Source organism: Cryptomeria japonica, chromosome 6 (assembly GCF_030272615.1).
Source record: "Cryptomeria japonica chromosome 6, Sugi_1.0, whole genome shotgun sequence".
NCBI classification, from domain to species: Eukaryota; Viridiplantae; Streptophyta; class Pinopsida; order Cupressales; family Cupressaceae; genus Cryptomeria; species Cryptomeria japonica.
This window is the reverse complement of record NC_081410.1, coordinates 566896645-566968733: the sequence shown is the minus strand read 5'-3', so window position 1 is coordinate 566968733 and position 72089 is coordinate 566896645. Positions and strand designations below refer to the sequence as shown.

Here is a 72089-nt window from a genome sequence, read left to right as displayed (position 1 = left end):
GTTATCATGGGCCCATGTCAATTTTTTAATATTTTTAACATATATAAAAGAGGATGGTGTAATACTATTTTATATCTCCATAATTAATAATTAAGCTCAAGCCATATAGGCTATTTTGCATCACATATGGTGGGAATTTACAATAAAAGAGTATAAAACCAATTTAAGTTTTATTTTTTTCAAACTTCCTAGCACCCTATAAGGATTTTCAATTACCTTCAAAAGGGAAAGGTTTTGGGAAATATTATGGTAGGTAAAAGCACAAAACTGTGTCACATTTCAGGCTAACTTATTAGCACAAGTGAATTTAAGTAATTCTAATTAAAAATTAATTTTAGTCAAACATATGGTCTATATAGATTCATTATAGCTAAGATATATGGACCACAACTTTTCCAATTGGAAGTGTCTACTAAATATATATTTTATACCACTTTGAATCTAATTGCTAAAAAAAATAACGAATAAAAAAACTCGATGTTTCAACAACTCCTACTCTTATAAATAATTTTTTTTTTGAAATGTAAAAGTACCCTTTTATAGATCTAAGTGAATTTTCCAAAATATATATCTTTTAATATTTTAATTAGTTTTTTATATTTAATATTTTATTTTTATTGAAAGTAGGTCATCAACACTAAAATATAAGGTTGATTATCTTGTCAAGGAAAAATACTAAAATTTATTTAATTTGTTTTTTTTTTAAAATGATGTAGTAGAGAAAGGAATCTATGCCAACATGATATAATTATTTTCTAATTTGGATAAATAATTAAGAAAAAAGGTGGTGGTAATTGGAAAGAGTTATATTTTAGCACACATAACTTTTCAAATTTATTGAAAGATATATATTTATAAAAAAAAGTAAAAAAATATATCCATGCACTGAAGTTTCAAGTTATCAATATACAAAAAACACTTGATGAAAAAAAACTAAAATTTACTAATTAAAGTATGGTGGCTTGTGTAACTTCAATTTCAACATTTTATCAACAACTAAATTATAGTGTTTACTTTATAAAAAACTACATTCAAATAATTTATTAAAATTTTGCTAAAATCACAAACATAAAATAGACAAAAGAATTATAAATTTTATTAGTTTATATCAATTTAAAATTCAAAACATATATTTAAGTTTCTATTGATTTATTTTAAAAATTTGAATTAGCATTGATCATTCCCTTTATTAAAGTGTGACATGACTTTATACTTTTATCTTGGCACCACTAAAGATTTTATTTACTAAATGCTAGTTATGCTTTAGGCATCAATATTAGCATTCTCTACCCAAGATATTTCGGAGTCTATCTAATTTTATTTATTTGATTTGTTGACTCAATAATTAACCTATACAAGATTATTGTAATGATAGAAGATATTAAATAATTTGATAGAATAATTATGTTGATTAATGATTGTAATTGAAATTAAAAATTATCAAGTTTAAGGTAATGGATGTAGAAGAATTATACAATATAATTGGGGAAATCTGATTTTGTTTCCAATCATAATGTATACCTATGATGTACAAAATTTTATATAGAGTCAATTCCAATGTAAGTTTGATCCATCACATGTGGTAGGTGTCATAGGATGAAAGAATTTATTTTATTTGTAGAATTATAATGCTTTTCTTGACACCAAAAATATACATGAGGACTTTTCTTGTTAATGTATTCATCAAAGATGCGACACATCGATATATTATCTAATTTATCTAGACTTTTGGAGCAATAAACATGTGTTAATCCTAATTTACTTAAACACATTTTGGGTTTCTCATAAGTGGATACCATAAATAATTTTTTTAATTTAAAATTACTGCCATATTCATCAAAGTTCATGCAACATTATTTTCTTCTACCCATAAATTATTTGGAACATATAACATTTAAACAACATGAAGGGAGGTGAACCAACATTTGTTTCTATGTTCCCCACTAGCATATATTGTTTTTATATTGTATTCTACTAAGTGTGACAATGTAGAGATAATCTACTCATTAAAATATGTAAAACTCAACACAAACTTCGTCCTATAGGTTTATTCACTTATATATAATGAGGTGTTGGGTAGGTCATCTATATGGGGTTGTGTTTTATCTTATTTTTAGAATTATCTTTGGCACCTAAAATTTATAGGGAAGTGGTATATGGAGAGTCACCCCACTTTTGTTGATCAATGAAGGTTGAATCTTATCACTTTATCCCATAAAGTGTCATATTCACCATTATGTTCCTTCCTTTAGTACAATAATGTGGTGTAAGATATTCTATGTCTATAATTAGGACCTCAATTTGCAACAATGGTAATTTTATCTTCAATACTATGTCTAGCATATTTCTAATTTTGTTGTGTTGCCTTGGCTCACATTCTTTTTTATTTAGGTATCTGTATTGTCTCCATTGCATAAGAAATTGGAATAATTTATGTTTTGAAATTCTATGTGGAAAATTTAAGGATTTTGATAGTATATTTGACCTTATTGTAGAACATACAAGTTTACATATTTTATTTTATTTTTTAGTTCCTTTTTTCCCTTTATCTACCTTATTGGGTACCTATTTTAAATTATTTAACTATTTATTTATTCAATATTACATATATATTCATGGTATGGTGAATCCCTATATGACAATAAAATTACTTATAGGTTTATTCTATACACATTTTAGTGCCCAAGGACATAAAATTAGTAATATGTAGGCTATTTTAAAATATTTATATTATTCCAAGTTATATTTTCTTATATATGATCCCTTTTACATATATATCTCTCAAATATCTATGTTACAATGTTGGTTGGGTAGGATTAAGGGTATAGTGGGTTCCATGTTTCTCTGATTATGAGAGATGAATACATACACAACTATTATAGAATGGGGCTAGAAAGGTTACCTATACTTTATTTTGTCTGTAGAAATTAAGCTTCATAATTACAATTGACCTCAACCTCTGGTTTAAAAAAAGAAACATGGGTTTTCAAAATAGGGGATGAATTGACTTCATGGGCTTTGGCATAGTCCATAATAAGCCGAATAAGGCCCTCATCAAGGACCGTATTATCCACATTATCTGCATGTTTCTCCACACTATTCCTTAAATAAGATAGAAGATAAAATAGAATGAAATTTTTTCTATCATGCCTAAAGTGACTAAAAATGACCAAGTTATAGGAAAAAATGCTTGCATACCAACCATAAAGAGTGATGTATCTCATGATAACCTCTGCCACATCAGCTCAAGGCGTTTGAAGATCCTTTCGATTGGAGCCACCATTAGCCATCATCTGAACCCTATTTTGCTCCTTCTGCTTGTTGAAGAAAGTGGAGATAGCTTAATCAACATATTTCCATTCTCTATAAAACTTCCTTCCCTCCGTCTACATACCAATAATTTCAGCAATAAAATCCTCATCAATCCTAAATTCAACACCATAGACCTTAAGGATACCATTATCCCAACTGCTCACAAAATCTTCAGTAGCACTCGGTGAATTCCCATTTAACCTTTTCATATATGGCACTAGGCCCCCATCTGAAATTTCATTCCAAACCTTAGTATTCCTTATCTATTTCTCAAAAGAGGTGGGTTCCATCCTATTCTTCTCACCCCCCATGAAATACACAATTCTGAATGTGCAAGAAAGAACACCCAAAATACACAACAACAAGCCTAACCATAAAAAGGAGAAGCCTCTAGAGTAGCAATAATTGGGAGGCATAAAAAAATTCCACCAAGAGACATTATCCCAACAACATTCTATCATTATGAGTTGGTAATGAGTGGTTGATTAGTTTGACATCCTGTCTAGTCAGCTCGCACGTGTTTCTTAGGAAACTTTCCATTTCCATCCACCATTTAACCTCCACATAATCCACCCAATATTTTCCATATAATCGATGGGATAATTCCCTTCCTGATATGTGTGAGAAGCTTTAAAATCATCCAGATTGGCAATCATGAGATGACAATCTTTGATAAAATGTTTGATTGTCCAACTTGGCTCCTGGTGTCTATTAATGTATTTAATTATGTTCATTGAATCACTCTCCAACCAAACATGGTTAAACCTTTCTCTAACCGCCATCTACAAACCAATGAAAGTTACATAAGCCTTCGAGTAGTGGTTTGTCTTGGTGCCCAAGGGGAGTGCTACCATTGAGACAAGCTTACCATTGTGATCCCTAGCTACTCCTCCACAACCAACTGACCCAGGGTTACCCTTAGCCGCCCCATGAACATTAATTTTAATCCAACTGCTAGGTGGAGGATTCCAAATAAAATTACTTTGGGGTTGGCTTATCTTGATAGTTTGAATAGAGATATCCCAAGGAGCACCAACCCAAGGAAGATGATGGTTTAAATAGAGATATCCCAAGGAGCGTCACATTGAAAATGATTTAATTACAATTTTAGGGTACCAACCCAAGGAGCACCAACCCCTAATTTATGAGCACTGACTCAAAGGCGCACCAACCCCTGATCTATTTATAGGATACAACCAAAAGGACCTACAACCCCTGCACTAAGTACCTACTTAGTGAAGACAATATGAAGATGCACATACACATATAAATTACCTATTACAAGTGATGTTTTGCAACCTTCAATACTCTACACTACTGGTTTAAATCTTACTATTATGTTAAAACTCCACACACCCTGTAACAATGCCTTTCTGGAGATTCTTACTCTTCTAGAACTTCTCTCCTTCTAACTATTGGATTCAATTAAAACTTGACCGCACATTTTCCGGTTCTACATCTTCCGGTTTTGACACCTCTGTGTTCTTCACTTACTCTGTCAGTTTTCTTCCTTTACAATGTTTCTCTTGTTCCTTCTCACCAGTACAAAAATAATTCATATTTTTCTTATTTTTCACTCAAATAGATTTTTCCCATACACTTTCATTCTTCAAAATAATCTCCAAGGGTCTCATTGACTACAAGATTCTCTTGAGATAAAAAAATTAAAGATGAACTCACAAAATGCATCTGCAATGCCAAAAAGAGTTTCGATTATAGCTCTGTTTTGTACCGGTTCATAAACCCTAAACCCTTTTACCGACATCTCCTTTACTCCAAGTATAAACCATCTACTGGCCATTGCATGATATAAATTTCACATACAAATGATCTACATACACATCCTTTGCATCATTATTTCTTCATATTATTCTGCTCACTATCCTATGTGCTATATCAAAATGAACTAATAGACTAACTTATATATCCTGTACAAACAATATGCCTTATGTCGGCTTACAATACATTACAAAAGATATTCAATATCGGCCTTATACAATAATTATAATATGAGTTTACAAATAAAACCTTTCGGATCCCTGACTGATGTCAGCTTCACTGAACTGCTTGATGTCGGTGCCGCTGTCAGTGTCGGTTGTAACCCTGATTACTCCAATGTCGGTATCTGCTGGTATAAACCTTCATAATAATCTTGTTTCCATCAATGACAACATATGAATCCAATGAATGTCAATTGCCAACAATCTCCCCCTTTGGCATTGATGGGAACACAAATGTGAAAAATGGATTCCCTGTCGGTTCAACTGAAAATTAAACATGAACTGAAGTATGCTCCCCTCGATCTGATTGACTATGATTGCATTTATAGTCTCTATCTCATATCCTCCCCTTAGGATTATATACATACTTTATCTTTCACATACATATGCTCTCCCTTTGGCATCAATGCCAAAGACTGATGAGAGAATTGAAATAATTGTTAGAAATTTGTGCAAAAGAATGAATAATTACAGATTACTTTACCAGAGCTTGACCAATTTCAAGATTTCTAGATAAGATTTTTCAATTAACTCTATGTAGGTATCCCAACCAGTTTTGAATGTTTCAGATATGGATATAAGTCCACTTAGTAAATGTGCACGTGTTTCTTTCTCAGTAACATCTGTCGATGTGGGCTTTGCAATTATATCCATGCATTCCCTCTTATGTACACCAAGTGAATCCAATTTTGGACTCACCAAACCTTTGAGACTCCTTGCTCTCCAAATAATATTGTCTCTTTCCTTTTCATAAGAGAAATTTTGCTCTCCAAGGTAAATTTTTTTCCATCAATGGACATTGTAAGTGAAGTTAGCCCATCAAAAGAATTAAAAAATATTAGCCATCCTTTCTTGGAACTCCTTTATTTTCTTATCTACATATGTTGTAAGAATCTCTATATTAAAATAGACCCTTTAGATGATAGTGCATTGTTTTAAAGAATTTTTAATAAGTATAAGTTTATCTCCAATCTTCCTCTTTTCTGTCTAATGATTTGATCAAAAGCATTTCTCTTAGCCAAAGCAAATATTTCAAGTGCTTGCCGATCGGAAATGTGTTGTAATGATTGAAAGTTTTTAGAAATGTTCTCTATCAGTACCTTAAGCTTGTCGGAAGTTCTTGCTTCATTTTCAATCATACACTTAGGAATCAATCTGTGCAAAATTGTTATTAACTGATCTATTATTGCTTTGTCTGTAGATCCCTCCTTCATTAACTTTTGAGCCGCCATCATCATTAGTTCTGTGGGACTCATCTCTATCATGGATTTCATCTCAACTTGAGAAGTGTCAATTGTCAAAATTTTTACTGATGAATCACTTATCGGTTCAGTCTCCTTTTCCTTTTCATTCTTCTCCTTTATTGGTGTATCCCTTATCTCATCCTCTTTTAAACTAGTGGCTTCACCACTTGGTGTAGTATCTGTCACTGTCAGTGGATCATTATCCACAATATTATCTGTATCCTGTACATTATCTACTTTACCTTGCTCAGACTATACAAATGTTGTCTTTGCCAGTTTAGTTTGTACACTCTCATCAATTTTAGGTTTATCCGCCAGTGAAGTCTGTACACTCTTGTTAATTACTGGTTCATTCAAAATTTGATCCAAACTTCCCATAATTCCTTTCCCTTTAGATCTATCTGGAATGGTGGGAGTTGTTGCCCTAGCAAATTCTTCTTGAGAAGTAACAAAATCAAGATTATTTTGGAATAATTTTGCCCAACCTTCTTTGGTCTCACTTATTATTTCATTGACTCTACCAATCGTTAAACTTATTTGCTGGGGTTTGAGCTAAAAATTGTTCTATTGACAACTTCTATACATCTTTTCATTTCCTCATTGTTTATAGAACCACACATATTCAAAAGTTCAACTTCTCTAATTTCTTTGTCTCTCTTAACTGCATCTAATCTTCTTGCATCCAATTTATTATACAGAGATAAAGGATTTTCCCTCAAAATTTCTTCCAAAGCCTTCTTATATATATCTAAATATAACAAAATTGCTTCTTCCATTTCATTTTTCTCATTAGCATTTAAATGTTCATAGAAGTTTGACACATTCTTCAAAATACCATCTTGGGTTACCTCATCAATCAATTTTGCACAAGTCATTGGGGGGATGATGGTAATATTACCAGATTCATTTGTTTCATCGCTCTTTTTCTTCTTCTTGTTGGGGGTTGCAGGAGCGGATGGAGATGGCTTCCTCTTCTGAGTAGGTTTCCTTGCCACAAGTGTGGGTGCAGTTGTTACTTTTCTTACTAGCTTCCTCCTTGGATCCACCTTTTTCTCCTCTACCAGAGGCTTGTCCGATTTATTCCTTTGTAACCTTACCACAAGAGGTTGATTATCCTCTATTTCAAAATCAAAAGTGATAGGAGAAATGAAAGTTGTTGGCCTCTTTACCGCAAGAGAAATTTTCACTACAGTTGTTGCAGTTACCTTTGCTAGTTGATCTACCAGTTTAGATCCAGAACCTAGTTTTGTATCTATCTTGTGAATCACATTTTGAACGAAGACAGAAATTTTGTCTATTTTCTTTTATCTTCTTTTCTTATTGAAGCCAATTTTGAATTCAATAGCCTTCACCTCCATAGTGCCAAAATGTTAAGCCTTGTCATCCAAAGGAGCATCAAGAAGCATTTTAGCACAAAGTTCAAAGATGCTATCGTCAACCTCATAGCCTAGTTCGGTGACCCAAATTATCCTTGGTTCCACTACTTCCATGAGGGTTTCATCGGTTTTTACCATGAAGCGTATTTCAATGGAGTATTTCTCCATAATGTATTTGGAGATCCTCTCCCTCATTCTCATATTATTATGGAAAGTTTTGAAGAAGCCCCATAGATTCTCATCCCTATTGCTGCCAAGACTGATGATTGCATCTCTAATCTGCATGCCTACTGGTATGTCATGAGCCTAACGTTTCTTTCCCAAACCTAGTAGCTCATTCATGAAATATAACATTAAGCAGACAATAAGATTTCCAAACCGAAATGTCCCTTTCTTGAAACCTTTGATTTTGCTAACATTTATCATCAATTTATTTCTTATCCATTCACATAAATCATATTTACCATCATTATTTATCATCTGATATGCAACATGGATACATGAACTGGCAATAGAGTTCAATTGACATGATTGTGTTACCTTGTAGCTGATGATCATGCAAGAAAATTTTACATTTGTATCTTTGATGGTGCTGATCCTCATTGATCTTCCATCATGGGTTGCGTCGGTGATCTTTTCAACCTGAGTGTTGGAGATCTTCTTCCTTGGATCGTACCCAACTTTATGTAAGCTGGTGACCTCTTGACTTGCTTCTTTGGTGATAATGTGAGGCCAGTCCAGCCAGATGAATTTATCATGGACAATCCTCAGAACATATTTGATCATTTCCTCCATAAATTCAGATATATACAGGATTCCGGTTAACCCTAGGTTTTCAATGATTTGATATTCTGGCCTGATTATTTCAGAGCTGCCTAGTATCATAGATTGATACATACCCTTGATTTCCTCAGTGCTTAAATCATCGAAGGTGCAGTGAATATATGCCCTGCATCTTCACATACATGACGCCATCGATAACCCTCGAAAATGCACCAAAAGAGTCTCCTATCTCCATTGATCTTGTTTGATATATTTTCTCTCATATTTTATGTATGCACAAGAGCTCAATAAAGAACAGATTGTGGTTGATAGCTATATCACAAGAAGGCTTGATTAGATGATTAGGGTGGGAAAGGAAGAGGGTGTCCTCTTATATAGAGAACATTGTCGGAAATGGAGCGATACAGTTAAGAGGTGTAAAGATAAATGGTCGCCTAGGATTAAAGAGTAGGTAGAGAAAATAAGAAAATAATGAGAGGGTAGGTGGTGTAGGAATTAAGAGATGAATGAAGTGTGTCATGGGTAGAAAAGGCTAATGAATTAATTAAATAAATAAAGATTTATATAATTAAGATAGGAAGTGGGATAAGTTAAATAAATAAAAGTATTTATTTTATTTAGGAAAAGTATTATTTAAATAAATACAAGTATTTATTTAAATTTGAAAAGGCTTAGAAGAAGATAAATGAATTAACTAAAAAAATAAAGATTTATTTAAATAATAGAAGGTTTAGGATAAAGTAATTAAATAAATAAATTATTTATTTAATTAAGAAGGATAATTTTAGGTGTCTACATTTTGCCCCTCTTTAAGACAATGCATCTTGTCATGTTGGCTTAAAGAAGATAAGATAAACTGATAAAAAGTTACCCCGAGATGGGAATGATATGCACCATCAAGAGATTGGATGGATAGACTGAAAGGGGTTGCTGACAAATTCTTGATAAGAGAGAAAGACTATGAAGAATTGAAAAAATAGAGATTGGTGTAGGGAGAAAAGATCGACATAGGAGAGTAGGGCTAAGCAGCCTATATGTACAAGCCACAAAGAAAACATCCTCATTTCCATCCACACACTTAAGAGATCAGAGTGCATACAGAGCTTAGAGAGCAATCAGAGAAGTCAGTAGTAAAGGATAGGATTCATAGATTTGACCAGGTCAGATAGTTCCCGAGGCCAAAAAACATGGGTGATCTAGTGAGTACCTCAAATATACATTGTACGTTTATACATTTATTGCTTCATTTATTGTACTTTAGACTAGAAATGAAAAAATGCAAAATTGGTAAAAAGTTGCTTGAACACATCTAGGTTAGGTTTTGATGCATTTGTGTAGGACATACATGTCTATGAATAGCATGGTCGCGTCTATGCAAATGATCATGTCTAGGTAGTAAAATTATCGCGTTTGTGTTTAACAAGCATGTCTAGGTTTGTCAGGCATGTTTGTGATAAACAACTACATCTAGGATAAATAACTGCATCTAGGTAAAGTAGCTTCTCATCTATGATAAACATGCACATGAAGGGAACGAAATCATGTTTATGAATACTAAAACCATGCCTATGTAGAAAAAACATGTCTATATTTACTCAGGCTAGAATCAACAATTCTATGATAAACATATATTATCGATTGGATAAACTATTGAGAGGATTCACTGAAACAGGTGCCCTAGGGAGACAAACTGAAGGATAGGATAGAATTGAGAATTTTATAATAAATATACTTTGCCAATTAGAGAAACTATTGAGTGGATTCACTCAACAAGTTCCCTAAAATAAGTAGTTTTGCTAAGCTAAGTCTAGGATAAGTCATCAAATTGATAAAATCTCATGAGTGCTCTACCAAAACAAGGATCGAGTGCAATGTGATAAACATATACACTAGGGTACGATGTAGGACCTTGTGATAAACGTAAGCACTAAGATAGAAGTAGCACTATGTGATGAACATGAGTACCACTAGGATTGATATGATTGATTTGATTGGATGTAGGAGCACTTACCCTAGATTGAGTCATGGGAGAGATTCCTTGTAACACAAAGATTGCACATAGAGTTGACCTTTGACGAGCATGAAACAATTAAGGATATGGGCTTGAGATATATCATGTACTTACCAGAGATCTGGATGAACAATGGGTTATTGACTTCTTTAGTAGAGAGGTGGCACTCTGAGACCTATTAATTTCATTTGCTAATTGGTGAGATGTTAATTACATTGGAGGATAAGTAAAGAATACTACAAATTCTGATCCATGGGGATCTCATAGTATATGATGGAGAAGAAGACAAGGATGCATTGAGACAAGGTTTTGAAGACCTGGATTTGGAGATGAGACTAGGGCACGTGAGATGGGAGGTGATAACTAGCAACAGATGCAAATTACCAACAATGGTTGGAGGGGTCATCAGTGGTTACTTAAGCCCAGATAGAGTGACACGAGGGTTAGCCAGTAGATGGGGGAGGACATTAGAGATCCTAGTGACAGCGCATAAGAGGTTTTCACGGGATCCATGCATTATAGGACATCTATACCATGAGCTGCATTAATTTGAGTACCTCGATGGCTGTGGGTTGGGTTGCGGGATGACATTTCTATAGGTGTGGGCATATGAGCACATTGTAGTGACTAAGTTGGTCCACTTTAGAAGCAGAGGGAACAAACAACCTTATGTCTACTTGTATAGTATGGTCAATTCCAATCCATGGATAGGGAAGCTAGATTACTAGAGATGAGTGATTGATGATATAGATAGTGTGATATGGAGACCTTATTTGGATTGTGAGGGCTAGGAAGAGGATGTGATAGAGATGTTGTTTTGCTTAGGGAGTAGATATTGAATTGGCCATATTAGATAGGAACTTGATTGAAAGGGTATGTAGGCAGTTTGGGAGGCAGGAGAGGATGCCTCGAGGATTAGGAGAGTTCGCATGGACAATGTGAGAGTGGTCTTAGTGGGGACTGATTTTATCATATGATTCTATAGTGACACAATTTGAGCAGATGGTATTGATTCCTTGGGACTTATTTCCAAATGTGATAGTTGATGGCATGGACAAGGAGTACACTATGTACTTTGCAGCACATCTTTTTCTAAGGTTGATAGATCTAGAGGAGTCGATCATTGTAGAGGATGAGAATGATAATGATGATGAGGAAAGAGGTGGGGGGAGATAGAGGAGATGGAGAAGAGGAGAAACATGGAGGATGGGGAGAGGGAGGGGTGGACCTAGAGATGTAGGAGAGAGGGTAGCAAGACGAGAGGTAGTACAAGTAGGACAGGGGGACATACCACTGAGGCCACCTAGAGGAGGAGGAGGAGAACTCCTACAGGTTGGAGGATAGGTGCCAACATAGAGGGAGTGATAAAGACAAGTATAAGTACTAGGGAGACTGATATAGCTACAGGGACATAGATAGGCACATGATGCACCTGAGAAGGGTGAGTAGGAGGGTGCCCCAGGATGGAGATGAGGAGGATGAGTTGCTATCATTGCAAGAGATTACAACAATATAGGAAAATGAGATCGAGGATCTCGAGAGATACATGACTCGATTGAGTCGTTAGTTGGCTGAGATGTAGAGGGAGAGGGACCAAGCTATACAGAGATATATAGCCATGGAGGAGACCCTATGAGTTGCAAGGGAAAAAACTACAGGTGATACAACATCCATTTTTCCTTTTTTGCCTCTATGTAGGCAATGAGATATCCTACTAGAGAAACCTCTACTATGAATCATAACTGCTAGAGCTATGGGCATGGACCTATCAGAGAGATGCTCGGTCTACTACTACTGGGAGAGACAGGAGGGGAGAATCTAGTGGTGGGGTCATGGGTCCACTCGCACCACTAGGGGGAGGAGGGGACATACAAGGTGATCAAGGGGTTGGATATTTGGGAGCTCAGATTCCTTAGAGACCTATAGGCCTCGAGGGAGGGTCTTCATCATAGCTCTCTAGAATCCATTTTGCATCAGTTTTTGTATGATGATATAGACACCTAAGGGTGATTTTTTAGCCATATGATGAAATATGAGTTGATCCATTCCTTGCGGTAACTATATGCCTATGTTCCTATGTGATGTTTCTATATGATGTAATATGATGCTTATGATTCTATATGGTGATGCATGTTACATTTTTGTTATGTTGTTGTAATGATTCAAATCTGTAAATGATGAAATTCTATATATTTTTGTTATTTTATATTTAATATGTATGTTATGCATGGTGCGAATATAAAATGCAAATTGATGTATAATGATGACTTATTTACATGAGGGAATGAAAGATATTCTATTTTGTTTTTGGTCTTTTAATATTTTATTATGAGAATACAAATGACAATCAATGATATATGCAGGATGTGATGCTATGATGATTTATATATGCATGTGTATGTTATGCTAACATGTAACAATGTAGGTGAAAGCTATATGAAATGCAGATCTTTTCGGCATGTTATTATACTCAGTCACGTGATAAGGAGCTACATAGACTCATGAAAGGATGATGGAGGTCAATCAAGAAAGAGGATGGAAGATAGAGGATATGGAAGTGAAAAGAGCTTCTTGTGCTTTATCATCATTGAGCTTTATTATGGAAAATAGGTTATGACAATCTAGGTATAGGTTCGACCGAAAAAATAATTATACCCATTTGCACGAAGATCAGACAATCACAAACAAGGAATGCCCCAGTTCATACTAGACTCACAATGTCCTCATATCCTTGGACAAGACATAGCATTACTAAGAGACAATCCACAGACAACAAAACAATAGGTGAACATATCCCATCCTCACCTTTCTACTCAAAGACAACTTGGAGATAAAATTTCTAGTCAAATAAATCCTAGAAAAGCTAAAAGACATGTCAGTGTAAAAGATGAATCAAAAGAAAACCAAGACTTGATACCAACACACAATGAAATCATCAAGTTATTTATGTTTCTTGTAACATATGTTAACATGTTTGATTTGGTCACAATGTTGTCATCATGATAAAGGATAGATTCTACTGAAAACCATGGTTTTGCCAAAGTCTACTGAAAGATCTGATTTGTTGAAAACCTATTGTTGCTTGTGTTTCATCTAAAACTGACTGAATCCATGAAATTGGTACTTATTGTGAAGAAGAACAAAACTTTTATTGTGTATTCGTGATGCAAATGACTTTTATTGTGGATTGTGTGCAAAAAGGAGGAAGAAAAGAGGATGTTCCTCAAAACATGCGATGCTCGGGGTACCACTTCCATCACTAGATTTAGGATTTTGCCCCAGTTGTAGATTGGACATATTTTATTATGGAAGGAAAGGGTGAAAAGGGAGGTTTATTATAAATGGCTAACCAATCTAAGATAGATCAATAGCAAGCAATGATGAGAATGGGTAAATTTACTATGGAGTAGAATGTGAGTGTGTACCCAATGAAAGGATGAGATTGAATCCTAAAGGATGGAGCAGCAATATCTCTACACATGGAATCGTTAACCCTATTTTCACTATGGTACTTCCCAGGATGGCACCGAAGTGTTTCTCACCATAGGACGAATTTGTTTCTCATTACTTTTTTCGATTATTCAATTTTTTTGTGTTTTTGATATGTATTTTTTGTATTTTTTGTATTTTTGACAATGGGACATTCAAAGAAACTATGTGTAAAACCTGCGAAGGTGAATGTTGTTGATAGGATCCTCCAAATATTCTCTATCTAGTGTCGAGAGTTGATATGCACCTAATCCATAGACTCCTGTGATAATATAAGGACCAAGCCAATTTGGTTCAAGCTTGCCCTTCTTCTCCCTGTCTTGCTAAGCTTTTAGGATTTACTCCGAGAACTAAGTCAACCTCTCAGATTATCAGATTATCGATCTACATCAAGTGGGAAAGCAAACTACTTTGAAAGGGATGATAAAAGTATTGTTGAACGGCTTGATGGTGAGTGCATTGGATTTGCATTGATCACAATTTTAGGAGACGTGAAAAGAACGATATCGACTTCTTAGGCTTCTAGGCTTCAAGACTTTACAAAGCGGCTATTAATGTTTGACTCTTGTACAGAGAATCTTGTACGAAGTACTTTTCAAGTGACATTAATAACAAGAAGAATCTGCAATATAAGAAAACAGGATATAATGAATGGGCTTAATTTAGTAACAGTGCTTGCTTGCTGTGGGCTTTCTCAATCCAAGTAAATGTCCCGTTAAGTATAACAACCACTCTAAAACTTCAACGTTGAATGTCCACCACAAACCAGTCAAATTAGGGTGGCATACGAATTCCATGTCCTCCTAGCTGTTGAGTTTGACAACGTGAGAGTTGAGATTGAAGATAAAATAGAAAAGAAAATCTAGACGAAGTGACGATTAGCAATCGAGAGTTCGATGGTCACTTAGATAGCACAAATATTATGCAATCGCTAAAGTAAAGCTGCACGAAGTTAACTACCGAACAGGGCTTTATCCTCTAATACAATAATTACACACATCATTCATTTTTGTTGAAAATAAGTCATGGCCTGACAGACGATGGGCTGGCCACAAAGTGGTTTGGTAATTTAATTCGTTGAACCCTCTAATAAAAATTAGAAGATTTTGAGTTCTAGTTTGTTTATGTAATTTGAATTTTGAAATTTGATATCAAAAGTAGGCTAGGGGTCCAAGCATCTAGTGTTTCTTAAGAGAGTTGAAAATAAACCACAGTTACACTGATGGTGGATTGCCCAAAAGTTCAGTTGTTAAAACACTAATAACACTTGTAAGGTGCTATATTCATTTCTTAGCACATGTATATGAATTATAGCTCAACATGTGGTATTAGAATTAGGCTAGAAACTCCATGCACCTATAGTGTGGCTTAAAGGGGGTTCTGGAAATAAGATCCACCGATATTAATAATAGAATGGCTACAAAAGGGCTAGTAGCTCAATTGGCTAGAGCACTCTAGCAATAAATGGAAGGTCCTAGATTAGATCCTAATTGTATAGATCATATGGACTAGCTAGGAATTGAACCAAGGACCTTCCATTTCTTACTAGAATACTCTATGAACAAAGCTATTGCCCCCTTTTGGCTGACTAGCACTCAAACCTAGGACCTTCCTTTTTATATTGGAGTTCTCCACCAACTAAACTATAGGTCCCTTTATAGATAGGCAATTATCAATTTGGAAGTGGCTTACTTCTAGCACCTACTTAAGAAACATTATAGGTGTTTAAGGCTTCTAGTCTATCTTTGATACCATATGTTGAAATATGGCATATATAGACAAGGTAGGAATTGAAACTAGGACATTCTATTTGCTACTAGAGTGCTTTACCAACTAACCTACTAGATCCTTTCTAATTAGTTCATCATTTGTTTTGGTGTGGCTTATTTCCATTAATTTTACATATCACCATTATGCCTTTGGAAAGCTATTAGAACCAATGAATAAGAACATTGAGGTTACCACATGTTAGTCTTCAATCAAAAACACTGAATCTATACCTTTTAATTTACATCTTATATTTACTTTTAAATATAAAGTAAAATCTTTATCTTAATTTTATTTGTAGTATCTATAATCAACTTATATCAATCAAGTGCCTATTCTAATTAATTTATTCCTAGATAACTTGAGATGATTCAAATCAATATGTCACAACATTTAGTAGGCTACATGTCTCGTGGACGGATGTAGAATTGCAACTCCACGCAAAATTTTATCACTACAATTGAATTTTTGGCCAACACAATTGTCATTTTGCATTGCTTTAGGTGTTTTTATTATTCATCGTTATATGTTTTTTGTCCCTTCTAAAAATATTATTCCTATGTAGATAGTCTTGTTATATTTCTTTATTTATGTGTTGTTTCCTATATGTCATGCATAATCTTGTTGTGATTTTTTATGTTGATCCTAGACATATGTTCATATATTAAAAGTAATTGTTTGTTGGTTGTACAAGTTTAATTTTATATTCACATGTGTTCACTTGGAAAGGTAAATTATTAGTCACTAGTGACATGATATATCATTTGAGAGCCTAAATTCTATTTGAGAAACAAGACGTTCATGGTAAAAGTATGGGTATTTTATAAATCATATTGTAAAAATTGATTTTAATATTTTGAAATCTGAAGTTATCATAGGCGCATGTGAATTTTTAAATATTTTTTACATATATAAAAGAGGATGGTATAATATTATTTTATTTGTCCATAATTAATAATTAAGCTCAAGTCACATAGGCTATTTTGCATCACATATGGTGGCATTTTCAATAAAAGAGTATAAAACCAATTTAAGTTTTTTTTCTTCAAAATTCCTAGAACCCTATAAGGATTTTCAATTACATTCAAAAGGGAAAGGTTTTACAAAAATATTATGGCAGGTAAAAGCAGAAAACCGTGTCACATTTCAGGCTAACTTATTAGCACAAGTAAATTTAAGTAATTCTAACTAAAAATTAATTATAGTCAAACCTCTCGTCTATATAGATTCATTATAGCTAAGACATATGGACCACAAATTTTCCAATAGGAAGTGTCTACTAAATGTATATTTTATACCAGTTTGAAGCCAATTGCTAAAAAAAATAACAAATTAAAAAACTCAGTGTTTCAACAACTCCTACTCTTATAAATAATATTTTTTTATAAATGTAAAAAATACCCTTTTATAGATCTATCAATGAATTTTCCAAAATATATGTCTTTTAATATTTTAATTAGCTTTAATAATTTATATTTTATTTTTATTGAAAGCAGGTCATTAGCACTAAAATATAAGGTTGATTATCTTGTCAAGAAAAAATACTAAAATTTAATTAAATTTTTTTTTTAAAATATGGTGCAGTAGAGAAAGGAATCTATCTCAAGATGATATAATTCTTTTCTAATTTGGATAAATAATTAAGAAAAAATATGGTGGTAATTGGAAAGAGTTATATTTCAGCACACGCAACTTTTCAAATTTATTGAAAAATATATATTTATAAAAAATAGTAAAAAATATATCCATGCACTAAAGCTTCGAGTTATCAATATACAAAAAAAACTTGATGAGAAAAAGTAAAATTTACTAATTAAAGTGTGACGGCTTGTGTAACTTAAATTTCAACATTTTATCAGCAACTAAATTATAGTGTTTACTTTATAAAAACTACATTCAAACAATTTTTAAATTTTTTATTAAAATTAGAAACATAAAATAGACAAAAGAATTAGAAATTTTATTAGTTTACATCATTTCAAAATTCATAACATATATTTAAGTTTCTATTGATTTACTTTAAAAAATTGAATTAGCATTGACCATTCCCTTTATAAAAGTGTGACACGGCTTTGTACTTTTACCCTGGCACCACTAAAGATTTTGTTTACTAAATGCTACTTATGATTTAGGCATTAATATTAGCATTCCCTACCCAAGACATTTGGGAGTCTATCTAATTTTATTTATTAGATTTGTTGACTCAATAACTAACTTATACAAGATTATTGTAATGATAGAAGATATTAAATAATTTGATAGAATAATTATGTTGATTAATGATTGTAATTGAAAATAAAAACTGTCAAGTTTAAGGTAATGGATGTAGAAGAATTATATAATATAATTGGGGAAATCTGATTTTATTTCCAATCATAATGTATGCCTATGATGTACCAAATTTTATATAGAGTCAATTCCAATGTAAGTTTGGTCCCTCATATGTGGTTGGTGTCATAGGATGACATAATTTATTTCATTTGTAGAATTATAATGCTTTTCTTGACACCAAAAATATACATGAGGACTTTTTTTTTTAATGTATTCACTAAAGATGCAACACATGGATATCTTATCTAATTTATCTAGACTTTTGGAGCAATAAACATGTGTTAATCCTAATTTACTTAAACACGTTTTGGGTTTCTCATAAGTGGATGTCATAAATAATTTTTTTATTTAAAATTACTCTCATATTCATCAAAGTTCATCCAACATGATTTTCTTCTGCCCACAAATTATTTGCGACATATAAACTTTAAACAATATGAAGGGAGGTGAACCAACATTTGTTTCTAAGTCGCCCACTGACATATATTGTTTTTATAATGTATTCTACAATTTGTGACAATGTAAAGATGATCTACTCATTAAAATATTTAAAAATCAATGCAATCTTCATCCTATAGATTTATTCACTTATATGTAATGAGGTGTTGGGTAGGTGATCTATATGGGGTTGTCTTTCATCTTATTTGTAGAATTATCTTTGGCACCTAAATTTTATAGGGAAGTGCTAAATGAAAAGTCATGCCACTTTGGTTGATTACTGAAGGTTGAATCTTATCACTTTATCCCACAAAGTGTCATATTTACCATTATGTTCCTTCCTTTAGTACAATAATGTGGTGTAAGATATTCTATGTCTATAATTAGGACCTCGATTTGCAACAATGGTAATTTTACCTTCAATACTATGTCTAGAATATTTCTAATTTTGTTGTGTTAACTTGGCTCACATTCTTTTTTATTTAGGTATATGTATTGTCTCCATTGCATAAGAAATAGAAATAATTTATGTTTTAAAATCCTATGTGGAAAATTTAACTTTCTATCGATATACTTTAGAAAATTGAATTAGCATTGACCATTCCCTTTATAAAAATTGTGACACAGCTTTGTACTTTTACCCTCACACCACTAAAGATTTAATTTACTAAATGCTACTTATGCTTTACGCATCAATATTAGCATTCCCTACCCAAGACATTTGGGAGTCTATCTAGTTTTATTTATTAGATTTGTTGACTGAATAATTAACTTATACAATATTATTGTAATGATAGAGGATATAAAATAATATGATAGAATAATTATGTCGATTAATGATTGTAATTGAAAATAAAAATTGTCAAGTTTAAGGTAATGGATGTAGAAGAATTATATGATATAATTGGGGAAATCTGATTTTATTTCCAATCATAATGTATGCCTATAATGTACCAATTTTTTTATAGAGTCAATTACAATGAAAGTTTGGTCCCTCACATGTGGTTGGTGTCATAGGATGAAATAATTTATTTTATTTGTAGAATGATAATGCTTTTCCTGACACCACAAATATACCTGAGGACTTTTCTTGTTAGCGTATTCATTAAAGATGCGACACATGGATATCTTATCTAATTTATCTAGACTTTTGGAACAATAAACATGTGTTAACCCTAATTTACTTAAACACATTTTGGGTTTGTTATAACTGGATGCCATAAATAATATTTTTATTTAAAATCACTATCATATTCATCAAAGTTCATGCAACATTATTTTCTTCTGCACATAAATTATTCAGAACATATAACATTTAAACAACATGAAGGGAGGTGAACCAAGATTTGTTTCTATGTTCGCCACTAGCATATATTATTTTTATAATGTATTCTACTAAGTGTGACAATTTAAAGATAATCTACTCATTAAAATATGTAAAAAACAACACAAACTTCATCCTATAGGTTTATTCACTTATATATAATGAGGTGTTGAGTAGGTGATCTATATGGTGTTGTGTTTCATCTTATTTGTAGAATTATATTTGGCACCTAAAATTTATAGGGAAGTGGTATATGAAAAGTCACACCACTTTGGTTGATTAATGAAGGTTGAATCTTATCACTTTATCCCATAAACTATCATGTTTACCATTATGTTCCTTTCTTTAGCACAATAATGTGGTGTAAGATATTCTATGTCTATAACTAGGACCTCGATTTGCAACAATGGTAATTTTATCTTCAATACTCTGTCTAGCATATTTCTAATTTTGTTGTGTTGCCAAGTGGCTCACATTCTTTTTTATTTAGGTATATGTATTGTCTCTATTGCATAAGAAATTAAAATAATTTATGTTTTAGAATCCTATGTTGAAAATTTAAGGATTTTGATTGTATATTTGACCTTAATGTAGAACATACAAGTTAAATATTTTATTTTATTTTTTAGTTGTTTTTTTTTCCCTTTTATCGACCTTATTGGGTACCTATTTTAAATTATGTACTTATTTATTTATTCAATATTACATATATATTCATGGTAGGGTGAATCTCTATATGACATTAAAATTACTTTTAGGTTTATTCTATACACATTTTAGTGCCCAAGGACATAACATTAGTAATATGTAGGCTTGGAGGCTATTTTAAAATATTTCTATTATTTTATGTTATATTTTCTTATATATGATCCCTTTTACATATATATCTTTCAAATATCTATTTTACAATGTTGGTTGGTAGGATTAAGTATATAGTGGGTTCCATGTTTCTCTAATTATGAGAGGTGAATACATACACAACTATTATAAAATGGGGCTAGAAAGGTTACCTATACTTTAGTTTGTCTGTACAAATTAAGCTTGGTAATTACAATTGACCCAAACTTGAATCAAATGGCTAGAAGAAAAATAGTAGACCCACAAGATCGGGCTATTCAAACTTATATTAGACAAGCATCCACTTCTAGACAACCTCTTATCAAATTGATGACTATAAAAGCTATGTAGGTGATGAGAGCCATATCAATATTAGTGGCATAGCCTATAGGAAGCTTGTTTGATTTGATTCCATCTATGATCAATGCGATGAGTAAAATATAATGGGAATGATTCCCCTTAAAATAAAGGAAACAATTACCCAAATATTCTCAAATTATATCAAGAAATGAATTAGGTGATTTCAAAATATATAGTACAAGAAAAAGAGGAAACATATAACAACCAAAAAAAGGGAAAGCCCCAGAAATACGTTAATATGTGTGAGTGATAGTGCATCATTTAAAAAAAATGTGAAGATTATTCCTGGATGAGATCATACATGTTGAGAAAGGAGTTTTCATGGACACCAAGACAATAGAATCATAGATGTTGAGATTGAGACAAATACTAAAGTGAACGTAGGATCAAAAAGAAAAAAAAGTCACCAACTTCACCAACAATAGTTTAGGGGTAGGAAGATGAGGAAAACAATGCTAATATTGAAGAAAAATAAGAAGAAAATGGTCAAAATGAATCTATGGAGTTAATTGAATATAAGGAAGAGGAACCATTGATTACTCTTGGCAAGAGTCAAATGGAGGTGAAATAAATCTTGCCTGAAGGAGGAAAAGATGGGCTAAACTAGGGAGATCCTCCTTAAAAAGAAGGTGGAAATAGTGAGGGAAGTGGAATGGAAGAAGCCATAGGGCTAGAAAAGTTAGTGACAAGAAAATTTCAACCTAACCAGCTTCTTGGAATAGGAGAGTATGTATCTGAAATGGTGAGGATAGAAAAAGATGTAGAAGAAATCTACAACCATGATCAAATGTTAGCTAATGAGGCTAAGGCATTGTTCAAAGATCAAGCATAATAAGTAAATGAGAATAATAAATAAAGAGATGTCAATTGGTAAAAAATAGAAATAATAGAGCCAAAACAAGTACTAGACTAGATACAACATCAAATGCAACCTGAGACTAAAGTAGAATTGGTTTCCTTAGACTTAAATAGTTTATTAAGAGCCCATTAGGTAGCAAGGAAAGGAAGAAAGCCCAAGTTTAAATTTACCACTCATCTTAGTGTAGAGGGGGAGAAATAATTGCATGTTATAAAACCAATAATAGATAAATACCTGCAAAGCATTACAATAAGAAAATTTCAAGTTACCACCATAAAATTGGGAAAACATTCTAGGTTTGATTGCCCTAGAATGACCATGGAAGGATTTCATGAATAGTAAGAGGTGGGGGTGAATTAGTATACCGAAAAACACTACACTTAAACACTTAAACAGTCTAAAGATAAATCGGTAAGACAACTTAATAGACAGACCGGTTATCACACAAGCAAACCAAAATGCAAATAAAGAATTCACCCACAAAAGCAATACAACCATAACACAAGATATTTGACGTGGAAATCCAAATGGGAAAAACCACGGTGAGATGGAACTCACAAGTCACTATCTGCAGAATAGAAACCAGACTGGTTAAGGTCTTACAATGTTCTTCACCAAAACAGATCCTGTTAGGAATCTCAATCTCTGTTAGGAGATAAGTCCGATCAAGGACTACCTTGCTAGAGGATTTTAGATTCATAGAGGTGAACCACCTTGTTAGAGGATTTTACAAAGGCTACTCTGAGCCTACCTGGTTAAGGGCTACAGACTTGTCAAAGAGGTGAGTAATCAACAAGTGTGTGATCTATCAGATAGCATGGATTGCTTGGTTAGATCCAGTATAACTCATAGCTAATGCATTCCAGCATTACTTCAGTCTTCTCTATCTCTCACTCAGTTACAACTTGATCTTCTCTGATAAGATCTCTCTTACAACAACTCATCACCCACCTTAAACCCTAGCACAAACAAAAACTTTCAACAACAACCTAGAGCCCTAGACATGATGTCCTTATGAAGGAATCTGATTTCATGTCGGTGCAATAGGATTACATTTCAATTTCTTAGGTTTAATGAATCTAGACATACTTAGTAACACGACACAAAAAGCACCGTCAGTATGTCGGCACCGTTAGGCAATCGGTGGAGTGGTAACTCATCACAAAATGCTAGTTGGTAACTCAACACAGAGTATTACCGGTTCATACAAAATACCGGTTGCCGGTTTGGCAAAAATGAAGACTGGTAAGAATGTGTTATGCTGCTTTGCTCCCTTGTACCACTTGAGATCTATGAACCACTTGGGGTCGACATGTCACTTCAGACCGGGAAACACTTTATGCAAAATCACCAATAGTCTAAAGACTAGAATACAACATACCGGTTGGAATAGATACCGGTTGACTCTAGCTCATACATATAAAGGGGATCTCAATGCAAGTGTGTGTCCATGAATGACAATCACAACATAAACATAAAAAATGCCAATAGTCTCCCCCTTTGGCATTGATGGCAACACTTAGGAAAATAAAATTTTGACATCTAAGTGTTTTACAACAAAAACATGCCATTAACAAAATTTCTCCCCCTAAGCATATACACTATCCCTTAATCAATACAATGTATAGCAATTTTGCATATAGAGCATAAACATTGAGATATCAGAGCATATAGCATATATCAAAGCATATAGCAAAATTTTAAAGCCAGATACTTCTCCCCTATACTTCTCCAAAATAGATAGAGTTCTTCTCCCCCTTTGCCAACAATGACAAAGTACCGCTGAACAACCCTATTTCCATTTGATATTAAAATAATAAAAGTTTATGACAACAAGGAACAATACTTGTCAAAAACCAATTTATAGTCCTCCAAAAATTATTTCATTGATAGAGACCAGGACTCAATAGGGAGGTGACCACTTCTTTCTCTATTTGCATCTGGGAGGCATGTTCTTCCATGGCATCAACTGTGCTCATTTCCTGTGTAACTGTCAAGGCATCTAGGTTCAGATAACAGTTCTAAAGAATTTGCAAATGTGGGAGTAGAACTAGTTGAAGCTCCTGCAAATCTCTAGACCGTGTGTTGATCTCTTGCTCCATTTTGGCTGTCTGGATGTGAAACCGGTGAACGGTTTGCCCATAAGTTGCAAAGGAATCATAAGGTGGCTTAAATGTGCTCAAGTAAGACTATAAGTCCGTTTGAAGCTTTTGATTCTGAGCTAGCACATCATCATAGAATAGATGGGGTTGACATATTTTGCTTAGTAGAAAATTTCCCTCATCCAAAGCGTCCCTTATATCCTTTTGGTCTTTCAGCAGTTCAGACCGGAGTTCATTCAACTTCTTCACTAGAGCAATGTTAAGAGCCTTTTGATGCTCTTTCTTGACATTTGCCTCAGCTGCTTCTTCCAGGCTCTGCACTTGATCATCCATTACTGTACATACTAGCTTAAGCTTTGCTAGTGATGATTCAGTGTTGGGAAGATTGGTACCAAGGATCAAACTGGTAAGGGTGTCTACAGCCGCTTGAATTATATCTTGCTCCTTTTTCCTTCAAATGATTTCAAGGCGCTCTTGAGCAACCTTGATGCTCTACATTAGCTCTGATTCACTTGCAGACTGGAGATCGATAGGACTGGTGATATCAGCCGGTTTGGCTTGACTCTTGGTTGCCTTCGGAGTTTCCATCTATGTGCTCTTCACCGCTTCCGTTGCCTTGTCCTCTTCTGCTTTCTTTTTCTCCACTTTGCTTTTCTCCGCTGCCTTGTCTTTTTCTTCCTTCTTCTTTTTCTCTACTTCCTTCTTCTTTTCTTGTTCCTTGTCTTCCTCTTCTTTCCTTTTCCTCTCAGCTTCCTTCCTCTTCACCTCTTCTTTCTCTTCCTCTTCCTTCTTCTTCTTTTCTTCTTGCTTCCACTTTTCCTTTTCTTTATCTTCCTCTTTCTTCTTCTTCTTTTCCTCTTCCTTCTTCTTCTTTTCTTCCTTATCCTCTTCTTCTTTCTTTTTCCTCTCATCTTCTTGCTTCTTTTTCTCTTCATCTATTCTTTTCTCCTCTTCCTCTTTTCTCTTCTCTTCCTCTTTCCGCTTTTTCTCATCTTCATCCCTCTTCTTCTTCTCTATCTATTCCTTAGCCGCTTCCTGTCTATCCTCGGCTTGCTCACTGCCCTGTTCGGCCTGTTGCACCTGTCCTGTTCCCTCAGAAGGTATGTCCTGAGTGACATCTTCTACATCTAGGGCATCGACATCAATAGTGTCGATTGGTTCTTCAACCAGGTTTCCTTCTTCATCAAAAACTTCATCCGGTTTGGATATAACTGGTTCTTTTTCTGCTTGCAAGTTGGCCATACGTGCTTTGTGAGCATGGATAGCATGATCCATATACTAATGAGTGTCTTTTTCAACATCATCAACTCTTCCCTCTAACAGCCAGAGTCTTCTTCTCCTTGTGAAGAAGAGTCCTTTATTTTGGTCCAAAACATCAAATAATTGTGAGTTTGAGAGGTTGAGAAAGTACTGTGCAAAGACTTTCTTCCTAATCTCCTATTCTTTTTCTATGGCAATGCACCATTTATTATCTAATGCCTTATATAAGGAATCTGGTGTCTGAGATTTAATCTCTAATGGCGCCAGTCATTCTTACACAAATAAATAATAATCTCCTATAGTGCTTCTTCTTTCTCCTCATCACTAAAATCATCATAATAATCTACTAAGTCATGAAGTAATTTTCTCCTAATATTCTTTATTATTCTTTGACAATGTGTCAAAGGTTTATATGAGGAGATATCAATATTTACCAGTGCAGACGCTGCCAGTTCATTCTTCTTCATCTTCTTCGTCTGTCTGGCCTTCTATGGTATCTCTTCAAACTCAGTCTCTTTAGAGTCTGGTTCATTTGACTTATTTTTCCTTTTTCTTTCAAAGACTTTTGTCGGTGCCACTTCCGGTTTCTTATTTGCAGGTGACCGCTTGGTCACTCTTGGAGTTGTAGTAGTAGCCAGTGTCGATGCTACAGGTACTTCCTTTGCCTTCTTTGCTGCCGGTTCTTTTCCTTTCTTAATAGAGGGTTCCTCAACCCGTGCAATCCTTTCTAGATAGGTTCCGGTCCTCTTTGCCTTAGGATCAAGAGGTGAGGTAATAAGGGTTGAGGCATACCCTTCTAGCATATCATACATCACCTCATAGCCCATTGGCTCCACTTCTTCCATTCTAGGCTCAACAGCCTCCATTAAGCATTTGTCCACCAGGATGGTGAAACAGATGTCATCTTCATATTTCTTGATGATGTCACCTGAGATCCTCATCCTTTGACTCATTTTTCATCTAAACTCATCAAAATACTTGTTCAGCACATTAGGATAACCGGTTCCGATTGCTTGAATGCTTTCCTTGATCTACTTGGTTACCTGTTGGTCAGGAGACCACTAGACATCTCCTACTCTAGGAAAGTAGCCTTGGAAATAGAAGAACAACCCAACCAATAGTTGTCCGAACTTGAATCTCAGTGCATTATCCTATTTGATCAACTTCATATTAGACAAGAGTTGCCTCTGCATACCGGTGCACAGGTCAAATAATGCATCCTCTTTAATCATCCAGTAAGTGGCATTTACCGTTGCATCAGATACAGAGTTAATTCTGCTAGCAGAGAATGTTCGGTAGCCTATCACCATGCAGGCATACTTAACCAGATCATCCTTGATGGAGTTAACAGTCATGCCTCATGAATCGCTCACTGAACCGGTGAGCCTTGACATTTTCATTTTGCTTATTGTCCTTAGGGCTTGTACTGTGCAAAGACTTTCTTCCTAATCTCCTATTCTTTTTCTATGGCAATGCACCATTTATTATCTAATGCCTTATATAAGGAATCTGGTGTCTGAGATTTAATCTCTAATGGCGCCAGTCATTCTTACACAAATAAATAATAATCTCCTATAGTACTTCTTCTTTCTCCTCATCACTAAAATCATCATAATAATCTACTAAGTCATGAAGTAATTTTCTCCTAATATTCTTTATTATTCTTTGACAATGTGTCAAAGGTTTATATGAGGAGATATCAATATTTACCAGTGCAGACGCTGCCAGTTCATTCTTCTTCATCTTCTTCGTCTGTCTGGCCTTCTATGGTATCTCTTCAAACTCAGTCTCTTTAGAGTCTGGTTCATTTGACTTATTTTTCCTTTTTCTTTCAAAGACTTTTGTCGGTGCCACTTCCGGTTTCTTATTTGCAGGTGACCGCTTGGTCACTCTTGGAGTTGTAGTAGTAGCCAGTGTCGATGCTACAGGTACTTCCTTTGCCTTCTTTGCTACTGGTTCTTTTCCTTTCTTAACAGAGGGTTCCTCAACCCGTGCAATCCTTTCCAGATAGGTTCCGGTCCTCTTTGCCTTAGGATCAAGAGGTGAGGTAATAAGGGTTGAGGCATACCCTTCCAGCATATCATACATCACCTCATAGCCCATTGGCTCCACTTCTTCCATTCTAGGCTCAACAGCCTCCATTAAGCATTTGTCCACCAGGATGGTGAAACAGATGTCATCTTCATATTTCTTGATGACGTCACCTGAGATCCTCATCCTTTGACTCATTTTTCATCTGAACTCATCAAAATACTTGTTCAGTACATTAGGATAACCGGTTCCGATTGCTTGAATGCTTTCCTTGATCTACTTGGTTACCTGTTGGTCAGGAGACCACTAGACATCTCCTACTCTAGGAAAGTAGCCTTGGAAATAGAAGAACAACCCAACCAATAGTTGTCCGAACTTGAATCTCAGTGCATTATCCTATTTGATCAACTTCATATTAGACAAGAGTTGCCTCTGCATACCGGTGCACAGGTCAAATAATGCATCCTCTTTAATCATCCAGTAAGTGGCATTTACCGCTGCATCAGATACAGAGTTAATTCTGCTAGCAGAGAATGTTCGGTAGCCTATCACCATGCAGGCATACTTAACCAGATCATCCTTGATGGAGTTAACAGTCATGCCTCATGAATCGCTCACTGAACCGGTGAGCCTTGACATTTTCATTTTGCTTATTGTCCTTAGGGCTTGCACTTCCCCTGTGTTGCAGAAACCAGTGACTAGATGAATTGCCTATGGCGTGATATCATGCGTCCTCTCTAGGCACATCTTGTCACCATGGACTCTGCTCAAAATGATCCTAATAAGATCCTCTGTAAAGTCTTCCAAAAAATATACAACATTATGGAGTTTCTTCTTCTCTAAGATACTATATTTCGGTTTGATTTTCTTATCCTTTCTACAAAATAGACCTAGCTAGGAGTGGATGGCTAGAGACCCTAGGTCTTCAATCTTGCAATCAATATAGTCATAAATTCCCTCTTCTACTATCACTCCAACTAGAACTTGTGATAGGGGATTATACTTTGACTTCCTTTGAATGAAACTTTTAGACTCAATGGATGCACTAGAACTGGTATGAGATGCAAAAGCCATTGTAGAATATTTTAAGAGCTCGAGAAATACCTTTAAAATATGAATTTAGGGCTTTCTGATTCTCCTTCACTCCACATTTCGTCGGTTGTTGAATCGTCGCTTTGTGTTCTCCACTTGAGCATTTGCAATTTGAATTTGAATCTCCTTCGCGATTTGTCAATTTCTTGAAATCTCAGCTCAAATCGCCTTTTCTTTGCTCTTCTCTTTGAAACACTTTTCTTCACTCGAAAACAAATAGTGAGAAATGATTTGAAAAATGCTTTTATACATGTCTCTCACCTACCGCCATTAATGCTCCTCTATTAGGGCATAAACCCTAATTTGCCTTTTTATCATTTCCGATCTTCTGCCAAGTGACAGGTATCACATACTGGTTAAGGTCTTTTACCGGTGTAAACTGGGGGTTCGAAAACATTTTGCCATTTGCTCCCCCTAAGCCTTTTGAAGTTTTAGTTTGCCGGTTTCGATATTTCCACACTAGGTGCAGAAACCGGTTCCTCTTCCAACATTGTTGGTTTCTTCCTCCAAGTTTTGTTCATGTCCGCTTGAACTATTTCAACATCAATTTCTCCTTCCGGAGTGACCGGTATATCATCAGATACACTCTTTCTGCTTCTGCGGAATCTTGCCGCATGACCTGGTTTGTTGCAATGATAGCAAATCATTCTAGGTGCTCTCCAAGGTCCATTGTTCATGTTTCCATTCTTCCTACTGCATGTAGCAGCAGTGTGACCATGACCATGACAAACCCAACAGTTTGCTCTCCATCAAATTACCGGTTGATAGCCATTGCTTCTTGGCTGATGATTAAAGACATTAAACCGGTTGTGGTTCTGGTTCACAAAAGATTCCAGACCAGCTCCTTGGGTCCTCTGAGGATATCTGTCGTTGTTGTTCATGACAGACCTGCATTTAGATGCTCTATGACCAAACTTGTTGCATGCATAACAATGACCATTGAACTTATTGGATCTAGGTGTATTGTTAATAAAGTAAGGAAAATTATTGTAGGCTTTGCTCCTACATACATTGGCAATGTGTCCTTCTTTAAGACAGTTAACGCAAATAGGTTTGAATTTTTTCTTACCTTTTCCTTTGAATGTTGGTTGCTTCTTTGATGTTTCAGCATTTGTTCCTAAGAATTCTCCTTCCTCATGACCAAAGAAACCAAGTCCATTGGTATTCTTTGCCGGTCTAGATGACTCAAGTTTTTTCTCTAGCTTGATAGTGCTCTTGTTGAACTTAGCAAGTATTTCCTTTGACTCAGAGAGTTCTTTGGAAATAGCAGTATTTGTCTCCATTAGGCTTGCATTTTCAGAGATGGCTATGTTCAGTTCATCTTGTACTCCTTCTTTTTCCATTCTGCTATCATGAAGGTGAGCAGTCAGTGCACTAATCTCTTGTTTCAACTTGGAGATCTCATGATCTCTGTCCTTCACCAGATCTTCAGCTTTCCTCCGGTTCTCAAGCTCTTGACTAAATAGAATAGTCAGTCCTTTCATCTCCTTTCTCATATTGGAGTTTGAATCATTCAGCTTATTTAATTTTGCTATCATGGCTTCCATATCTACTTCATCTACAAAACTATTTTCAGATAGCTCCATCAGCTTTTCTACATGTTCTCTCATTTTTGCTTGAGATGCCTTGTATTTGACCATAAGATCATCATAGGCTTGCTCAGACTAAGTGAGTCATTGAGTAAGTTCCCTCAAGGTGTATTCCCTCATATCTCTTTCCAAGTGGTTAAACTTATAGAAAGGTAGGCTCTGATACCAATTGATGAATACTAAGAGGGGGGGTAAATTAGTATACCAAAAAACACTACACTTAAACACTTAAACAGTCTAAAGATAAACTGGTAAGACAGCTTAACAGACAGACCAGTTATCACACAAGCAAACCAAAATGCAAATAAAAATTTCACCCACAAAAGCAATGCAACCATAACACAAGATATTTGACGTGGAAACCCAAATGGGAAAAACCACGGTGAGATGGAACTCACAAGTCACTATCTGCAAAATAGAAATCAGACCGGTTAAGGTCTTACAATGTTCTTCACCAAAACAGATCCTGTTAGGAATCTCAATCTCTACTAGGAGACAAGTCTGATCAAGGACTACCTTGCTAGAGGATTTTAGATTCACAGAGGTGAACCACCTTGTTAGAGGATTTTACAAAGGCTACTCTGAGCCTACCCAGTTAAGGGCTACAGACTTGTCAAAGAGGTGAGTAATCAACAAGTGTGTGATCTATCAGATAGCATAGATTGCTTGGTTAGATCCAGTATAGCTCACAGCTAATGCATTCCAGCATTACTTCAGTCTTCTCTATCTCTCACTCAGTTACAACTTGATCTTCTTTGATAAGATTGCTCTTACAACAACTCATCAACCACCTTAAACCCTAGCACAAACAAAAACTTTCAACAACAACCTAGAACCCTAGACATGATGTCCTTATGAAGGAATCTAATTTCATGTCGGTCTAATAGGATTACATTTCAATTTCCTAGGTTCAATGAATCTATACATACTCAGTAAAATGACACAAAAAGCACCGTCAGTGTGTCGGCACCGTCGGACAATCAGTGGATTGGTAACTCATCACAAAATGTCAACTGGTAACTCAACACAGAGTATTACCGGTTCATACAAAATACCAGTTGCGGGTTTGACAAAAATGAAGACTGGTAAGAATGTGTTATGCCGATTTTCTCCCTCGTACCGCTTGAGATCTATGAACTACTTGGGGTCGACATGCCGCTTCAGACCGGGAAACACTTTTTGCAAAATCACCAATAGTCTAAAGACAAGAATACAACATACCGGTTGGAACAGATACCGGTTGAGCTCTAGCTCATACATATAAAGGGGATCTCAATGCAAGTGTGTTTCCATCAATGACAATCACAACATAAACATCAAAAATGCCAACGGGATTAGAAATAATCAAGGATATCCTTTGCAAAGACTAGAAGAAGTTGAAGGAATAAAGGAAAATCACATCGATCAATTGATCCATTTTATTAAGAGGATTGTTTGGCATGGGAAAACATAACAAAAAATACCATAACACCCAGTATTGATGGCCAAGGAATAAGTGAACACCATAATGATTTGAAGAACAAGGCAAAAATTTTAGATGAATGGATATACAAAGTTTTGACCAAAGTAAAGTGCACATTGCATAAGGTAGTAACTAGGTATTTATCATTAGCACAATTATTAAATCAAGAAAGTGATAGAAAAAGTGTGGAGAAATGGTGGAGAAGGTTAAAATCAAATCGTGGATAAAATTATCATCAAAATCCTCATGGAAGGCTTAATTGAATAAATTATTTGCAATAGTGATGAGGGGATAGTAAAATAATTTGAGAAATGCTGGAATGATTGACTAGGTAGCCAACCCAAAAAATGGGCCGAGGTCTTAGTTCATAAGGGATTTAACCCAATTGGATTATACAACTCAAAGATATGAGAATGTTACTAAGTAGAGAGATAGAGATATCACAAAAAGAAAATATTCATATGAATCCTAGATTATCAATTGGTCCTTAGTGGACAATTTTGAAAATGAAAAAATTTCAAATGCCATATTTTGCCTTGACATTTGTACTTTAGTAATTGGGTTACAAGTCTGTATTCATAACATGATATCACGACATTGATAAAGAAAATCATTAAAATCACACAAATGATTGGAATCTACAAGAGATAAAAATGTCTTTAAAATTTTTGTGGAGAAAGACTCGTAGAAGCACATTGACCTAGTTAATTTTTCTTTGTTGTATCTATAAATTTATGTTTGCTACTTGGGAAAAATTTATGTATATGGTTTTGATTTAAGAAAAGCTAGCTACTTTCTTTGGTTCGATTTTCTTGATTTCTTTTTAATAGTATAATTTGAGTTTGTATTTCCTTTACAAAGTATGGAGTTAAAAAATATCAAGGTCATTTCCATTAAGAAAATAAGAAAATGTACCTCTATTGATGTGTGAATACATAGTTGTATGTGAGCAATTTCTAGTGTGTTATACTGTTTCACTTATTAATGGTTTCTTAATCTTAAAGATAGCATGGATTTTCATGAAATTGTGAATTTTTTTATGGTGAAGTGTAGATTCACTATCTTTGCATTTCATATTTTCAAGATTTACACGCTCTAAAATCTATAATTTAGAAGTAAATTCTTCTATTTATCCACTTTTTTTGTAATTTTTTTTATAAAAGAAGGTTGTTCGAGTCCAAAAGTAGGTAAATGATACATAATTAAAGTTAAATATTATAATTTAGTTCATTACATTACTAATCCAAAATAAATACATTGTAACCCCTCATGAAACAACACTAAACAACAAACCCAAAGTGAAATCAATGGCTTATGACCTAACCATTCCAAGCCTTGAAATCAAGTTTCCTTGACTTTTCAAGAAATATAGGTTTTGTTGTTAAAAATTATATTTGGTTCAAGTGTAACTACAATGAACATCAAAAAGCCATTATTGCTAGTTTGTTTGCGACTTCATCTCTTAAAAATCAACACTTGCATTTCTTTGGTGTCTCATAGTCGATTATAAAATAAGTCAAAAGAACTTATAAGGAAAAACAAAATAATTATTTCAATATTGTGAATTAGTCTTATCACTATAAAAGGACTTCTTATTACACAATAGATATTATTCCATGAAAATATAATTGACATATGGATGCAATGACAAGTGTTTATTCTCTTATATCCATTGAAAAATAATCTATGCATTACCAATTTATTATTCATAATATCACTTCACTATTTATTTTTGATACATATTATAAGATTTATTTTTACATTAATATAGATGCTAATGAATGGTAGTCCCATATAATCTAATATTTGGACATGATCATACCTTCCCAAATCTTGCATCAAAGAATGTTCAAGATCTTATATGCAATCTTATTGCATGTTGCATTATCTTTATAACATTTTTTATTGAAGATGTATAATGGTTTTCTTCTTCATTGTATAAAAAAATTAGAGATCACTATTACCCTTGAAGAATGCCATTCAATTTCTTCTGGGGACCATTTTGGTGGTTAATATTTGGTTCAAAAATAATTTTTTATGGTCTATTATTGGAAATATATGGAAAAAGATTCCTTTCGTTAATAAAAAGTGCCCCTAATGTCAACAATGTAGCAATTTTAAAATAGATGTGATCAAGATGGACATCGAGAGTGGAAGTGACATGAGTGTTGGGTCTAGGACTTCTTTAGGGGAGGAGGATGTTTCTTCTGAAGATGATGATGGAGATAGCAGGTTTCAGCTCGGTGTAGGGTCGGATTTCATAGGTGTTTGGTCGGTCGTTGCTAGTGGTCGGTTGGGTTTTGACCAAGGGAACCTTTTTTCTGTTTGTTTGGTGGACCCTTTTTTCTTCTTGGTCTTTTTGACGAACACTAGGATTTTCTATTATGGAGTGCCATGTGATTTTCTTAGTGTTTCACTTTCTCCTTGGGTGTCCTGTGTTGCAGCTAATGTGGGTGTGAAATGGTTGGATGTGTTTGTGTGCAACAGTGTTGCTGCAGGGAGCTTTGGTATTTTTTTCCCTTCCTCTCTGCCTTATATGCCCTTGTTGTCTTTCATTGGTGATTGGGCCTTGTTGTGCCTATTGGATGCTTGGAGCAGGGTCTAGTTATGTTTCTTGTTTTTGTGTTTGATTTGGGGGAAGCCTTTGGTTTCTGGTGTGAGTAACCCCTATGTTCTTTTATGTGATGTTTCTTGGAGGGGCTTTTTGCTGCTTTACTTCCTTGGTTTTTTGGTGCTTTTTTTGTAATGGTTTTCTCTCCTTTAGAGGTGGAGAGGATTCTTCTGTGTTGGACTATGAGAGGTGTCTCAAGGATTTTGGTCTTCTTTCCTCCTTGCCTTATTTAGGTGGCCCTTTCTCCTATTGAGGTGGAGACTTCAAGGTGTGGTGCAATGGTTTGGGCTCTACCAGCTACAAGTGGACATTCTAGGCTTTTTGTCTACTTTCTTTCATGTCCTATTGAGGTGGATCTATCTTCTATTGAGGTGGAGAGGAAGGAAGGTGCTTTCCGACTAGTTCTATTCGAGTTGCTGATTGAGTTTGCCTATTATTTTTTTCATGAGGCGCTTCACAGAAGGGTCTAGATTCCTTGTCAAATCCCAATCTCCTAGTGTTTTTTTAGGTTGAGTGAGCCTGGAAAAACCATATTGTTTTTATTTGTGAAATTTTATGGGTTCCTTTACAAAACCTTGTTTCCTAGTTGGTTCCTTCAAGTTATTTTGTTATGATTTGGGGTTTTTCTAGTTTTGGGAGCCAAGTTAAACACACATGTATGACTGAGGCTATCTGGCTTTTTCCTATTTCTCCTCTAGATCTAGTTTTCTTCTTAGTGCTTATCTTTATGGATTTTTTCCTTTTCGTTTTAATGGTTCATGGAGCCTAGAGAAACCCTACGTCTAGTTCTAGGAGCCTCATTATACCTACCTTCGAGGTTGAGGGAGCCTGAAAAAACCCCATGTCTCTTTAAATTCTTGCTAGGGACAGACTGGATGCTAAAATTTTTCAACGGCCCATTTTGGCAAGTTATTGTTTTAGGCTAGGCCTAGGTTTGGCTTGCTATTGCTCAGAGAAGTTGTTATAGGTGTTGGGAGCTTGGGAAAACCCTTTTGGTTGGCTAAGGGTGCCTGATATACCCTTGATCTATGTTTTTTGAGGTTTTGGTTGTTGTTTTAAATAGTTTGTTTGGTCAACCATGTTTGTAATGTTGTATTCTTGATTGGCAATTGGTGTTTTATGTGTGGTAGCTATTGTGCTTTTTGTTTATTTCCTTTGCAGCCTTTATTTTGGGATCTAGACCCGTAAGTCCAGAAGGTTTGACGTCCTTTCTAAAACTTATGTCTTTTTTCTAGTAGTCCAGTGTATTTTTCATTGATAGCTCTTTGTTGTAAAGGGTTTCAGGGCCCCTTCAAAACCTATTTTATGCTAACCAAAAACAATGTAGCAATTTTATCCATGCGTCTACCTAGGAACTAAGTGCAAAAGTAGTTACTTAACCATTTTCCATGTGGGGTTTCCACCTTATGAAAGAATATCTCCTTCAAAAAGGTATACTTTTATTATTATTGCTACCGATTTCTTTACAAATGTGGTCAAATCTATTCTATTTCATTCCATGGCTACTAAAGTAATTTCTTAGCTTCCTCTTGATGATATTATTTTTGGATTTGGTTTACCTTCTAATTGTTTTTCTAATAATAGTACATTATTTAAGAACAAATATGTTAATAATAACTTCCTTGATAAATTTCACATTCAACATCATTTCTCTACAACATAATATCCTCAATGAAATGGTCAAGTCAAAGCTTCTAATAAAAACTTTTAGAAATTTTTTTAAAAATATCAATAAACATTGTAAGGATTGGTGCACTCAATTTTTTTATGTGTTATGGGCTTATGAAACAAGTATTCATATACCTATGAGTACTACCCATTATAATCTCATTTATAGTGTTTATGTGATTGCGCCTTTAGAGTTAGATATTTCTTCATTGACAATTTCTCTCAAGGGAATCATATCAAAGATAAGCATTGAGAAATAAGTTCTTTTCTTTTCATAATGTTATCATATCAATTGGATGTGATATTTTTTCATTTCATTTTAGTTTCATCATTTTTAGTATAAATCATAAATAGGACTCATGAATAGGCATGATAAGCTTCAAAATGGAAAAATCATTCTTAGATCTACCTTGATGCAAAAACACCTAAAGCGTTATCCCATTCTCATAAATAAATAATTATTATAAAATCATGTTTTATTGGTACGCAAATTCAAATCTAATGATTTATTATTTTTTAAACCTATAGAAATATATTTCATTAGTTATGAGTATTAATAATCAATACTGACAACATTGAGGTCATGTCTATACAAGATTAAATTAACACATAATCATAGCTATTGAAACATGGTAAAGTAATCTATTATAAATAATTTCTCAACCTTGAAACATTAAATCAACATATAATTGAAACTATTGAATCCCATTCAAGGTCCCACCCCAATCATTTCCTTAAAAGAACTTAGTAAAAATTAAGAAAACTAAAAGGAAAAAAAATTAACCTAAACTAGATGCAACTTTAAAGATAAAAGAATAATGCCCATTTTACCATTTAAAACAGCTCTCTCATAAATCTAAATGAAAATTACTCCATATCTAGACTATTAATGCATGTAAATTATAGCATCCAAGATATTTGTATCACAACCATGCATTATTTACACCGCACAAAAGTTGTAGAACTACAAAAGAGAAAACAAGATTTATTTCTTGTTAAATAACAACATTCATTGGGAATGACAACACTAGAAAGATAACCTTTAGTTTCATATTATAGTAACTTCAATACATATTTTCAATTTCTCCCATTTTACTAATTTATAATATAATTAAATAAAAAATAAGGACAAGTTAAAATTATTATAATTTTGGATACCCATTTATAATTGATGTCTTATTTACCAAAAAATAATGATATCATCTGTTGTGTATTATTTTGATGAATTATATCCATCTCTTGATCACTAGCACTTTATGTTTTTTCTTTTATTATTTCCTCCTTAGAAAAGATTAATTCATGAGAACATGTAGAAAAAATATTATTAATGCATAACTAAACTTGTAGCCCTATAATTTGATGGGTGTTTTCCATTCTCATTATATTCTTCCAAACATTATATTGTACTTGTTAATGATATTGAATTTGGATCATCCATTCCTTCTTGTTTTATTATTGATTCGATAACACTCTATTGTTTTATCTCAAACTTTTTGGGTGACTATGATTATGTTTCACTATTATTTTTCTACTCTATTATATCAATATGGTGAAACACATGGAATGTTAGATGCTTCCTTAAAAAGGACATCTCTACATATGTAAATTCTTTTCTCCTAAAAATCATATAATCATTAGATTTATCATATGAAACAAAGATACGTTTTGAACTCTTATAATCAAATTTCCTTATTTTCTCTTTTTGAATATGTTTATATGAATTTATCCCATTCATTGTGCTTCTTCTAGAAGATATCCTTTATAAGATTTTAGTTAATATTTTTATTAATCAAATAAGTTATAATATTAATTTATTCTCATCATTATTTGTCTTCATCATTACATGCCTTAATCATTTATTTAATGTTTTCTTGAACTATTTTATGCATCATTTTTACTACTCCATATCATTGTTGAGTATATAGAAGCAAAATTAGCAACTTTTTCATTGATAAACCTATTAAATTAATTAAATAATTCATAATTATCTTCTCACAAGTTAACTTTATTTTTTAATAGGAAATTTTTTCTTTTCATTTATATATTTAATAATTTAAATATTTTATCATTATCATCCTAAGAGTTTTAAATGATAATTATGTGAGTTAAACCCACAAGCAATCTAGTCAAATAAAAGTCTTTAATCTTATTGGTTGAGTTTTGATAAGATTATAATGAAACGTCTACATTTTAATATTTACTCACTCTTGAATATGCTTTTCTCAATTGTAATTATGAACTGTACTATATTTATTTGACTTCTCATTATGTATAGCATTCTTCACGAACTGTTGTATTTCAAATCCTTGTTGTATCGCTGTATATATTATCTATCTCTTGTTACGTCCTTTATTTTATTTTATTTATTTATTTATATTATTGCTTCAAAGGAAATGTATCATATTCAAATATGATGCCACATGACTTCCTAAGAAGTCGCGACTCTTCACTAATAGACCTGATGACTATTGGAATCAAAATCAAATCATATATAATTAGTTATGTATAATCAATTTAACTAAGTTGACTATTAACCATAGTGATAACAATTCAATCATTAACCAATGTGATATTAATCGATCATAACCAAAAATCGATTATGACTGCAAGTCTATAGTTGGATATGTGCGTTGAAGGTAATCATTAACTATATATAATAAACAACACATATAAACATTTAATATCATTTTCATTAATAGTTGGTATACGTAATTGTCTAAGGCTGATAGGCCATTTAGACAATTATGTTGTCTCTATCGGCCCTAATGGAGTCTGGCCATAGCTATTCTATCATTACCACACCATCTTAGCTAGGGAGGAATCCTTCTGAATTTCTAAAGTTACACCACCTCATCATGATGATTGACCACAATGGCTATATCTATATGTGCAAAGGAAAGATATTACCTTACTGTGATGTCAACCATCATGACTCCTTCATATATATATCACTTCACATGATATAAATCATTATGGATTATCCCTAGATATCACTTCATGTGATATCAACCATTATGGCATATCCATAGATATCACCTCATGTGATATCAACTATTCTGGCATATCCATAGACATCACCTCACGTGACATCCACCATTATGGTTTATACATAGATATCTCAAGTAATATCCACCATTATGGTGTTTCCACGTATATCACCTCATGAGATATCAATCATTACGACATATCCATAGATATCACTTCACATGATATCCACCATTATGGTTTATCCATAGATATCACCTCATGCAATATCAACCATTATGGCATGTCCACATATATCACCTCATGAGATATCAACCATTATTATGAGATTGTCAACTCACAATAATGGTATGATGTACAAGTGTTCAACATTGTGAGATCGTCACCTAACAATAATATTCACCATGGATCATCTAGAGGGTATACATAAAAGTACAAGAAAATCACTGGGGGCTCTCTCATGTGGTGTTACCATGGTGTAACACACCTGACATCCACCCTAAACCATATCGGAGGGTGAAGATAAGGGCTTTCACTTCAAATCTCTCTCAAGGAGAAATGCATTAACAAGAGTTTATACATTAAACATATATTCTCAATTAGAAGAATACATTGGTATAATATATAACTAAATCGATGATGTTGAGACTCAATTGCAACTATGAATTCATTCTCCACCATACCAAGCTTACCTCGAAAGTACACAGCTTTATTCTTAAGAGATGGTGAGAATGTTTGTCATTTTTTAATTAGTACTAATGTATCTTAACTTAATAGCATACCCTTTTACCATGTCTCTAACATAGTGATACCTGATCTCCACATGCTTTGACCCTTCATAAAATACAAGGCTAGAGTCTACATCACTCTTGGTGTATTCCAAGCTCACTAAGCATTTATCTATCTAGGAATATCATGTCCTTGGAGTTAGCATAAAGGCTTTCTACGATATATACATAGGTCTCCATCCCATGAATCATAGTTCTTTGATTGATCACTAGAGAAACCATCTTGACATAGTCCACTCCCTCTGAACCAATATGAACTCCTTGGATATCAATCAAAGCACATCGTCTTAGCTACTCCCTCTGTCACGGAAGAATCCACTACTAACATGGTCCCAATCATGGAAGATATCTTGCTTCAAGAGACTCTCATCATCTGGAATGATCCTCATATGGATGGAAGTGCTAGATCCAAAGCTACCATGGATCTACTATCATAAGATCGAGCCCTAAGCAAGAATATGACCATCCTGAGATGTAGAAAAAAATCTTATTGCAATGTTCTCCATCTCATTGGAAGAGCCTTCTGGTCTCATCTTTTTTTGTAACCCTAGATGCTATCATCACCTTCACAAACGCCTCTGTTTCTTTCACAAGTGAATTGCGTTTTTGCAGGTAAATATTTATTTTGAAAATGTAGAATCTCAGAATATCCACTAAAGTCCTCTACATATTATTACCAAATTTCAATCTCTTCATCACAAATAGAACTTCAAAACTCTATAACTCAAAAAGAAACAAGCTTTGATTCTAAAGATGTCCTGTATGCAAGGGACAATTTTCTCATAGTAAATTGAAGAAATTTAAAAAACAAGATATCCAAATTCAGCTTGTCATAAGTGGGCATCTGTTGATAATGTTGTTTCACAAATAACACACATAATGCAATTGCATGTATTAATAACTACATATGAAATTCATGAATATTATTCAACCATAAAACTTATCTCTTTCAAATTAGAATATGAATCCATCTGCATCAGTTTGTGGAAGAGTCTCACAAACATCTGCAATGGAAGCTTGAGGCATAGTCCTAGTTGGACATTTCATTGCATACTAACCATATTTGTCACATCTAAAGCATTGGATTTTTGAAATATCCTTCCTTCTTTTGAAGTGTCCTTTCTTACCTTTCTTCTTTGAGGAGTGAGAGGCAAGAAGATGAATATCTTTATTTGTAGAAATTTGATCAATTCCTCTTGTGACCAATCTCGACTCTTATTGAATGCAGTCTATATTCAATCAATCAAACTTAGGAATTTTTGATCTTGCACTTATCCCTTGAATAAATGACTCCCAAGATGAAGGGAGACCATTGAGTGCCAACATGGTTAACTCTTTTCTCTCTATAGTGTGTCCAATGGTAGAGAATTAATCTCTCAATTAAGTAATCCTCATGAAGTGTGAGCTGATGGATTCTTCTTTCATCATTTTAATGTGGTGAATTTGTTTCTTTCATGCAAGGGTCCAGCTAGTGTTGTTTATCTCATACATTTCCTATAATACTTTGAACATACCATATGTTGTCTCCAAATTGGAGATAATTGGCACGATGTGATCTTTGACCGAGTCAACCAACGTCTTCATTTTTTTATGGTTCTTTCTCTTCCATTGAAGCTTCTCATCCTCTTTAGTTGGTTGCGGTATGGCTTTCTTCACAAATTCGTCTAATTATTTTTCCCCCAAGGCAAAGCATAATTATAAACTTCCACGATACAAAGTTTGATGCTCCCTTAAGTCTGTATTCAACTCTAATTCCATTCACCATCTTGACATTGATAGAAGTAGCCGAACTTGAAGACAATAGTAGAAGATAACCCTACCTCTATAAATCTAAATTGATCTTTTCTTAGGGTTGCTCTACAACCTCTACAGTGTAATATTTACGCATTCCTAAATACGCCTTTCTCAATTATAATTATGAACTATTATATATATATGATTTCTTATTATGTATAGCATTCTTCACAAACTGGTGTATTTCAAAACCTTATTGTATCATTGTATACATTATCGATCTCTTGCTACGTCCTCCTTTTTTTCCATTTATTTATATTATCGCTTCAAAAAAAATGAATCATATTAAAATATGATGCCACATGACTTCCGAAGAATTCTTGATTCTTCACTAATAGACCCGATGACTAGTGGAATCAAAACTGATTCATATATAATCAGTTATGTATAACCGATTTAACTAAGTTGATTACTAACCACAATGATAACAATTCAACCATTAACCAATATGATAATAATCGATCATAACCAAACATCGATTATGAATGCAAGTTGATAGTTGGATATGTACGTCAAAGGTAATCATTAACTATATTTATTAAACGACACATAAAAACATATAATATCATTTTCATTAATAGTTGACATACGTAATTGTCTAAGGCCTATAGGCCATTTAGTAAATTACGTTAACTCTATCGGCCCTAATGGAGTCTGACTGTAGCTATTCTATCATCAACACTATCCTCATTCTTAATTTTATTTTTCACAAGATTCTTAAAATACAATCATTCATTTGAGAATATATCACGTCCTTATTTATATTATCGATTCAAAGGAAATGAATCATATTAAAATATGATGCCACATGACTTCCGAAGAATTCTTGATTCTTCACTAATAGGCCTCATGACTAGTGGAATCAAAACTGATTCATATATAATTAGTTATGTATAATCGATTTAACTAAGTTGATTACTAACCACAATGATAACAATTCAACCATTAACCAATACGATAATAATCGATCATAACCAAACATCGATTATGAATGCAAGTTGATAGTTGGATATGTAAGTCGAAGGTAATCATTAACTATATTTACTAAACGACACATATAAACATATAATATCATTTTCATTAATAGCTGACATACGTAATTGTCTAAGGCCAATACGCCATTTAGACAATTACATTGCCTCTATCGGCCCTAATGGAGTCTAACTATAGCTATTCTATCATCAACACTATCCTCATTCTTAATTTTATTTTTCACGAGATTCTTAAAATACAATCATTCATTTGTCATATATCATGTCCTTATTCAAGTGTAGTCTATTAAAATCCATTATCATTAAATACGATGTTATGCTCTTGAGTCACATACATATTACTATCGAGCAAGTTATTACAGCATGTTTTTTCTAACGTATATAGTGAGATTCTTAAATACGAATTAAACTAGCAGCCACACAGTTTTGTCGTGCAACAGGCAGCCGATAGATGGATGGGTTTGATATATATTTCTTCTGCTTAAAACATTCACCCTCAAAATGATCCAGATGAATGCAATAATAATAAACCATTTCCTTTCTTTAATCATTGCTATTCATAACATGATGTCTTTCCCATTGGGAGCACTTACTCTTGAACTGAAAGACTAAAACATTTTATTTATTCATTTAACTTCAACCCATCTATTAGAGTTTTTTTCGTATTGTAATAATATATCTTCCAAAAACATAACCATTTTCCACTTAATAATTTATTATTATTTATGAATCATCCAAAACATAATACATCTAATGTGACTGAAATCTTATCTTGATTTATAAATCATTCAAATGGTTGAAGTTGAAGAGTTCAATAGATTTGCTCCAGGTCTGGTTTATAGATTCACATGACTGTACATTACAGCTGTGGCTTTATGATAAGAAGAGATATTTCAGAAATGCGATCGAATAATTTGTGTTTCTAACGCAGTCGAGAAAATATCGCTTATACTATTCAACCTAATCGATAGAGAAAAAAAAAGTAAACATAATCTAGAAGTGTGAACTGTCAAAGTTATTTCGTCTATAGTGTTCAATACATTTTGCTTTCCTAATGTCTGCTGACGAAAAAAACTGTATACACAGTCGTGGGCTGACCATTAACTTTATAAGGAAAAGAACTGTTTAAGAACTGAACTTTGTGATCGATAAGCCCTTCCATGACATAACTAGGGCAAATTATGGTGTCAGGATACAATCTCTTGTAGTCAAAACATGATACAATCTCTTGTATTCAAAAGCTTCTCGTTACGCTCACATGATACAATTCAGTGTAGGCGTCCCTTTCTCCATTATATAGGGTTTATAATGAAGATGAGCCTTGCAAAATCCTGCATGATGAGATCTTGAATTCCCAAAAATGGCAATCTCTTCTGTTCTATGCTCTGTGGGCTTTGTGCTTTTGCTATGGAAAGCTTGCTGCCTCTTTTTGAGGGCCAAGCGCTTTCGTTACATGGCTTCCCTCTCTCCACAACACAACGCTCTGCTTCTCTACAAGCTCACCAATTTCGTAGAATTTGGTTTTCTCTCAGAAAAAGGTCTCGAATTTGCACTGTTCAAAAGTTTGGCCATTCCTTCCATGTCCAAATTATTACATGCCACTAATTTATTATCCCCCACAAATATCCCCAAACGCTATGATGACACCAGAATTCTCATGGAGGAATTTGTTCTCCATCACGTGGACAGCCGCAGGGGCTCTCGTGCAATCCAACGACTTAACTTCATCCATGGCCAGTACAAAATCTCCAACGATGACTACTTGTATACTCTCTCTTTATTCACTCTGGAGCCCATCCGATTTTCAAACAAGTAAGCCTTTTTATTGAGGCCACTTTTCTATATATCGATTTCATGTTATTTTTCACTTTGACAGGATAAGTATCTATGATGTGTTCAATTGGTATATTAAATTGCAGGTACGGTTTCAGAAAGTGGACTGAAGGAGAGAAGCAAGCGCAGTTTAAGGTGTGGCATGACATTGGAGTACGTATGGGTATTCAAAACATTCCAGAGAGTTTAGAGGAAATGGATCATTTGAGCAGGCAATATGAAGCCTCGTATATGGTGTATTCCAAGTCGAACAAAGTCGTTGGAGACAACACGGTGGAGCTGCTTTTGTCAAAGGTGCATGCTTTCCTGCGCCCCTTGGCTAAACGGGCAGTGTACGCTCTGTGTGAGGAGAGGCTAGTGGACGCAATGGGTTATCCACGCCAGCCATTCTGGTTCGTCTGGATTGTGGAGAATATTGCCAAATTTTACTGTGGTACTTGTGTACGTTGGTTTTTACCTCCGAGGCCAATGAATTGGTCGACCGTGAGGATTCCATTGGAGGAAGATGAAGAGGAGGAAGAGGGAGATGGAGATGAAGATGAAAACGTGTACAAATTGAGATATCAGTTGTACAAACCATGGACGTATCCAAATGGGTACAAGATCAGCAAAATGGGAGCTGCACCAGGTGGCCGTATGGGCAAGGTAGCTGAGGGGCTTGTGCTATGTCCAGTTCCTTACACAAAGAAAATTTACTGAAAGGACCAGAAGAAAGAGGGAAAAATATGGACAGTCGTATTATGGGATTGCAGTTTCTTATATAATCTTTATGTTAGAATAAGTAATACATGAATTGACTACATCATGAATGTGCAAATAAAGAAGTTTAGACTTGTCTAGGTGTTAAGTCCAGTTAGTCTTATTTATTTATTTTTTGGGCAAATTCCTGAAATGACTGTTGAGGTTATTGTATTTGTTTATATATATTCTTCTTCTTTCTTTCTTTCTTTTTTTTTTTGGTTATAAAAGTGGATATGTTTATATATATTCTTATGAATTCTTGAACACTAGAATTATAGTCAGATTGTTGAGGTTATTGTATATGTATATATGTATCATTAAGTCCAGTTTGTTGTCTTTAATTGTAATTTGTTATTGGTTATATCTAGTTTGTCCATGAATTTCTCAATAACATTATAGCATGACTGTTGAGGTTATTATATCTGTTTATATGTATCAAAATATGCAGCGAGTCATTCAAATATATCTTCTGTTTTGTTCTCTGTTTTTTAATGTATTAAAGCAATGGATGGTAGTTCATTCCAAGTGTTGGAAGGAATAATTTCTCCTGATCTCTGAGATCATTCTCCTCCATGCAAGCAGTCATATCCTCCATGCAAGCAGCCAGATCCTCCATGCAAGAAGATATAACTGAACAGGAAATTTACAATTAAATTGACTGTATGTCAACTCCACCATATGTGCATTCAGCGATACATAAGAAGTTTAAACTGTTAGCATATATTTCACGGACGACAGCTAAGTTTCTGTTAATAAAGCGGTGCATAGATCTGCTCTATGCAACTGTAGTTTTGTAATGGTTTGAGTTTAGCCTTTGTGATATTAAATCCTCTATAAAAGCAATGCAATGTAATCTCTATTTGAATCAATCAATAAAATTATTTTGTCTTTCTGTTATATTCTTCTTTCCTCTTCCTTCTATTGTTATCAGAGCTAGGTGTTATCAGAGCTGGTCTGGGCCAATCTCTCTTAGGGGAGGGCCCAAAACCATTAGAGAAAGAGCTTGGTGTGAAGTGCTGTAGCAGTCACCTGCTACCCGCCAAGAGATTTGGAGATTGTTGAGATTTGGATATTCTTTTAATGAGTCATTGGTCAGGGTGAAGCTGTAGCTTAAGGAGGGAGAGCCTACATTGCTAGTCAATGTATGAGGTCTAAAAGAGATCAAGAGTAAAAACAGAGCCTGAAAAGATTAGAGATTTGGAGAAATTTGATGTTGAAGATCATGATTCATCATCAGAGGAAGCAGACGATAGAGGTCAGATATGGAATTCAACAAAAAAATTTCAAAGGTAAAGAGAATTGTTGTGTGTAGCTGTTTGAAGAGTGGAGCATGGTAGAGGAAAGCAATTTGTGGTAAAAAATTTGCTATCTTATTTGTGTGGAAGCGTCAGTTGTAGCTGAAATTGAAGACTAAAAAAAAAGATCATTCTGTTTCTGTATGAAAGCAATGTTGCAGGCCAGCAAAGCTTTTGATAGTAAGACTTCCGAGCACCTATAGTGTGACTTTAAGGGAGGTGTTGATACAAGTGAATCACACCTGAACCTACAATGGACTAGTATCCAGAAGGACCCAGAGCTCATGGTTAGAGCATCCCAACAGCATTATGGGATTTCCAAGGTTCGATCTCTAGATTTAGAAGATTTTCAATGCAGCAGCATCAGTGAAAAAGACTAAGAATGCAATATGAGTTCACAATCGAAATTAAGGAGGAATGTTTGAAAGAATAATTTCTCCTGATCTCTAAGATCGTTCTTCTCCATGCAAGCCATCATATCTTCCATGCAACCAGTCAGATCCTCCATGCAAGAAGATATAACTGAACAGGAAATTTACAATTAAATTGATCGTATGTCAACTCCACCATACGTGCATTCAGCGATAGATAAGAAGTTTAAACTGTTAGCATATATTTCACGGACGACAGTTAAGCTTCTGTTAATAAAGCGGTGCATAGATCTGCTCTATGCAACTGTAGTTTTGTAAAAGCGGTGCATAGATCTGCTCTATGCAACTGTAGTTTTGTAATAGTTTGAGTTTAGCCTTTGTGATATTCAATTCTCTATAAAAGCAATGCAATGTAATCTCTATTTGAATCAATCAATAAAATTATTTTGTTTTCTGTTTTAATCTTATTTCCTCTTCCTTCACATGATGCAGTGTAAACGCAATGAGAAATCAACGTTGAATGCTACTCTCAATTTTATGCGGGAAGAGATTCTGTCGAATACATGGTTCTCGTAGCTGTTGTATTTGACAATAATCTAGAGTTTAGATTGAAGTAAAAGAGAAAATGGAAATCTACGACAACCAATTGGCAACGTGAGAGAATAAGAATTTGATGGCAGCGCTGGAGTTATCGTTTCAAAACTGATTGTCCAATTCTCGATGGATTGCAAGTATGTCATGGAATCCCATCCTATAAAGTGCGACGCTTGGCACATTGGAGATTCAAACCATCAAATACGTTTCTCCCAAGAAGCTTTAAGCTTGATTTCTTGCAACTCAAATTCTGTCCTCCCAAGTGAAACAACGGAAGCATTGGCTTAACAAAATGAAGAGTGTTTATGCCAGAGTTAATGAAGAAAAAGCAGAAAATTCGAAACGCATAGGCGTGGTAGTTGCTCTGACGTCAATTCTCGTTGTGGCCGCACTCGTGTTTGTGGCCGTCAGTGCTTCTGTGGGCTCAAACGACGACGCTCATCATCATCATCATGCTTGGAGAAGGGTCTCCAAAGTGGCGAACTCGGTGTGTAGCAAAACCCGTTATCCCGAGCGATGTATCTCGTCCATGGCTTCCTATCCTGCTTATCAGACTGCCAAACTTCACGATCTCACTAACTTCGCTTTCCAAGTGAGCTTGCAAAGGGCTCAGAAAGCCCACGACTTCGCTCTGAGTCTCCAAAACAATGTGATGGATAAAAGAGAGCGCGCGGCGTGGCACGATTCTTTGGAGCTCTTCGAAGATACCATCGATCGTCTCAACGTCTGCTCGAACAACGCTTCCTTACACACAGACTCCCCTATTTGGCTGAGTGCAGCTCTGAAAAACCAGGAAACCTGCTTGAACGGATTTCGTGATCTCAATTTGAGTGCAAGAAATCCCATCAGGTCTCTCCTGTCGTCCAGACCTGTGAATTTGTCAGAACTAATGAGCAACTCGCTTTCCATGTTCAAGCTGCCCACTTTGCCCACGAAGACAATTAATAAACGCCGCCTGCTATCTGTAAATAACGGAGATTTCCATTCCCACCATGGCAGTGAGAATAAAGATGGATTTCCCGAGTGGCTATAAGCGGGAGATCGCAAGCTATTGCAGGCGTCAAGCCCGGCCAGCCAAGCGAATGCAGTGATAGCCCAAGGCGGTTGCGGCAATTACCGAGCAATCGCGGAAGCAATCAACGCTGTGCCTGCGCAGAGCAGCAAGAGATACATATTTACATTAAGGCGGGAACTTACAAGGAGAACATCGACATATCGAACAATATAACTAATTTGATGTTGGTGGGAGACGGCAATGATAAAACCGTGGTGACTGGAAGCAAGAGCGTCCAAGACGGCGTCATTACCTTCAAAACTGCAACCAGGAGAAAGTTTAGAATTCAGCCAAATGAATTTTGTGATTTATTTTTTATTTGTGTGTTGGTGTGTGCACTTGCAGCTGTTTCTGGCAACAGATTCGTGGCCAGAGATATGACGTTCGTGAACACGGCAGGGGCGGAGAAGCACCAGGCTGTGGCACTTCGAGTGGGCTCTGACAAGTCGGCCGTGTACAGGTGCAGCATTAAAGGCTACCGGAATTTCAGTCCAGAATTGCGTAGTGTCCGCGTCTTCTGATCTCGAAGCTGTGAAAGGGTCCCTTAAGACATACCTGGGGAGGCCGTGGATGGAATACTCTCGCACTGTGATCACGAGTGCGACTGAAGCCGCCAAGTTCACAGTTGCTCAATTCATCTATGGGACTTCGTGGATTCCAGCTACAGGAGTCGCTTATACTTCGGGCTTGTAACTGATGTTTACGATATACCTGTATACAGTTTTTTTTAATTGCTATTCAATTTGTTGTGTAAACATTGCGAATAATTTGCTTACGCTATCGCAGCAATCTGAAAGGGTTTTATTCTCAGTCAAACAGTGTAACGAAACACGGTTGAAATTCTCATGTACCTTTGCTTGCTCTTCTTCGGCAATCTACTGAATAATATGGAAGACTCGGTATTTATTAATTTGTTTCAATTTATCATATAATTTACCGAGCAATAAAATCTATTTATTTCATAAAGTCTGCGATATTGTCCTAGAAGGAAAATGCATGCAACATATTTAAAACCATAAAAACCATAAAACAAACTCATTGATCACTATAATGAGGGAAAATAAAATATAAAAGAGCCCTTCAATATTATAAAAAATTCTTGACTTATCATTTAACCATTCAAAGGTTGATGTAAATGTTATATATGCATTTATTATAGTCTAGAAGGGTCAATAATTATGAGAATTAACTTTTTAATAATGTCGCATGACCTAACAAGGATTGGTGGATATTTTTGGTTAAAACCTTGCCATTTTTAAGTTTCAACCCTAGGGCTTTTTTCCTCGAACCTTGTGATAGATAATAAAAAATGATCAATTTTCCTTTGCCTATTGTGCTACTATTGAGTCTATTCACTTGCCAATTGAGATACTTTTATTTAGCTATCTTCTTTGTTTGGGGGTGTTTTCCTTTATTCTTTATATACATATGCATTCAACTAGTTTTGATCCATCTAAATAGATCATTTGTATAAACCCTAGTTCCATGAAACATTCACTTCCCATGAATTGTGACCTTCATAAATTAGGTTTTTTTTACCTTCTTTTCACATTTCCCTTTTTTTCCTTGAAGGGACAAGTGAGAGCTCATCAAAATATTTAAGTAAGTCAAATTTTTAATCATAGAGGTTGACATAAAGATAATGTCCCACACTAATGAGTCTTCCAAATATTTTTTGTCATGTTTATAGAGAATCATGTTTTACTTTATAGATTATACTTTAACAAGGGTATTGAAGTCCTAAAATAAACCTATTGATCAATGTAATGAGAGAAAATAATAATAAAATATCTCTTCCATATTATTAAAAATATTCTTGACCAATCACTTCACCATTCAAAGGTTGATATAAATGTTATAGAGAATTTGAATGTATATTTCCCTTGAACCTCACTATATAGCTAATAAAAATGTGCTATTTTCATTTACTTATTTTGTTACCATTGATTTTATTCACTTTGGTGATTAAGATATTTTTATTTATTTTTGCCATCTACTTTATTAGGGAGGTTCTTTCCTCTAGCCATTCTTTCCATCTATATTCAACTGGTTTTAATCCATCTAAATAGATCGTGTGTATAAATTTACCTCCATGAAATGATTATGTCTCTTGGATTATGGTCTTTGTAGGTTATGGTTTTATTTATATCTTCTATTCATCTTTTCGTTTACCTCAATCAAGGGACTAGTGTGAGGTCAGTAAAAAAAAATAAAGGAGCCAAAATTGTAATCATGTAGGTTGAATTAAAGATAATGTCCCACACCCATAAGCATTTCAAAAATTTTTGGCAATTTGTGGTGCATTGGTTTTAATGAAGACCATTATACCTATCAATGTTCAATTTTCAGTATGCTTGGTGGGACTCATCATATTCTACTCAAGGTCAATGTAATATTAACCTTTTTCATATTCAATTATTTGCATCTTTACCTAGACACTTTACTTGATCATGAATCTGCAAGTTGTCAAATAATTTTTGGTTAAGAATCTTGGTTATTTACTTTGAAAGTGTTTTAACAAAACCTATCAATCTTAGGGTCCAACTAAAGAGAATTATAGCGGTTTTCTCATCCTTAATTTGTAATATTTAACACAAGTTATCTTATGTGATCTAGCTCAAATATTGACCTACCTACCTTTTCTTCTATTATTTCTTATAGTCTAAAGGTGCTTGAGATGAAAAATCCTTGTTTTAGATTGTTTCAATGGATAAATAGATTTTAATGGATAAATTGTTACTCTAGTTTTCCCTTAAAATCTCATACTCCTTGAAATTAAATATTTCCACCTTATGATACAAAATCGAGTGTTCATTGTCTATGATGAATGTGTAGCCTCAAATGTGTATCTAAATACTCTTAGATTTGATTCATTTGAGAGTTATGTCATTCTTTATATAAAGTAGAAAAAAGAAAAGTAATGAAGTTTTTTGTAAAAAGTTCCATGTTGCATGAAAATAAATTAAAACTGTCTATTCTACATAGAATTCAAACACTAAATCATTTGTTTTTTATTATGGTAAATGGGTTTTACAAGGACCCCAAACCCAAAAGTTTTACAAAAACTAGAGAATAAGCATCATGGTACAGAAGTAATAACTAAAGATAAATGAGCTTGTTCCAAGCCCACAAAACAATCTAAAAACACATAAAAGACTAAGACCAAAAGAAACATATATATACTGATAAGAATGCAACAGATCTGCATTCTTATGAATAACTTTCCTGTTGATATCCTCCAACTCATCCATGATAAATATGGTGTTCCCTTGCTCTTGGTTCTTGCTCCTAATACAAGTACACAGACTTGTCGTGGTGTGGGGATGAGAAATCTGACTACCTACACCCTTCATTTTCTTTTTGTGATTGGAGTCTGAAGGAGTCACACTGGCAATGGGATCAACCCTGTAATCCACAATCATATTATTGACCCTCATCAAGCCTTCAAAACTAGTATTCATGGCGGAATTGTTGATCTCAACTAGATTTTTCAAAATTCCTTTAATTTCTTCTACACTCACCACTAAATTATATATTCTTCTTTCATGATTTAATTTTATCTTGTCCACATCCTGACTAACTTTCTAGGTCAACTTGAGGAGTTTCTCTGTATTACTGGGTCCAGGGTTGTTCGTAAAAGTATCCACAATACCCTTTATACCCTCTTTTAACACTTCAATCTCCATGCCCATCTATCAGAGACAATCCAACTAATTGCTAGCCACAAAGGAAATGCATTTATCCAAATCTGGGTCAATGATAGCCTTCCCCTATTTCCCAGGACCATTGTCAATGGGTATTTCAATCTCAATCTCCTATTCACTATCTTTATTGGCTCCCCCTTTCCAGATTTGGGCTTCTTAGGTTTGGGAGAAACAAAATCTGTAGACTTGGTCCCAAAATATTTATATTTGATAGCGGTCCACCTAGGGTTCTTGTTACGCATACTACTCCCTATCCCAAGGGTAATATTCTGAATGGGTCCCTTACAAAAAGGCGGACAATACTTGAGGTCATCAGACAAATCTTAATCCTCTCAATCCTTGGCAAGCCAGCTATCTTCCCCTTATAGATCCATGTCAGAAACCACCTCAACCTCTGGTTTAAAAAAAGAAACATGGGTTTTCAAAATAGGGGATGAATTGACTTCATGGGGTTTGGCATAATCCATAATAAGTCGAATAAGTCCCTCATCAAGGACCGTATTATCCACATTATCTGCATGTTTCTCCACACTATTCCTTAAAGAAGATAGAAGATAAAATAGAATAAAAAATTTTCTATCATGCCTGAAGTGATTGAAAATGACCAAGTTATAGGAAAAAATGCTTGCATACCAACCATAAAGAGTTATGTATCTCATGATAACCTCTGCCACATTGGCCCAAGGTGTTTGAAGATCCTTTCGATTGGAGCCACCATCAGCCATCGTCTGAACCCTATTTTTCTCCTTCTTGTTGAAGAACATGGAGATAGCTTCATCAACATATTTCCATTCTCTATAAAACTTCCTTCCCTCCATCTACATACCAATAATATCAGCAATAAAATCCTCATCAATCCTAAATTCAACACCATAGACCTTAAGGATACCATTATCCCAATTGCTAACAAAATCTTCAATAGCACTCAGTGAATTCCCATTTAACCTTTTCATATATGGCGCCAGGACCCCATCTAAAATTTCATTCCAAACCTTAGTATTCCTTATATATTTCTCAAAAGAGGTGGGTTCCATCCTATTCTTCTCGCCCCCCATCAAATACACAATTCTGAACATGCAAGAAAGAACACCCAAAATACACAACAACAAGCCTAACCATAAAAGGAGAAGCCTCTAGAGTAGCAATAATTGGGAGGCGTAAAAAAATTCCACCAAGAGACATTATCCCAACAACATTCTATCATTAAGAGTTGGTAATGAGTGGTTGATTAGCTCGACATCCTGTCTAGTCAACTCGCATATGTTTCTTGGGAAACTTTCCATTTCCGTCCACTATTTAACCTCCACATAATCCACCCAAGATTTTCCATATAATCGATGGGATAATTCCCTTCCTAATACATGTGAGAAGCTTTAAAATCATCCAAATTGGCAATCATGACAATCTTTGATCAAATGTTTGATTGTCCAGCTTGGCTCCTAGTGTCTATTAATGTATTTAATTGTGTTCATTGAATCACACTCCAACCAAACATGGTTAAACCTCTCTCTAACCGCCATCTGTAAACCAATGAAAGTTGCATAAGCCTTCAAGTAGTTGTTTGTCTCGGTGCCCAAGGGGAGTGCCACCATTGAGACAAGCTTACCATTGTGATCCCTAGCTACTCCCCCACAACCAACTAACCCAGGGTTACCCTTAGCTGCCCCATGAACATTAATTTTAATCCAACCGCTAGGTGGAGGGTTCCAAATAAAGTTACTTTGGGGTTGGCTTATCTTGATTGTTTGAATAGATATATCCCTAGGAGCACCAACCCAAGGAAGATGATGGTTTAAATAGAGATATCCCAAGGAGTGTCACATTGAAAATGATTTAATTACAATTTTAGGGCACCAACCCAAGGAACACTAGCCCCTAATTTATGAGCACTGACTCAAAGGCGCACCAACCCCTAATCTGTTTATAAGATACAACCAAAAGGACCTACAACCCCTGCACTAAGTACCTACTTAGTGAAGACAATATGAAGATGCACATACACATATAAATTACCTATTACAAATGATGTTTTGCAACCCTTCAATACTCTGCACTACTGGTTTAAATCTTACTATTCTGTTAAAACTCCACACACCCTTCAACAATGTCTTTCTGGAGATTCTTACTCTTCTAGAACTTCTCTCCTTCTGACTGTTGGATTCAATTAAAACTTGACCGCACATTTTTTGGTTCTACATCTTCCGGTTTTGACACCTCTGTGTTCTTCACTTACTCTATCAGTTTTCTTCCTTTACAATGTTTCTCTTGTTCCTTCTCACTAGTACACAAACAATTCATATTTTTCTTATTTTTCACTCAAATAGACTTTCCCCATACGCTTTCATTCTTCAAAATCATCTCCAAGGGTCTCACTGACTACGAGATTCTCTTGAGATAAAAAAAATAAAGATGAAGTCACAAAATGCATCTGCAATGCCAAAAAGAGTTCCGATTATAGCTCTATTTTGTATTGGTTCATAAACCCTAAACCCTTTTATCAACATCTCATTTACTCCAAGAATAAACCATCTACTGACCATTGCATGATATAAATTTCACATACAAATGATCTACATACACATCCTTCGCATCATTATTTCTTCATATTATTCTGCTCACTATCCTATGTGATATATCAAAATGTCCTAATAGACTGACTTATATATCCTTTACAAACAATATGCCTTATGTCGGCTTACAATACCTTACAAAAGATATTCAATATCAGCTTTATAAAATAATTATAAAATGATTTTACAAATAAAACCTTTTGGATCCCTGACTGATGTCGGTTGTGACCCTGATTACTCCAATGCCGGTGTCTGCTAGTATAAACCATCAAAATAATCTTGTTTCCAACAATGAAAACATATGAATCCAATGAGTGTCAATTGATCCAATCAGTGTCAATTGCCAACAATCTCCCCCTTTGGCATTGATGGCAACACAAATGTGAAAAATGGATTCCCTGTCGGTTCAACTGAAATTAAACATGAACTGAAGTATGCTCCCCCCCATTTGATTGACTATGATTGCATTTATACTCTCTATCTCATATCCTCCCCTTAGGATTATATACATACTTTATCTTTCACATACATATGCTCTCCCTTTGGCATTAATGCCAAAGACCGATGAGAGAATTGAAATAATTGTTAGAAATTTGTGCAAAAGAATGAATAATTACATATTACTTGACCGGAGCTTGACCAATTTCAATATTTCCAAATAAGATTTCTCAATTAACTCTATGTAGGTATGCCAACTGGTTTTGAATGTTTTAGATATGGATATAAGTCCACTTAGTAAATGTGCATGTGTTTCTTTCTCAGTAACATCTGTCGGTGTGGGCTTTGCAATTATATCCATGCATTCCCTCTTATGTACACCAAGTGAATCCAATTTTGGACTCACCAAACCTCTGAGACTCCTTTCTCTCCAAATAATATTGTCTCTTTCCTTTTCATAAGAAAAATTTGGCTCTCCAAGGTCAAAATTTTTCCATCAATGGATGTTGTAAGTGAAGTCAGCCCATCAAAAGAATTAAAAATTATTAACAATCCTTTCTTGGAACTCCTTTATTTTCTTATCTACGTTTGTTGTAAGAATATCTATATTACAATAGACCCTTTAGATGTTAGTGCATTATTTTAAAGAATTTTTAATAAGTATAAGTTTATCTCCAATCTTCCTCTTTTCTGTCTCAATGATTTGGTCAAAAGCGTTTCTGTTAGCCAAAGTAAATATTTCAAGTGCTTGCCAGTTGAAAATATGTTGTAATGATTGAAATTTTTTAGAAATGTTCTCTGTCAGTACCTTAAGCTTGTCGGAAGTTTTTGCTACATTTTCAATCATACACTCAGGAATCAATCTGTGCAAAATTGTTATTGACTGATCTATTATTTCTTTGTCTGTAGATCCCTCCTTCATTAACTTTTGAGCAGCCATCATCATTAGTTTTGTGGGACTCATCTCTGTCATGGACTTCATCTCAACTTGAGAAGTGTCAATTGTCAAAAGTTTTACTGATGAATCACTTATCAGTTCAGTCTCCTTTTCCTTTTCATTCTTCTCCTTTGCCGGTGTATCCCTTATCTCATCCTCTTTTAAACTAGTGGCTTCACCACTTGTTGTAGTATCTGTCACTGGCAGTGGATCATTATCCACAATATTATCTGTATCCTATACATTATCTACATTACCTTTCTCGAACTATACAAATGTTGTCTTTGCCAATTTAACCTGTACACTCTCATCAATTTTAGGTTTATCTACCAGTGAAGTCTGTACACTCTTATTAATTACTGGTTCATTAAAAATTTGATCTAAACTTCCCATAATTCCTTTTCCTTTAGATCTGTCTGGAATGGTGGGAGTTGTTGCCGTAGAAAATTCTTCTTGAGAAGTAACAAAATCAGGATTATTTTGGAATAATTTTGCCCAACCTTCTTTGGTCTCATTTATTATTTCATTAACTCTACCCATCATTAAAATTATTTGCTGGGGTTTGCTGCTAAAAATTGTTCTATTGACAACTTCTATACATCTTTTCATTTCCTCATTGTTTATAGAACCACACATATTCAAAAGTTCAACTTCTCTAATTTCTTTGTCTCTCTTAACTGCATCTAATCTTCTTGCATCCAATTTATTATACAGAGATAAAGGATTTTCCCTCAAAATTTCTTCCAAAGCCTTCTTATATATATCTAAATATAACAAAATTGCTTCTTCCATTTCATTTTGCTCATTATCATCTAAATGTTCATAGAAGTTTGACACATTCTTCAAAATACCATTTTGGGTTACCTCATCAATCAATTCTACACAAGTCATTCGGGGGATGATGGTAACATTACCAGATTCACTTGTTTCATCACTCTTTTTCTTCTTCTTGTTGGGGGTTGCAGGAGTGGATGGAGATGGCTTCCTCTTCTGAGTAGGTTTCCTTGCCAGAGGTGTGGGTGTAGTTGTTGCTTTTCTTACTAGCTTCCTCCTTGGATCCACCTTTTTCTCGTCTACCAGAGGCTTGTCAGATTTCTTTCTCTGTAATGTTACTGCAAGAGGTTGATTATCCTCTATTTTAGAATCAAAAGTGATAGGAGAAATGAAAGTTGCTGGCCTCTTTACGATAGAATAACTTTTTACTACAGTTGTTGCAGTTGCCTTTGCTAGTTGATCTACCAGTTTATATCCAGAACCTAGTTCTGTATCTATCATGTGAATCACATTTTGAACGAAGGCAAAAATTTTGTCTATTTTCTTTTCTCTTCTTTTCTCTTCTTTTCTTACTAAAGCCAACTTTGACTTCAAGAGCCTTCTCCTCCACAGTGCCAAAATGTTAAGTCTTGTCATCCAAAGGAGCATCAAGAAGCATTTTAGCACAAAGTTCCAAGATGCTATTATCAACCTCATAGCCTAGTTCGGTGACCCAGATTGTCCTTGGTTTCACTACTTCCATGAGGGTTTCATCGGTTTTTACCATAAAGCATATTTCAGTGGAGTATTTCTCCATAATGTATTTGGAGATCCTCTCCCTCATTGTCATATTCTTTTGGAAAGTTTTGAAGAAGCCCCATAGATTCTCATCCCTATTGCTGACAAGACTGGTGATTGCATCTCTAATCTGCATGCCTACTGGTATGTCATGAGTCTAACGTTTCTTTCCCAAACCTGGTAGCTCATTCATGAAATATAACATTAAGCAGACAATAGGATTTCCAAACTGAAATGTCCCTTTCTTGAATTCTTTAATTTTGCTAGGATTTATCATCAATTTATTTCTTATCCATTCACATAAATCATATTTACCCTCATTATTTATCATCCGATATGCAACATTGATACATGAACTGGCAACAGAGTTCAATTGACGTGATTGTGTTACCTTGTAGCTGATGATCATGAAAGAAATTTTTACATCTGTATCTTTGATGGTGCTGATCCTCATCGATCTTCCATCATGGGTTGCACCGGTGATGTTTTCGACCCGTGTGTTGGAGATCTTCTTCCTTGGATCCTGCCCAACTTTACGTAAGTCGGTGACCTCCTGACTTGCTTCTTTGGTGATCATGTGAGGCCAGTCTAGCATGATGAATTTATCGTGGACCATGCTCATAACATATCTGATCATTTCCTCCATGAATTCTGATATATATAGGATTCAGGTTAACCCTAGGTTTTCAATGATTTGATATTTTGGCCTGATTATTCTGGAGCTGCCTAGTATCATAGATTGATACAAACCCTTGATTTCCTCAGTGCTTAAATCATCCAAGGTGCAGTGAATATATGCCCTGACATCTTCCACATACATGACGCCATTGGTATCCCTCAAAAATGCGCCAGAAGAGTCTCCTATCTCCATTGATCTTGTTTGATATATTTTCTCTCATATTTTATGTATGCACAAGAGCTCAATAAAGAATAGATTTTGGTTGATAGCTAGATCGCAAGAAGGATTGATTAGATGATTAGGATGGGAAAGGAAGAGGGTGTCCTCTTATATAGAGAACATTGTAGGAAATGGAGCGATACGATTAAGAGGTGTAAAGATAAATGGTCACCTAGGATTAAAGAGTAGGTAGAGAAAATAAGAAAATAATAAGAGGGTACGTGGTGTAGGAATTAAGAGATGAATAAAGTGTGTCATCGGTAGAAAAGGCTAATGAATTAATTAAAAGAAAAAAGATTTATATAATTAAGAGAGGAAGTGGGATCAATTAAATAAATAAAAGTATTTATTTAATTTAGGAAAAGGATTATTTAAATAAATACAAGTATTTATTTATATTTGAAAAGGCTTAGAAGAAGATAAATGAATTAATTAAATAAATAATTTATTTAATTAAGAAGGATAATTTTAGGTGTCTACATTTTGCCCCTCTTTAAGATAATGCATCTTGTCATGTTGGCTTAAAGAAGATAAGATAAACTAATAAAAAGTTGCCCCAAGATGGGAATGATATGCACCCTCAAGAGATTGGATGGATAGACTGAAAGGGGTTGCTGACAAATTATCGATAAGAGAGAAAGACTATGAAGAACTGACAAAATAGAGACTGGTGTAGGGAGAAAAGATCGACATAGGAGACTAGGGCTAGATGCCTATATGCATAGGCCACAAAGGAAACATCCTCATTTCCATCCACGTACTTAAGAGATCAGAGTGCATAGAGAGCTTAGAGAGCAATCAAAGAAGTCAGTAGTAAAGGATAGGATTCACAGATTTGATCAGGTCAGACAGTTCCTAAGGCCAAAAAACATGGGTGATCTAGTGAGTACCTCAAATATACTTTGTACGTTTATGCATTTATTGCTTCATTTGTTGTACTTTAGACTAAAAATGAAAAAATGAAAAATTGGTAAAAAGTTGCTTGAACGCATCTAGGATATGTTTTGATGCGTCTGTGTAGGACATACACATCTATGAATAGCATGGTCGTGTCTATGCAAATGATCATGTCTAGGTAGTAAAATTATTGCGTCTGTGTTTAACAAGCACGTCTAGGTTTGTCAGGCATGTTTGTGATAAACAACTATATCTAGGATAAATAACTGCATCTAGGTAAAGTAGCTTCTCATCTATGATAAACATGCACATCAAGGGTAGGAAATCATGTTTATGAATATTAAAACCGTGTCTATGTAGAAAAACGTGTCTATATTTACTCAGGCTAGAATCAACAGTTCTATGATAAGCTTATATTGTCGATTGGATAAACTATTGAGAGGATTCACTAAAATAGGTGCCCTAGGGAGACAAACTAAAGGATAGGATAGAATTGAGAATTTTGTAATAAATATACTTTGCCAATTAGAGAAACTATTGAGTGGATTCACTCAACAAGTTCCCTAAAATAAGTAGGTTTGCTAAGCTAAGTCTAGGGTAAGTCATCAAATTGATAAAATCTGGTGAGTGCTCTACCAAAACAAGGACCCAGTGCAATGTAATAAACATATACACTAGGGTAGGATGTAGGACCATGTGATAAATGTAAGCACTAAGATAGAAGTAGCACTATACGATGAACATGAGTACCACTGGGATTGACATGATTGATTTGATTACATGTAGGAGAACTTACCCTAGACTGAGTCATGGGAGAGATTCCTTGTGACACACAGATTGCACACATAGTTGACCTTTGAGGAGCGCGAAACAGTTGAGGATATGGGCTTGAGATATATCATGTACATACCAGAGATCTGGATGAACAATGGGTTATTGACTTCTTTAGCAGAGAGGTGGCACTCTGAGACCTGTTAATTTCATTGGCTAACTGGCGAGATGTCAGTTACATTGGAGGATGCATAAAGGATACTACAAATTCTGATCCATGGGGATCTCATAGTATATGATGGAGAAGAAGACAAGGATGCATTGAGAAAAGGTTTTGAAGACCTAGATTTGGAGATGAGACTAGGGCATGTGAGATGGGAGGTGATGACTAGCAATGGATGCAAATTACCAACAATGGTTGGAGGGGTCATCAGTGGTTACTTAAGCCTAGATAGAGTGACACGAGGGTTAGTGATTAGATGGGGGAGGACATTGGAGATCCTAGGGACAGAGCATAAGAGGTTTTCATGGGATCCATGCATTATAGGACATCTATACCATGAGCTGCATTAGTTTGTGTACCTCGGTGGTTGTGGGTTGGGTTGCGGGATGATATTTCTACAGGAGTGGGCATATGAGCACATTGTAGTGACTAAGTTGGTCCACTTTAGAAGCAAAGAAAACAAAAAACCTTATGTCTACTTGTATAGTATGGTCAATTCCCATCCACGGATTGGGAAGCTAGATTACTGGAGATGAGTGATTGATGATATAGATAGTGTGATATGGAGACCTTATTTGGATTGTGAGGGCTAGGAAGAGGATGCGATAGAGATGTTGTTTTGCTTAAGGAGCAGATATTGAACTGGCTAGACTCCTTACATATTAGATAGGAACTTGATTGATAGGGTATATAGGAAGTTTGGCAGGTAGGAGAGGATGCTTCGAGGATCAGGAGAGTTTGCATGGACAATGTGAGAGTAGTCTTAGTTTGGACTGATTTTATCATATGATTCTATAGTGACACAATTTGAGCAGATGGTATTGATTCCTTGGGACTTATTTCCAAATGTGATACTTGACGGCATGGACAAGGAGTACACAGTGTACTTTGAAGCACATCCTTTTCTAAGGTTGATAGATCCAGAGGAGTCGATCATTGTAGAGGATAAGAATGATAATGATGATGAGGAAAGAGGTGGGGGGAGATAGAGGAGATGGAGAAGAGGAGAAACATGGAGGATGGGGAGATGGAGGGGTGGACCTAGAGATGTAGGAGAGAGGGTAGCAGGATGAGAGTTAGTACAAGTAGGATAGGGGGACATACCACTGAGGCCACCTAGAGGAAGAGGAGGAGAACTCCTACAGGTTAGAGGATAGGTGCCAACATAGAGGGAGGGATAAAGACAAGTATAAGTACCAGGGAGATTGATATAGCTACAAGGACAAAGATAGGAACATGATGCACCTGAGAAGGGTGAGTAGGAGGGTGCCCCAAGATGGAGATGAGGAGGATGAGTTGGTATTATTGCAAGAGATTGCAACAATATAGGAAAATGAGATTGAGGATCTCGAGAGATACATGACTTGATTGAGCCGTTAGTTGGCTGAGATGTAGAGGGAGAGGGACCAAGCTATACATAGATATATAGCCATGGAGGAGACCCTATGAGTTGTAAGGGCAAAAACTATAGGTGATAACACATCTATTTTTTCTTTTTTTCCTCTAGGTAGGCATTGAGATATCCTACTAGAGAAACCTCTACTATGAATCATAACTACCAGAGCTATGGGCATGGACCTATTAGAGAGATTCTTGGTCTACTACAACTAGGAGAGATAGGAGGGGAGAATCTAGTGGTGGGGTCATGGGTCCACTCGCACCACCAGGGGGAGGAGGGGACATACAAGGTGATTGAGGGGTTGGCTATTTGGGAGCTCAGATTCCTTAGAGAACTATAGGCCCCGATGGAGGGTCTTCATCATAGCCCTCTAGAATCCATTTTGCATCAGTTTTTGTATGATGATATAGACACCTAAGGGTGATTTTTTAGCCATATGATGAAATATGAGTTGATCCATTTCTTGCGACAACTATATGCCTGTGTTCCTATGTGATTTTTCTATATGATGTAATATGATGCTTATGATTCTATATGGTGATGCATGTTACATTTTTGTTATGTTGTTGTAATGATTCAAATCTGTAAATGATGAAATTCTATATATTTTTTTTATTTTATATTTTATATGTATGTTATGCATGGTGTGAATGTAAAATGCAAATTGATGTATAATCATGACTTATTTACATGAGGGAATGAAAGATATTCTATTTTGTTTTCGGTCTTTTAATATGTTATTATGAGAATACAAATGGCAATCAATGATATATGCAAGATGTGATGCTATCATGATTTATATATGAATGTATATGTTATGCTAACTTGTAACAATGTAGGTGAAAGCTATACGAAATGTAGATCTTTTCGGCATGTCATTATACTTAGTTACATGATAAGGAGCTACATAGACTCATGAAAGGATGATGGAGGTCAATCAAGAAAGGGGATGGAAGATAGAGGATATGGAAGTGAAAAGAGCTTCTTGTGCTTTATCATCATTGAGCTTTATTATGGAAAATAAGTTATGACAATCTAGGTGTAGGTTCAAACCAAAAAATAATTATACCCATTTGCATGGAGATCAGACAGTCACAAACAAGGAATGCCCCAGTTCATACTAGACTCACAATGTCCTCATATCCTTGAACAAGACATAGCATTACTAAGAGACAATCCACAGACAATAAAACAATAGGTGAACATATCCCATCCTCACCTTTCTACTCAAAGACAACTTGGAGATAAAATTTCTAGTCAAATAAATCCTAGAAAAGCTAAAAGACATGTCAGTGTAAAAGATGAATCAAAAGAAAACCAAGACTTGATAGCAACACACAATGAAATCATCAAGTTATTTGTGTTTCTTGTAACATATGTTAACATGTTTGATTTGGTCACAATATTGTCATCATGATAAAGGACAAATTCTATTGAAAACCATGGTTTTGCCAAAGTCTACTGAAAGATTTGATTTGTTGAAAGCCTATTGTTGCTTGTGTTTCATCTAAAATTGACTGAATCCATGAAATTGGTACTTATTGTGAAGAAGAATTAAACTTTTATTGTGTATTGGTAATGCAAATGACTTTTTATTGTGGATTGTGTGCAAAGAGGAGGAAGAAAAGATGATGTTCCTCAAAACATACGATGCTCAGGGTACCACTTCCATCACTAGATTTAGGATTTTGCCCTAGTTGTAGATTGGACATAATTTATTATGGAAGGAAACGGTGAAAAGGGAGGTTTATTATAAATGGCTAGCAAATCTAAGATAGATCAATAGCAAGCAATGATGAGAATGGGTAAATTTTCTATGGAGTAGAATGTAAGTGTGTACCCAATGAAAGGATGATATTGAATCCTACAGGATGGAGCAGCAATATCTCTACACATGGATTCGTTAACCCTATTCTCACTATGGTACTTCCTAGGATGGCACCGAAGTGTTTTTCACCATAGGATGAATTTGTTTCTCATTACTTTTTTTGATTTCTCAATTTTTTTGTGTTTTTGATATATATTTTTTGTATTTTTTGTATTTTTGATAATGGGGTATTCAAACAAACTATGTGTAAAACCTGTGAAGGTGCATGTTGTTGATAGGATCCTCCAAATATTGTCTATCTAGTGTCGAGAGTTGATATGCACCTAATCCATAGACTCCCGTGATAATATAGGGACCAAGCCAATTTGGTTCAAGCTTTCCCTTCTTCTCCCTATCTTGCTAAGTTTTTAGGATTTACTCCGAGAACTAAGTCACCCACCTAAAATGTGTGAGGCTTTACCTTATGATTGTAGCTAGGACTCATTATTTGTTGATATTATTTGAGATGATTGTAGGTATTGTGTTGTCATTGATATCAACCAGTATAGGATCGCAACTAGTATGGGAGATTGATGAGAAAAGTTATCATTAATGAATACTAGAAATGGTGTAATTGATGTCATCTAGCAAAATCACCGTTGGAGTCACCAGTACACAAGTTAGTGTTAACATTTATTGAAGATATAAGGACTGCAGACTGGTAAGTAAAATGTTGGCAGTGCATGGTTGTCACCGACAAGAGTGCAAGATGCTAGGTGGTTGATTGTGATGAAGAGGGGAAATGTTACCTAAATCACATTAACACTAGTGAAGTATGTGCAAGCAACTAGTATATTTGTGTGGATATTATATAACAGGACTCCCACCGAATAAAGAGAAGATTGACAAAGAATGTGCTTCTTCAATAAGCAAGGATGGCATATGGGAAATCTACAAGGTCATCTGTCAAGTTGAAGATGTATCTACTCCTCAAGGATGTCACATTAATACCTTGCTTATCCCATAATATGCATGGCATACATCATGACCTCCCCGAAATAATATATGTGTTGTGAATGTAGTAGGATTGGCGAAGTCTAATTGATCCATTGCAGGTAGTCGATCTTTGGATGAAGATCTGATTCCATTTGGTCTGTCTCGGGGTCGATAAATAAACCCTAGCAAGTCAGAAGTTTGAATTTTGGTCATGGTGGGAGAATTAAAGTATAAATTTGTTGACTCATGATAGAAGGGATTGATGATGCTACATGTTGAGTGATGGATAGAGAGTGAAAGAGAAGAAAAGAGTCAACCAGTCAGAGAGTTAGTTAAAGATCAAGGTGACTGAGTGATGAAGAGAGAACCAGTGACAAGAGTGCAACCGACGGAGGTAAAGAAATTGACAGACTGTCATTGAGCCTGACAGTGGTGTGAACTTGTGAGGAGTGAACCGACAAAGGAACTAGAGATGAGTGATCCTGTAGAGAAGAAATAGAGAAGATCAGAGTAGTTGTTAAACCGACAAGTGAAGTAATCAGCAAGTTGTGAACTGATAGTGAATAGAGAGTAGTGTACCGACAGAGAAGAAGCAAAGGCTAAACCAGTAAGGTTGCATCAAAGAAGAAAACTAGCAGAGGTTACATAACTCATGTGTAACCAAGAGATAACTTTTGTATTTATTTTATGGTCTTGTAATCACTTTGTTGGAGCTCGGTGCAAGGGTTGGTGCTCCTTGGGTTGGTTCCCTAAAAGAAGGGTTGGTACTTCTTGGGTTGGTGCCCTAAATGTTGTAACCGAGATTTTTATTATGAGGCTGGGTTGGAGTAGTAGTCTCCAGTAGCACTTCTCACTGAGGTTTCTCCCATCTTGGGTTTTTCTTGTACATATGGTGTTATGTGATGTCCCTTTTATGTGTGGTTGTATTTGTGTTAGTCTCCCATCTAACTAGTATGGTTGCTTCATGTTAGATTTGTTAACTGGTATACACACATAGGATAGAAAAGGGAAAAGTTTGGAAATCACTGATTCACCCCTCCCCCCCCCCACTTCTCTATGACATCTAGTGTTCAATAATTGGTATCAGAGTTTGGTTTCTCTATTGATAAGCTTTCTCTAGCTTGGGTAGATTCTGTATTTGAACACAATGGTATTTTCCTATTTGGAGTTGTAGGATGGAAATCTACCTATCCTCTTTAGGGTTTAATGTATGGGTGTCAGTTGTTATTGGTTGCCCTAGTAAAGTCATTCCTCCGATCGATTTTTAAGTTGGGAGGAAGTAATAGTTGAAAACACTTTATTCCAATTATAAATACATAGCCTACTATTTGAGATTCGTCATGCCCATAATTTAGGTCAATGAAATCCACTATTTTTTTTTAAAGAACATTCATTAAATGGATTGTGCTCACTTTAACATTATTCACAACAAGATATCACAATTATTATTTTTCTAACACAACACTTTACTACTAGTTGTGTTAATAATATTAATACTAACTCCATTGTGAATGTTACATTTACTTATGATAGTGACATTATCAATTATGAAAACTCATTACACTCCATCAACATTATCACTCCATACCTATAATAATATTCCCTTACTATCATTGTTAGGAATATTAGTATCCTTGCTATATAACAAAATTAAACACCATACCAAATACACTAATATTCTCACAAACATCTTTATTATTATTATTATTATTATTATATCACCCTCAACATGCATAATAATGTTGACCGAGGAGTTTAGTTTGCTGCCCAACTACACAATTAAATTAATCCAACTAGCACACTTAATTCTCTATGTACAAATATCTTCTTATATTCCAAGAACTACAAAAACTAGATATAATATTTGATATTACTATTCGAAAATAAATGAGTTATCCTATTTCTCATAAAGAATAATCAGATAATACACATACACATTTATTATATATATGAATATATATAATTTACGTCTTATTAAAAAGTAATGATTTGAGAATATCACCAATATAAATTATCACTTCTGAATGAGACATCAAATTTTAAATTCTTCAAGTTTCAAGTTTCTAACTTAGAAACATCATAAAAAATTGTATAAGAAACCAATAATTTAAACTTGAAGACATCAAAATTAAAAATTAGAAATATCTAAATTAAAGAAAAAAAAACTTTAAAACCTTCATTTCAATTGAAGGATTTTATTCCTGTCATTTAGTATCTATTTTAAAACTCCAGTTAGAATAGAGTTTAAACATAAAAATTGTGAAAATTAGAAACATCTTAATTAAAACTTAGCTACACCTATTACATTAATCATTTATAATATATATTATATTATAATTTAAAAAATATCTTCTTTTACTCTTCTTTCTTGCTATGGAATTTGCATGGTGGCCTCTTATCTAATCCACATCCTTTCTATTTATTTGTTTATTTAAATTTTGCCCGAAAGCCAAACATACTGGTAACTTTTTTCCTGGCATATAGGTGCTTGGGTCAATGGTATCCGCATTCTCTTTAATCACATTAATTTCCTGAGGCTATGCCATTTACTCAGGTTATTAAGTGTTATTATTAATCTACCTCCCTTCACTTAGTGCTCATATATACATATTATTATTTTCCTATATTGAATACTTTGTTCACATGACATTCTTATCAGTGCGTAGTTTAAATCATATTCATTTGATTGTGTATTACTGAAGCAAAATGAAATCCTTTGTAGTCAAGCAAGTGCTGGAGTGGATGTTATTTTCAAAGAGAATTAGTATTTGTTTTCTACAAAACTGCAGATGTATTAAATGTGACAAAGGCCCACACAATTTGTACGCCATGACTCGAGCTAGAAATGATGTACCCAAGTACGCCTAGTAGAAAGAATTTATGGGGATAGTTTTATGGAATGGGGATGCCCTTCATTCCACCAACAAACTTCCTATTTGTTTATTCTTCTACACATACAAGGATTGGACTATCGTAGTTCATTTACTCGGTGCCTACTCTCCTGCTAATGCAACCATGACTATTGTCAAACATATTGTCATTCGCATCGAGAATATGGCGAGATTTGGAGGTGCAGGAAAGGGCGTGTGTATAAGTAAATACATACTACAATAATCTCACCCTAACTACGCAAGGAGATTGAGTTGGCTACAGAGCGTTTCCTTTTGTAATACATTTCACCTTGTTGAGTTCTAGGTTGGTAAATAATCGACTAACTAGATGGAACCTTGTGTCTTACTGTGTGAATAACAAGTGTTTTCTCATTTGAAATTAATCAAAAAGCTAAGGTTCCATTCAAACTTATTTTTACCAGCATTTGACGGATGATTTTGTATCATATTTTAAGTTTCTTTGTTAAATACACAGTAGCTTAATTTTATTCTTTTAATTTCATTAATATATGTAATTTAGTGGGGAATTACTATTTGACTCTACTGCTAATTCAAATTTCTTTCAATTCGTTTGCAAACAGATTGTGATTACCAAATGTAATGAATTAAAATCACAAAAATGATGGTCTGTACTGGGATATATTATAAGAAATCTATTTTAGTGGATATATATAATGCAAAGTTGGAATAATGCTTACAGAATCTCTCAATTTGTTTGCCACTTGGAAAACATGGAGTCAATTTTAATTTTCATCATTCTATTACATGCGTCCGATTTTATCATTGCTTTATTGACATGAATATTTCCCTTCATATATATATGAAACAAACGGAGGGAATTGATCCTAAGAGTAAAGATTACATGATTCATGTGCCCAACTTAACTGCAGGCACAACAAATTCATGGATCTATCTCCTAAGATCAATAAATTATCTCCCTGACAATGAGCATGATCTAAAACATTCTCTTTCATTTCGCTTACAATAGAAAATTATCAACTATAACTTTATTGCCTTCTCGTTTACATTAGAGATGCTTCAAAATAGAGGACTTGAAGGGTTCCACAAACTAAGTAGTTCAAAATAAACCATGCCATTGGGAGCAAGCTTGCTCTTAACAGAAAAATATAACAAATATCTACACAGTATGTTCTTCAAACATGCAATGAGTCTCTAAATCAACATAATGGAATATCATTAAATTATCATTTTCATACAACCATCGTTAAATGTATTTCAATGAGAAAGAACCATCATAGGCTTGCTCTTTTATTACACAATATATTTTTTTTCGTTAACTACACACCTTGAAAGATCTCTTAATCATACATGACAATTGGGAAAACACAAAAGCAAGGCTTGCTCTCCTCCCAACCATATTGGCATTAGGGAGCCTCGTACTCTCTAGCCAAACCCCTGAGCAAGAAGATTGATTTAGACCCAAGATAGTGGGGTCTCACACATTCCACAATTTCCTCTCATCAGCTAACACCCTTAAATAACTCTAATAATTTTCATCACATAAACACTACATTCTAGACTTTGCAACTACATCTCAAACTTGTAACAATAAAAAAATGGATTAGAGGAAAAGGAGAACTTATCTCTCTAAACCTAAGCATTTTGTCTTCCATCTCTCCAGGGATAGTCTCCTTCCTTCCCCCAATCTATCGTCTTTCCCCAAAATCCTGCAAGAGTTCTTGAAAAATGGACTAGGGGGTAACACCCAACTTCCTCTTCACAAAACCCATATAAGGGAGATTAAGTTGGACTTGTATAGGGAGGTGACACTTTTCACCTCTCTATCCTCTTCCTCCATGAAGTCTTTTCCTCATGTAATATGGCACAACAATTAGGAGAACCCACTCCCCAAAGTCTTCCCTCGTAAATGAGATATGGGGGTGGAGTGGGTACCCCTCAACTCATCTATCCTCCAAATTCGTCACTCATGTTAATGAGGAATTTTAGAGAGTGAAAACAAGTCCTAGAGCCTTTATTGCATGCCAAATAGGCCCCCACCTCAAAGGTATAGACCCTAGGGATCCATTTTTGTAATTAAAACATGGTAATTGACTCAAAAATACTCCTTAAGGACCCCCAATAATAGACTCATTAACATATCTATGTTGGATAACAAAACCTCATTTCCTTCTAAGTAAAACATAATGGTTGGACTTGTAACTTCTCATACAGGTTCAAATAATTTGAACTTAGTTGTTTCTCCATTCTCCCATTGTCCTCTTTACTTGCTGCACATAACCAACACATTCATGAGCATAGCTAGATCCCAATTATAAACCATATTAGTTTCTACCATTTATTTATTGAGTTCTCTAGGTAATGTTAAGAATATTATCCTAAAATCATCTCATTTATAATCCCTTATTCTATCTAACCATTTATTGAAGAAAAGCATGTAACAATGTAGGGTTGTATTAGATATACATGAGGAAGGGTGTTACAAAGTTGTTCTAAATCCATTTTTTCTCAACTTTGAACCACATCAAAATAATAATGTTTCTAGTTCAAAAAGAGGGAAATGATACAAAAGAAATTTGGAAAACCATAAATAATTTTTATTAAAGATCTAAAGGGACCTAGTTAAATGGCTAGAAAATAGTTTAATTAATAAATATGGAGTGGAATGGTTTGTCGAGCTACAATATACTATAGGTATGATTAGGCAATCCTTGGACATGGTAGAATTTTTTTTATGAACATAGAAAGAAAACATGAAAGATACAAATTCAGAAGGGAAGCACTATCGATGACACCCTCGTATTCAAGTGATTTGATACCTTATGCACCCAATTTACCTAATAATCCAACATGTAAGGCACTACTTTTATATTTTAATAAAAGTGAGATTCATAGATTTCATTATTGGAAGTAGTACATTACAAAAAAAGGAAATTTGATAGAGGATACTAAAGATAAATAAGAGGATCCTATAAAATTGAAGTTAAAAGTCAAGGAAGGAAAAAGAGAATTGTTAATTCATATTCTAGACAAATTTTTTAAATAGATTTAAAGTTAATTTAAATTATTGAACATAAGTATAATTGTTTCAATTTTTTTTGACTTGCAACTTATAGAATTTAAAAGTTTAATTAAAAAATTAACAAGTGATGATATTTATTATAAACAATTTAATTTAAAAATATTCTCATCTACCTTCTTTACAATTAGAAACTTACTTGTCTAAGGCTAATTATTATCTAAATTATGGACCTATTTTTTTGTGTGACAATGCCACTATAAGACCCCTAATCTTAACAACTTCGAAAATAACATGCATAATAATAGTTATACACAAAGAGTCTATTTGACTACAATCAACCCCAATAGAATAGGAAGAGCAATAAATTAGGCCCTCGTTCAAAGGAAATGATTTATATTATAAGTCTAATAAATGGGTTTTATGTTTTTAGGGTTTTAGATTTCTTGATTTTATGCTTTTAAGGTTATAGATTTATGATTTTACATTTTTTAGGTTTTAAATTTAGGGTTTAAGTTAAACATACATATTAGGATTTTAGAAATACAAATGCAAAAAATGAAATGCCATTTACTTCAAAATTATGAATTAGTTACAAAATAAAAAAATGAAATGAACTAATTTCTTGCGAATTCTAATGAAAATGAACTAATTTGCTAGCAATTTAAACAAAAGTGAAGTAATTGATACTGCAACAAATTAAATTTAACAAACATACTAACAGGCGCTCAACAAGATGCAAAAGAAAATTGAGGGCATTAAAGCCAAGCAAGCCCAGAGCAAGGAAAATTGAAACCTTATAGGCCATAGGTTCGGGAAAGTTCAATTCCCTCCCTAACTATGTTATTGAACTAACCAAGGAGATTGACAATGGGGAGGAGATTATCAATGCCAACCGCAACAATTTTACTTGCCTAGAAAACAGAGCAGATGCTACTAACCACAAACTAGATGGTATTGAGAACACACTTGAGAAAATTGGGGAGCAAAGACACAAGATTCTGAAGGCTGCCTCGGCCAGCATGAAAACCCTCATCTGCAAGCTGGAGAACTACCAAGGGGATAAGGCTGCGGAGGGCATTATTGAGGTCAAAGATGACACCCCTGAGTATAAGGAAACTGGGCTCGAGAGAAGAACTAGAGCCATCACTAAAAGGATGCAGAGCCACAACAAAGAAATAGAGGATATCAAGCGAGCTGCGGACACTATGGAACAGTTGGAGCTGGAAGCAGTGGAAATGCTTCAAAATTTGACCCAAGCCCGGGCTTCTGTTGGTCTTTTTTGGTTTTTAGTCTGTTATGTTCACTTGCTTGTTGGTGTTTTGTTTGCCAGCTCTCTTTCCTTTAGTTGTTGTCTTTTGTTTAGCAGTGCGTTACTGCTTATCTTTTGATCTTTCTTCTGTACTAGGTTTCAAGGACCCATCAAAACCTGTTTTGCCTTAATAAAAAACAAAAAAACAAATGGATTATTGTAAAAATGATTAATGAAGCGATCTTGAATATCAATACGGAGGCAAAGGAGAGAGATTTCTAGAGTCAAATAAGATAACAATAGCTTAGGTAGGGTAAATTATTCCAGATTTGACATTTTCTCTATTTGAGCTTCCTTAATTGAA

General features: G+C 34.6%; 2 protein-coding genes across 2 annotated transcripts; both read left to right on the top strand.

Moving 5' to 3' along the window:
* Positions 1-43865: 43865 nt before the first annotated feature.
* On the top strand, positions 43866-45037 carry LOC131049340 (ER-bound oxygenase mpaB-like). The gene is made up of 2 exons (XM_057983387.2): positions 43866-44317; positions 44425-45037. Exons 1-2 carry the CDS (start codon positions 43866-43868, stop codon positions 45035-45037), a joined length of 1065 nt encoding a protein of 354 aa, XP_057839370.2.
* Positions 45038-47282: 2245 nt separating this feature from the next.
* On the top strand, positions 47283-49086 carry LOC131049342 (pectinesterase 1). The gene is given in 3 exon segments (XM_059207054.1): positions 47283-48508; positions 48511-48871; positions 48873-49086. Coding segments are annotated over 3 exon segments (1452 nt in total). The 5' UTR covers positions 47283-47631.
* Positions 49087-72089: the final 23003 nt, after the last annotated feature.

Excerpts from the sequence above, each read along its gene's own strand:
- LOC131049340 (XM_057983387.2), top strand. The coding sequence starts at position 43,866 with ATGGCAATCTCTTCTGTTCTATGCTCTGTGGGCTTTGTGCTTTTGCTA. Across the intron at positions 44,318-44,424 it reads CCCATCCGATTTTCAAACAA|GTACGGTTTCAGAAAGTGGA; the intron begins GTAAGCCTTTTT and ends ATTAAATTGCAG.